Source organism: Salvelinus alpinus, chromosome 2 (genome assembly GCF_045679555.1).
Source record: "Salvelinus alpinus chromosome 2, SLU_Salpinus.1, whole genome shotgun sequence".
NCBI classification, from domain to species: Eukaryota; Metazoa; Chordata; class Actinopteri; order Salmoniformes; family Salmonidae; genus Salvelinus; species Salvelinus alpinus.
The window spans coordinates 62,669,254-62,741,342 of NC_092087.1; the positions used below are offsets into that span (position 1 = coordinate 62,669,254).

General features: G+C 42.6%; 2 protein-coding genes and 1 pseudogene across 8 annotated transcripts; 1 reads left to right on the forward strand and 2 right to left on the reverse strand.

Annotated features, from left to right (window-relative positions):
* Positions 1 to 6,319: 6,319 nt before the first annotated feature.
* Positions 6,320 to 9,227, reverse strand: LOC139566235 (RNA-binding protein 39-like). Of its 2 annotated transcripts, XM_071387279.1 has the most exons (7): positions 9,005 to 9,227; positions 8,818 to 8,904; positions 8,431 to 8,551; positions 8,147 to 8,252; positions 7,988 to 8,066; positions 7,354 to 7,425; positions 6,320 to 7,090 (listed from the first exon to the last, which is right to left on the reverse strand). In XM_071387279.1, the coding sequence occupies exons 1-6, from the start codon at positions 9,138 to 9,140 to the stop codon at positions 7,394 to 7,396; spliced, it is 561 nt and encodes a 186-aa protein (XP_071243380.1). In that variant the 5' UTR covers positions 9,141 to 9,227; the 3' UTR covers positions 6,320 to 7,090; positions 7,354 to 7,393. The 2 variants fall into 2 exon arrangements, with proteins under 2 accessions (XP_071243380.1, XP_071243370.1); XM_071387269.1 differs by lacking the exon at positions 7,354 to 7,425 and having other exon boundaries at positions 9,005 to 9,225.
* A 4,527-nt stretch (positions 9,228 to 13,754) lies between these two features.
* On the reverse strand, positions 13,755 to 47,018 carry LOC139566246 (RNA-binding protein 39-like). Of its 6 annotated transcripts, none has more exons than XM_071387290.1 (17): positions 46,857 to 47,018; positions 46,651 to 46,758; positions 46,102 to 46,164; positions 43,476 to 43,525; positions 43,166 to 43,351; positions 42,655 to 42,720; positions 42,500 to 42,553; positions 40,127 to 40,244; positions 39,748 to 39,906; positions 36,643 to 36,780; positions 32,437 to 32,502; positions 16,440 to 16,644; positions 16,253 to 16,339; positions 15,866 to 15,986; positions 15,582 to 15,687; positions 15,423 to 15,501; positions 13,755 to 14,525 (listed from the first exon to the last, which is right to left on the reverse strand). In XM_071387290.1, exons 3-17 carry the CDS (start codon positions 46,150 to 46,152, stop codon positions 14,422 to 14,424), a joined length of 1,590 nt encoding a protein of 529 aa, XP_071243391.1. In that variant the 5' UTR covers positions 46,153 to 46,164; positions 46,651 to 46,758; positions 46,857 to 47,018; the 3' UTR covers positions 13,755 to 14,421. The 6 variants fall into 6 exon arrangements, with proteins under 6 accessions (XP_071243391.1, XP_071243427.1, XP_071243409.1 ...); XM_071387326.1 differs by adding an exon at positions 14,789 to 14,860 and having other exon boundaries at positions 46,651 to 46,995; XM_071387308.1 differs by lacking the exon at positions 46,857 to 47,018 and adding an exon at positions 45,662 to 45,725 and having other exon boundaries at positions 46,651 to 46,686.
* A 12,377-nt stretch (positions 47,019 to 59,395) lies between these two features.
* LOC139568837 (5S ribosomal RNA) lies at positions 59,396 to 59,514 on the forward strand (annotated as a pseudogene).
* The last annotated feature ends 12,575 nt before the right edge of the window (positions 59,515 to 72,089 follow it).

Here is a 72,089-nt window from a genome sequence, read left to right on the forward strand (position 1 = left end):
ACATAGAGTTTGAGGGGATGCTTGGGACTCTGCTTGCTTGATATTCTTCTTTTTTTCTGTATCAATTTTGAGCAAATTGCTCAGGGGCCACGGTTGATTCGTCTGTGAAGATGGCGTCATTGAATGTCTCGCCAGCTTTGATCCATGCCTGGGCCTGCAGGACACAAGTTCTTTGTTTGTCAGACGAACCATTGGGTCGAAACTACAGAACAATACAAAACAAGAGAACACACAGGTTAATGTTCTGAAAAAAATTAATACGTACATATACATTACAAATTCAAAAGTTTGGGGTCACTTAGAAATGTCCTTGTTTTGAAAGAAAAGCTAATTTTTGTCTAGTAAAATAACATAAAATAGATCAGAAATACAGTGTAGACATTGTTAATGTTGTAAATGACTACTGTAGCTAAAAACGGCTGATTTTATATGGAATATCTACATAGGCGTACAAAGGCCCATTATCAGCAACCATCACTCCTGTGTTCCAATGACACGTTGTGTTAGCTAATCCAAGTTTATAATTTTAAAAGGCTAATTGATCATTAGAAAACCCTTTTGCAATTATGTTAGCACAGCTGAAAACTGTTGTCCTGATTGAAGAAGCAATAAAACTGTCCTTCTTTAGACTAGTTGAGTATTTTTGAATTTGTATTCCTATTTATTATGGATCCCCATTAGCTGCTGCCGAAGCAGCAACTACTCTTCCTGGGGTCCAGCAAAATTAAGGCAGCTCATACACTTTAAAAACATTACAATACATTCACAGATTTCACAACACACTTTGTGCCCCACACTTAGGCCCCTACTCCACCACTACCACATATCTACAGTACTAAATCCATGTGTATGTATAGTGCATATGTTATCGAATGTGTGTGTGTGTGTATGCATGTCTGTGCCAACATTTGTGTTGCTTCACAGTCCCCGCTGTTCCATAAGTTGTTTTATCTGTTTTTAATATTACAATTATACAATTTATAAGGCACGTATTTTGTATTTCTTACACTCGGATAATGAACTTTCAAAAAAGCTTTTCACATTCTCTACTGGTTGAAATTAAGTCTCTCGTGATGTGTCCTCAGATCAGTGCATATCTGAAACCCACCTTTATTTGCCAAGGCAGAGTACATGATCAGTGAATATATTCAATGTACAGGCTACACTGTGGGGATCTCATGCTTGGTAATAACTACATGCATACGACTTGCATCCTTGGCATAATAAAGTTATATAATATTCTACTAAATCCATATGCTTCATTGGTGCCATTCAGACTGTTTTGAAGTTGATACTACTGAGTACGATAGCTGAGGTTCATAGCTAGGTTCTGAACTAATATTTATACCAAACGTTTTAGGGTCCATACACAGATCGGCTACATACACTATGTCATGACGTTGGTCTATTTGGGTACAGCAAGCCCCATCCGCCTCTCCCTGCCTCTCCCTGCCCCCTACAACTACGCTGCTGTGGTCAGAGGGAGGTCGTAAATTCCTGAGTAGAAACCCTGCCACATGGCCACGCAGTATAGCAGAGGATACACATTCATAGAGAACAAAGGAATTTCTTCCACCTCACAGAACTTGAGGTACGAACAAATTTCATGTTCCGGAGAAAGTATAAAAAATCGGTGAAGAATCCAGCTAGGAACTGGTCCGTTTGTCACAACTTGGGAAGCTCATGGGAGACGGTGTGGCCACATTACCGTACCGCTGTTTATATAATAGCCTCAGATATTAGGTTTACATCTAATTGTTGTATAAGATGAATGAGTGAGTCTGATACTGTTTGTATAATTGTGTAATATGATTTTGGACTGTTCAATGAAGAAAAATACAATTCCCTTTTGATTTGAACTAAATCAGAGGACTGCACCTGAGCCCAGTTAGGTTCAGACATCCTGGGACAGCCCCTTTTCTGCCATTCCGAATAAAACCCAACTTTGAGAAATTATCAGCAGACCGAGCTTACCTCAATTACGAGATGGCTGAAGGTTGCAGACCATTGCTGAATCTTTTAACCATACCACGTGGTTAAACTCTTAGACTATCGATACCGACAGAATAACAACAAGTCTTTGACATTAATTACTAGTCTGCAGCTAGGAATTCGGTATCATTGAACGCGAAGAACGACAACCGCCGAAACATCCACTCTATAACGAAACGAATGAATGTCACTCTGAACTATATCCTCTAACCAAGACAGAGAGAGAGAGACGGACAAAACTCTCCAACAGAAACAAACTTTTCACCAGCGATCAAGACAACACACTGAGCGTAAATATATATATTGATTGCAATTGTTCCCGAATGAGTGAGCCTTCATGTGCAAAGGATTAGCATTTCAATTGTTATAATTATGCATTTTGTAGTGTCTCATCTCAGTTGACCCCCACTTCCCTTTGGTCTAACAAGCCGCCATGCCGGTTTAGCCCACTAGGGCCGATTCTCCTATCATTTCTTGTAACCACATTTAATTTGTTTGTTTGTTTGTTTATGCATTTCTGTGAATTACTTAGTTAGTAATAAATAAATGATTTAAGACAATTGATGTATGGATGACTCATAGTGAAGACTGGGTTCGTGCAGATAACCAACAATTTACGACGTTTGGAATGAGACTAACGTGAGGTAAAATAAATAAATCATTAATCAGAAGACTATTGATCAGATATGAAAATATCTGAAAGGTTATATTGGGAAATTATAACTTTGTAATCTGAATACTTTCCTTGGTGCCCCGACTTCCTAGTTAATTACAGTTACATGATTATTCATTTTAATCGCGTAAGACTAATTACAGGAATCTTTGATAAAAACTAAATCTTCAATTTAATGATAGTAAAGACACGACAACTACATGGCCAAAAGTACAGTTGAAGTCAGAAGTTTACATACACCTTAGCCAAATACATTTCAACTCACTTTTTCACAATTCCTGACATTTAATCCTAGTAAAAATTTCCTGACCCAGGGAGGTCAGTTAGGATCACCACTTTATTTTAAGAATGTGAAATGTCAGAACAATAGTAGAGAGAATGATTTATTTAATCTTTTATTTCTTTCATCACATTCCCAGTGGGTCAGAAGTTTACATACACTCAATTAGTATTTGGTAGCATTGCCTTTAAATTGTCAAACGTTTCGGGTAGCCTTCCACAAACTTCCCACAATAAGTTGGGTGAATTTTGGCCCATTCCTCCTGACAGAGCTGGTGTAACTGAGTCAGGTTTGTAGGTGTCCTTGCTCGCACACGCTTTTTCAGTTCTGCCCACACATTTTCTATGGGATTAAGGTCAGGGCTTTGTGATGGCCACTCCAACACCTTGACTTTGTTGTCCTTAAGCCATTTTGCCACAACTTTGGAAGTATGCTTGGGGTCATTGTCCATTTGGAAGACACATTTGCGACCAAGCTTTAACTTCAAGACTGATGTCTTGAGATGTTGCGTCAATATATCCACATAATTTTCCATCCTCATGATGCCATCTATTTTGTGAAGTGCACCAGTCACTCCTGCAGCAAAACACCCCCACAACATGATGCTGCCACCCCCGTGCTTCACGGTTGGGATGGTGTTCTTCGGCTTGCAAGCTTCCCCTTTTGCCTCCAAACATAACGATGGTTATTATGGCCAAACAGTTCTATTTTTGTTTCATCAGACCAGAGGACATTTCTCCAAAAAGTACGGCCTTTTTGTGGATGTACACACACAAACTCGTCTCCTTCCTGAGCGGTATGACGGCTGCGTGGTTCCATGCTGTTTACACTTATGTACTGTTTGTACAGATGAACGTGGTACCTTCAGGCATTTGGAAATTGCTCCCAAGGATGAACCAGACTTGTGGAGGTCTACAATTTTTTTTCTGGGGTCTTGGCTTACTTCTTTTGATTTTCCCATGTCAAGCAAAGAGGCACTGAGTTTGAAGGTAGGCCTTGAACTACATCCACAGGTTCAGCTCCAATTGACTCAAATTATGTCAATTAGCTTATCAGAAGCTTCTAAAACCATGACATCATTTTCTGGAATTTTCCAAGCTGTTTAAAGGCACAGTCAACTTAGTGTATGTTAACTTCTGACCCACTGGAATTGTGATACAGTGAATTATAAGTGAAATAATCTGTCGGTAAACAATTGTTGGAAAAATTACGTCTCATGCACAAAGTAGATCTCCTAACCGACTTGCCAAAACTATAGTTTGTTAAAAATAAATGTATGGAGTGGTTGAAAAACAAATTTTAATGACTCCAACCTAAGAGTTTTTTCAAACTTCTGACTTCAACTGTATGTGAACACCCCTTTCAAATGAGTGGATTCGGCTATTTCAACCACACCCGTTGCTGACAGGTGTATAAAAATCGAGCACAGTCATGCAATCTCCAAAGACAAACATCGGCAGTAGAATAGCCTTACTGAAGAGCTGTGACTTTTAACATGGCACTGTCATAGGATGCCACCTTTCCAACAAGTCAGTTCGTCTAATTTCTGCCTTGCTAGAGCTGTTCCGGTCAACTGTGTGTTATTGTGAAGTGGAAACATCTAGGAGCAACAAAGGCTCAGCCACAAAGTGGTAGGCCACACAAGCTCACAGAATGTGACCGCCGAGGGCTGAAGTGCGAAGAGCGTAAAAATCGTCTGTCCTCAGTTGCAACACCCACTACTGAGTTCCAAACTGCCTCTGGAAGCAAAGTCAGCAGAAGAACTGTTTGTCGGGAGGTTGATGAAATGGGTTTCCATGGCCGAGCAGCCACATACAAGCTTAAGATCACCATGCGCAATACCAAGCATCATGGTGTAAAGCTCGGACTCTGGAGCAGTGGAAATGTGTTCTCTGGAGTGATGAATCACACTTCACCATCTGGCAGTCCAACGGACGAATCTGGGTTTGGCGGATGCCAGAACTCTACCTGCCCGAATGCAGTGCCAACTGTAGGGTTTGGTGGAGGATAAATAATGGTCTAGGGCTGCTTTTCATGTTTCGGGCTAGGCCCCTTAGTTCCAGTTAAGGGAAATCTTAACGGTAATGACATTCTAGACGATTCTGTGCTTCCAACTTTGTGGCAACAACTTGGGTAGGCCCTTTCCTGTTTAGTGTGTAGATTGGAGGGAAATAAACTATTATCAATTTTAGAATAAGGCGTTAATAGTGGAAAAGGTCAAGGGGTCTGAATACTTTCACCGTAAACCAAATAATCTATTGATAAACTAAACAATGTTGTTTGCCTGCCGTGGCCTAATGCCAATATTTCCAAATTACAGTGATCCCTCGCCACTTCGCGGTTCACTTATCGCGGATTCGCTATTTCGCGGATTTTCATAATGCATTTTTTATTTTTTTTTGGTGCATTGTGCTCTGCATTCTGATTCGCTAAAAACTCACTCCCGCTTCTTGTATCAAAACATGCTACGAATTGTGCTATCATTTTGTCGTCTCATGCAGTTATGTGTACGTACATAAAACAGCTTGGCAAATTTACATTAAGTTGGCCAGGAAGGAAGGAAGGACTAACGCTTGGTCGCTTAGCAACCATGGTGCGAATGGCCACTGAACTTAAGCGAGTAGCTGAGGAATGGGACCCTTTGATGAGCCGTTCATTACAGTTCTCCAACGTAATCGATGGTGGCATGTCGGTGTACAAGGATCTTTTTGCAAAGAAGAAAAAAGAGCGACAACAGCTGCCTATCACTATGCTCTTCTCCCGAACAAACACACCTGCACCGCGGGCTTCAGAAGAAGAGAACACTGCAGAGCGCAGTCAGGATGCAGCGGCCCAGTCTGAAGAGCAGTGAAACGGCCTACACGTGAGTCACTGTATTTGTATACATGTAATAGTTGCTAATTGTAAAAAAAAAAGAAGTTTTCTATTTCGCGGATTTCACTTATCGCGGGTCATTTTCGGAACGTAACCCCCGCGATAAACGAGGGATTACTGTATACAGCAAATAAAGGGGGTTATTGGCACTATAAAAAGGTGAACGGAGGGCGTATTCCAGGAAGACTTTCACACCCGTGCAGTTTTATGACAGGTCTGATAACAGGAAACATGCCATGCGCCAAGTAAATAAATCTCAATAATTTTGTACATGCGTAGACTTCAGAAATGGAACAAGCAGAAATTTAGAAATGGAATGGTTATGAGGCACCAGGAAATTTTTGCCCAAAACCTAGTTGCCTCTGCCAGGAGGCAAGTGGATGTTCCAGCAAGAACAAATATTACTCAGTTTAATATTCTTAAATATTTGTGTGTATATACCAAATGGGAAGATAATAGAAGTGTGCTTCAGACAATATTGAGCAAGAAAATAAACTAGATGACTTTAAAATACATTTTAATCAAGGTCTTTACAAAATCAAATCTTGATTAGAAAACAGATACTGAAAAACCAAATGTCTCTAAATGAGCACAACTGAAATCAGTCATTACGTTTTCAGAGCTCATGGAGCTTAAAACATTGAATAATATTCTGATGTATAATTGAAACGGCAATGTTCTAATTGTATTTTTTTCTCCAAAAATAATCAATATCCTCTTTTCTTGTGTCTGGGTGTCTAAGTTGTACACTTCAGGGAAAACATGCCAATCAAAGCGATCGAGCACAAGACAATGTATGAACAAGAATACATTTTACAAAAGATAAAATGGTAAATTGTCCAGATCCACCAATAAACTCTTCAGGGACTATAATCCCTTTATTAGACTGGCTGAAACTCCACCAACACTGTCCAACACTTTTGGATGTGGCTACGCAAATAAAGCTTTTGATTCTTTTTGCCACCAACGTAAGTAAAGTCTCAACAAAAAATAAATGTACCGAAAAAGAAAAGAAATCTTACTTCACCTACTAACAAAAGAAAAACATACTGCCATAACTTGCAGGAATGAAAAACAGACCAAAGACAATAAAATGTCAAACTTTTAAAAAGAGAAAATAATCAATTATACAGTGTCCAACAAATCAGTTTGTGTCTCGCTGTGAGATCATCGGCGAGCAGGAGGGATCAGGAGCTGGGTAGCCGTCACAGAATCAGGAAAAAGGTTGTGATATGTCGGGAGAGGGACGTATGCCGCTGTGATCATTTTACCTGTGAAGAAAATTACAGTTAAGACAAATCATCTTCATAAACAATGACTCCATCACTGACAATTTACAGTCACCAGCCAGTTCATTAAGTACACCACGTCGGTCCCGAAAACTGATCGATCCTACATACAGTGAGTCACATTGCCGTGGCTTGCTATATAAAGCAATCAGACAGGCATCCAGTTACTTTTGATTGAACGTTAGAATGGGCAAAACGAGGGCCTAAGAGACTGAGCGTTGTATGATCGTCGGTGCCAGGCGTACCGGATCCAGTATCTCAGAAACGGCCAGCCTCCTGGGATTTTCACACACGACAAAAGACAGTCGGCGGCAGTCCTGTGGGTGAAAACAGCTCGATGAGAGGACGAAGGAGAATGGCAAGAACCGTGAGAGCTAACAGGCGGGCCACAATTGGACAAATAACAGCGCAGTACAACAGTGGTGTGCAGAATGGCATCTCGATACACACAACTCGTCGATCCTTGGGCTATTGCAGCAGAAGACCACACCGGGTTCCCCTCCTATCAGCTAAAACGCACATGTTCACCAAAACTGGACAATTGAGCAGGAAAACATTGCCTGGAATATGACAGCGAGTTCAGTTTACTTGAGTGGCCTGCACAGACCCCAGACCTCAACCCAATAGAGCCTCTTTGGAATGAGATAGAACAGGCTGTTTGCAGCATGAATGTACCACCATACAATCTGCAGAAACTGATGCCATCGTGTCAGCACAGACAAACATCCCTGTGGAAGGTTTCCGACACCTTGTACAATGCCCCCCGAAAATCCTGGCTGTTCTGGAGACAAAGGGGGATGCGATACAATACTAGATGGGTGTACCTAAAAAACTGTCCGGTGAGTGTATAATTGAGTAGCAGTCAGTCAGTTCTCTTACCTGCAAAATATCGACCATGTAATGCGTTTACTGCAGCCATGGCAGCAGGAATGGTTGGACATTTCACATACACGTTGCCCTAAAAATAAAAACAATAACTTTAATTTCTATTTAAGACTGCAACCGTTTCAAAACCATTCAACTACACTTAAGTCTTACTTCAGTGGAATTCTTATCGACGTATATGTGCACAACTCCTCCATGTTTGTTGCATTCCTCAATGACATCATGCTGAATGTCAACATCCCAGCCTGGGTCATCTTCACTGTAAAACCAGATAGGAAATCATCACCCACAAGGGACTAGTGATTGAGACCAGTATTTGGGAACAAATATCATTTTAAGGTCAAAGAAGTCTATAGTTTGTGTACTTTCATCAGCTGGCACCCCTTGGGATACAAAGATGCTGCATTGAACAACTAGATTAATAGTTCAATACTTACGACTGAGGGTTGAACATGTTAGACAGCTGGAAACAGTGTGTAGCTAGTGGCTGGGATGGCAAGTTCATAGCTGTATTCATGTTCATATTCATGTTCATGTTCATAGCAGGATTCATGGCAGCTAAAAAAAAAAAAAAGTCAAAATACATCATATCACACTAAACTAACTGAACTTTATTTATGTTTAATGTGCGTGTCAAGCCAGCCCAGTTCTGAAGCGATTCTCACAGACCAGCTCCTCGCATCATATCAACCAATCATAGTGTCTCACTGGCAAAATCAACAGATTCGATCAATGCCGGATAAAACCTGCCTTTTTCAAATAGCTCAGAGAAAACCAGCCATGGCAGTCAGATGGGTTTGTCCAATTGATCATCCTTTTATTACCTGATACAGCAGCCATGGCACCAATAGCAATGGCCCCACTCATCTGTAGGGCTTGCTGTGCAGCTGGAGGAATTTGCAGTCCCGTGCCTGAAAGATATTGGGCTCGACATTCGTACTTGTTCACACTTTATAAATCGGTTCTGAAGTGAAACAGTATAGACATTATTTCAAGATTTTCAGGCTTTACCTTCAGCCAGTCTGGCCATGAGCTGCAGGCGCCCGGTGGTGCCTAGGTCAATGCCCGTCCTCTCCAGCTCGTCGCTGTCCAGGAATGAACTGGCGGTGGAGGCATCTGTGCGCTCCGTGACATGGCCCACCTTCATGGGCCGGCCGGCCAGCTCAAACCCGTTCAACTGCTCCAGGGCCTTCTTGGCACACTCTGCGTCCGAGAACTAGAGGACACAAATGCCATTTAAATTACTTTACATGCACACTAATCAGGGTTTATACAGACACAATTTTTTTTAGGGGTGAATCAGCTTAATATTGCAGAAAGATTGTTGCTTCCATCAATGTAATTGTCTGCATAATTTCCAATCCCCCATATATTTTTGGGGGTAAAAAATAATAATAAATATATATGTAGATATATATATATATATATATATGTAGAGATATATGTATATATATATATATATACATATATCTCTACATATATATATATATATATACATACACACACACATACTTTTTCTTTTAGAATATACCTTTATTATTCCCTGCAAACCCTACCACCCTTCCCCCAATTGGAGTAAAATAATAAACAATAACACTTAGGCTTCTACCTTCAGTATATACATCTTATACATATTTTACAGACTATTATACAATAGTTACATTTTGTTTGTTTTTAGTCCTTCCTCTATTTCTGATGTCCATCCAGTTTGATTTCTATTTGTAACTGTTATTTCACAATTTCTGAACCTATATACATTTTACAGACCCCGTGTGTTTTACATTAGTTTTCTTGTTATTAGTCCCACCCTTCAGCTCCATTCAACCCCTCCCATCTATCTCCCAACACCATCCATTTTGGATTTCTATTTGCCATATATTTTTCAACTGTGCTGTGATGCTTGACAAAAGTACTGAACCTGTCTATTCTCATAGCTTCTACAGATTGTAAATAAAAAAAACATTTTTGCTAAAGTAATTATTATATTATTGATTGACTGACTTATCAAATCACCCAGCGTTAGTTCTAGGCAAATGTTGCAATTCTTCAGCCATTCCTGGACCTGTGATCAAAAACGAGCTACATATGGACAATACCAAAATATGGTATAAAAATGGTTGCAGACCATTGCTGAATCTTTTAACCATACCACGTGGTTAAACTCTTAGACTATCGATACCGACAGAATAACAACAAGTCTTTGACATTAATTACTAGTCTGCAGCCAGGAATTCGGTATCATTGAACGCGAAGAACGACAACCGCCGAAACATCCACTCTATAACGAAACGAATGAATGTCACTCTGAACTATATCCTCTAACCAAGACAGAGAGAGAGAGACGGACAAAACTCTCCAACAGAAACAAACTTTTCACCAGCGATCAAGACAACACACTGAGCGTAAATATATATATTGATTGCAATTGTTCCCGAATGAGTGAGCCTTCATGTGCAAAGGATTAGCATTTCAATTGTTATAATTATGCATTTTGTAGTGTCTCATCTCAGTTGACCCCCACTTCCCTTTGGTCTAACAAGCCGCCATGCCGGTTTAGCCCACTAGGGCCGATTCTCCTATCATTTCTTGTAACCACATTTAATTTGTTTGTTTGTTTGTTTATGCATTTCTGTGAATTACTTAGTTAGTAATAAATAAATGATTTAAGACAATTGATGTATGGATGACTCATAGTGAAGACTGGGTTCGTGCAGATAACCAACAATTTACGACGTTTGGAATGAGACTAACGTGAGGTAAAATAAATAAATCATTAATCAGAAGACTATTGATCAGATATGAAAATATCTGAAAGGTTATATTGGGAAATTATAACTTTGTAATCTGAATACTTTCCTTGGTGCCCCGACTTCCTAGTTAATTACAGTTACATGATTATTCATTTTAATCGCGTAAGACTAATTACAGGAATCTTTGATAAAAACTAAATCTTCAATTTAATGATAGTAAAGACACGACAACTACATGGCCAAAAGTACAGTTGAAGTCAGAAGTTTACATACACCTTAGCCAAATACATTTCAACTCACTTTTTCACAATTCCTGACATTTAATCCTAGTAAAAATTTCCTGACCCAGGGAGGTCAGTTAGGATCACCACTTTATTTTAAGAATGTGAAATGTCAGAACAATAGTAGAGAGAATGATTTATTTAATCTTTTATTTCTTTCATCACATTCCCAGTGGGTCAGAAGTTTACATACACTCAATTAGTATTTGGTAGCATTGCCTTTAAATTGTCAAACGTTTCGGGTAGCCTTCCACAAACTTCCCACAATAAGTTGGGTGAATTTTGGCCCATTCCTCCTGACAGAGCTGGTGTAACTGAGTCAGGTTTGTAGGTGTCCTTGCTCGCACACGCTTTTTCAGTTCTGCCCACACATTTTCTATGGGATTAAGGTCAGGGCTTTGTGATGGCCACTCCAACACCTTGACTTTGTTGTCCTTAAGCCATTTTGCCACAACTTTGGAAGTATGCTTGGGGTCATTGTCCATTTGGAAGACACATTTGCGACCAAGCTTTAACTTCAAGACTGATGTCTTGAGATGTTGCGTCAATATATCCACATAATTTTCCATCCTCATGATGCCATCTATTTTGTGAAGTGCACCAGTCACTCCTGCAGCAAAACACCCCCACAACATGATGCTGCCACCCCCGTGCTTCACGGTTGGGATGGTGTTCTTCGGCTTGCAAGCTTCCCCCTTTTGCCTCCAAACATAACGATGGTCATTATGGCCAAACAGTTCTATTTTTGTTTCATCAGACCAGAGGACATTTCTCCAAAAAGTACGGCCTTTTTGTGGATGTACACACACAAACTCGTCTCCTTCCTGAGCGGTATGACGGCTGCGTGGTTCCATGCTGTTTACACTTATGTACTGTTTGTACAGATGAACGTGGTACCTTCAGGCATTTGGAAATTGCTCCCAAGGATGAACCAGACTTGTGGAGGTCTACAATTTTTTTTCTGGGGTCTTGGCTTACTTCTTTTGATTTTCCCATGTCAAGCAAAGAGGCACTGAGTTTGAAGGTAGGCCTTGAACTACATCCACAGGTTCAGCTCCAATTGACTCAAATTATGTCAATTAGCCTATCAGAAGCTTCTAAAACCATGACATCATTTTCTGGAATTTTCCAAGCTGTTTAAAGGCACAGTCAACTTAGTGTATGTTAACTTCTGACCCACTGGAATTGTGATACAGTGAATTATAAGTGAAATAATCTGTCGGTAAACAATTGTTGGAAAAATTACGTCTCATGCACAAAGTAGATCTCCTAACCGACTTGCCAAAACTATAGTTTGTTAAAAATAAATGTATGGAGTGGTTGAAAAACAAATTTTAATGACTCCAACCTAAGAGTTTTTTCAAACTTCTGACTTCAACTGTATGTGAACACCCCTTTCAAATGAGTGGATTCGGCTATTTCAACCACACCCGTTGCTGACAGGTGTATAAAAATCGAGCACAGTCATGCAATCTCCAAAGACAAACATCGGCAGTAGAATAGCCTTACTGAAGAGCTGTGACTTTTAACATGGCACTGTCATAGGATGCCACCTTTCCAACAAGTCAGTTCGTCTAATTTCTGCCTTGCTAGAGCTGTTCCGGTCAACTGTGTGTTATTGTGAAGTGGAAACATCTAGGAGCAACAAAGGCTCAGCCACAAAGTGGTAGGCCACACAAGCTCACAGAATGTGACCGCCGAGGGCTGAAGTGCGAAGAGCGTAAAAATCGTCTGTCCTCAGTTGCAACACCCACTACTGAGTTCCAAACTGCCTCTGGAAGCAAAGTCAGCAGAAGAACTGTTTGTCGGGAGGTTGATGAAATGGGTTTCCATGGCCGAGCAGCCACATACAAGCTTAAGATCACCATGCGCAATACCAAGCATCATGGTGTAAAGCTCGGACTCTGGAGCAGTGGAAATGTGTTCTCTGGAGTGATGAATCACACTTCACCATCTGGCAGTCCAACGGACGAATCTGGGTTTGGCGGATGCCAGAACTCTACCTGCCCGAATGCAGTGCCAACTGTAGGGTTTGGTGGAGGATAAATAATGGTCTAGGGCTGCTTTTCATGTTTCGGGCTAGGCCCCTTAGTTCCAGTTAAGGGAAATCTTAACGGTAATGACATTCTAGACGATTCTGTGCTTCCAACTTTGTGGCAACAACTTGGGTAGGCCCTTTCCTGTTTAGTGTGTAGATTGGAGGGAAATAAACTATTATCAATTTTAGAATAAGGCGTTAATAGTGGAAAAGGTCAAGGGGTCTGAATACTTTCACCGTAAACCAAATAATCTATTGATAAACTAAACAATGTTGTTTGCCTGCCGTGGCCTAATGCCAATATTTCCAAATTATACAGCAAATAAAGGGGGTTATTGGCACTATAAAAAGGTGAACGGAGGGCGTATTCCAGGAAGACTTTCACACCCGTGCAGTTTTATGACAGGTCTGATAACAGGAAACATGCCATGCGCCAAGTAAATAAATCTCAATAATTTTGTACATGCGTAGACTTCAGAAATGGAACAAGCAGAAATTTAGAAATGGAATGGTTATGAGGCACCAGGAAATTTTTGCCCAAAACCTAGTTGCCTCTGCCAGGAGGCAAGTGGATGTTCCAGCAAGAACAAATATTACTCAGTTTAATATTCTTAAATATTTGTGTGTATATACCAAATGGGAAGATAATAGAAGTGTGCTTCAGACAATATTGAGCAAGAAAATAAACTAGATGACTTTAAAATACATTTTAATCAAGGTCTTTACAAAATCAAATCTTGATTAGAAAACAGATACTGAAAAACCAAATGTCTCTAAATGAGCACAACTGAAATCAGTCATTACGTTTTCAGAGCTCATGGAGCTTAAAACATTGAATAATATTCTGATGTATAATTGAAACGGCAATGTTCTAATTGTATTTTTTTCTCCAAAAATAATCAATATCCTCTTTTCTTGTGTCTGGGTGTCTAAGTTGTACACTTCAGGGAAAACATGCCAATCAAAGCGATCGAGCACAAGACAATGTATGAACAAGAATACATTTTACAAAAGATAAAATGGTAAATTGTCCAGATCCACCAATAAACTCTTCAGGGACTATAATCCCTTTATTAGACTGGCTGAAACTCCACCAACACTGTCCAACACTTTTGGATGTGGCTACGCAAATAAAGCTTTTGATTCTTTTTGCCACCAACGTAAGTAAAGTCTCAACAAAAAATAAATGTACCGAAAAAGAAAAGAAATCTTACTTCACCTACTAACAAAAGAAAAACATACTGCCATAACTTGCAGGAATGAAAAACAGACCAAAGACAATAAAATGTCAAACTTTTAAAAAGAGAAAATAATCAATTATACAGTGTCCAACAAATCAGTTTGTGTCTCGCTGTGAGATCATCGGCGAGCAGGAGGGATCAGGAGCTGGGTAGCCGTCACAGAATCAGGAAAAAGGTTGTGATATGTCGGGAGAGGGACGTATGCCGCTGTGATCATTTTACCTGTGAAGAAAATTACAGTTAAGACAAATCATCTTCATAAACAATGACTCCATCACTGACAATTTACAGTCACCAGCCAGTTCATTAAGTACACCACGTCGGTCCCGAAAACTGATCGATCCTACATACAGTGAGTCACATTGCCGTGGCTTGCTATATAAAGCAATCAGACAGGCATCCAGTTACTTTTGATTGAACGTTAGAATGGGCAAAACGAGGGCCTAAGAGACTGAGCGTTGTATGATCGTCGGTGCCAGGCGTACCGGATCCAGTATCTCAGAAACGGCCAGCCTCCTGGGATTTTCACACACGACAAAAGACAGTCGGCGGCAGTCCTGTGGGTGAAAACAGCTCGATGAGAGGACGAAGGAGAATGGCAAGAACCGTGAGAGCTAACAGGCGGGCCACAATTGGACAAATAACAGCGCAGTACAACAGTGGTGTGCAGAATGGCATCTCGATACACACAACTCGTCGATCCTTGGGCTATTGCAGCAGAAGACCACACCGGGTTCCCCTCCTATCAGCTAAAACGCACATGTTCACCAAAACTGGACAATTGAGCAGGAAAACATTGCCTGGAATATGACAGCGAGTTCAGTTTACTTGAGTGGCCTGCACAGACCCCAGACCTCAACCCAATAGAGCCTCTTTGGAATGAGATAGAACAGGCTGTTTGCAGCATGAATGTACCACCATACAATCTGCAGAAACTGATGCCATCGTGTCAGCACAGACAAACATCCCTGTGGAAGGTTTCCGACACCTTGTACAATGCCCCCCGAAAATCCTGGCTGTTCTGGAGACAAAGGGGGATGCGATACAATACTAGATGGGTGTACCTAAAAAACTGTCCGGTGAGTGTATAATTGAGTAGCAGTCAGTCAGTTCTCTTACCTGCAAAATATCGACCATGTAATGCGTTTACTGCAGCCATGGCAGCAGGAATGGTTGGACATTTCACATACACGTTGCCCTAAAAATAAAAACAATAACTTTAATTTCTATTTAAGACTGCAACCGTTTCAAAACCATTCAACTACACTTAAGTCTTACTTCAGTGGAATTCTTATCGACGTATATGTGCACAACTCCTCCATGTTTGTTGCATTCCTCAATGACATCATGCTGAATGTCAACATCCCAGCCTGGGTCATCTTCACTGTAAAACCAGATAGGAAATCATCACCCACAAGGGACTAGTGATTGAGACCAGTATTTGGGAACAAATATCATTTTAAGGTCAAAGAAGTCTATAGTTTGTGTACTTTCATCAGCTGGCACCCCTTGGGATACAAAGATGCTGCATTGAACAACTAGATTAATAGTTCAATACTTACGACTGAGGGTTGAACATGTTAGACAGCTGGAAACAGTGTGTAGCTAGTGGCTGGGATGGCAAGTTCATAGCTGTATTCATGTTCATATTCATGTTCATGTTCATAGCAGGATTCATGGCAGCTAAAAAAAAAAAAAAGTCAAAATACATCATATCACACTAAACTAACTGAACTTTATTTATGTTTAATGTGCGTGTCAAGCCAGCCCAGTTCTGAAGCGATTCTCACAGACCAGCTCCTCGCATCATATCAACCAATCATAGTGTCTCACTGGCAAAATCAACAGATTCGATCAATGCCGGATAAAACCTGCCTTTTTCAAATAGCTCAGAGAAAACCAGCCATGGCAGTCAGATGGGTTTGTCCAATTGATCATCCTTTTATTACCTGATACAGCAGCCATGGCACCAATAGCAATGGCCCCACTCATCTGTAGGGCTTGCTGTGCAGCTGGAGGAATTTGCAGTCCCGTGCCTGAAAGATATTGGGCTCGACATTCGTACTTGTTCACACTTTATAAATCGGTTCTGAAGTGAAACAGTATAGACATTATTTCAAGATTTTCAGGCTTTACCTTCAGCCAGTCTGGCCATGAGCTGCAGGCGCCCGGTGGTGCCTAGGTCAATGCCCGTCCTCTCCAGCTCGTCGCTGTCCAGGAATGAACTGGCGGTGGAGGCATCTGTGCGCTCCGTGACATGGCCCACCTTCATGGGCCGGCCGGCCAGCTCAAACCCGTTCAACTGCTCCAGGGCCTTCTTGGCACACTCTGCGTCCGAGAACTAGAGGACACAAATGCCATTTAAATTACTTTACATGCACACTAATCAGGGTTTATACAGACACAATTTTTTTTAGGGGTGAATCAGCTTAATATTGCAGAAAGATTGTTGCTTCCATCAATGTAATTGTCTGCATAATTTCCAATCCCCCATATTTTTGGGGGTAAAAAATAATAATAAATATATATGTAGATATATATATATATATATATATATATATATATATATATATATGTAGAGATATATGTATATATATATATATATACATATATCTCTACATATATCTCTACATATATATATATATATATACATACACACACACATACTTTTTCTTTTAGAATATACCTTTATTATTCCCTGCAAACCCTACCACCCTTCCCCCAATTGGAGTAAAATAATAAACAATAACACTTAGGCTTCTACCTTCAGTATATACATCTTATACATATTTTACAGACTATTATACAATAGTTACATTTTGTTTGTTTTTAGTCCTTCCTCTATTTCTGATGTCCATCCAGTTTGATTTCTATTTGTAACTGTTATTTCACAATTTCTGAACCTATATACATTTTACAGACCCCGTGTGTTTTACATTAGTTTTCTTGTTATTAGTCCCACCCTTCAGCTCCATTCAACCCCTCCCATCTATCTCCCAACACCATCCATTTTGGATTTCTATTTGCCATATATTTTTCAACTGTGCTGTGATGCTTGACAAAAGTACTGAACCTGTCTATTCTCATAGCTTCTACAGATTGTAAATAAAAAAAACATTTTTGCTAAAGTAATTATTATATTATTGATTGACTGACTTATCAAATCACCCAGCGTTAGTTCTAGGCAAATGTTGCAATTCTTCAGCCATTCCTGGACCTGTGATCAAAAACGAGCTACATATGGACAATACCAAAATAAATGATCCAATGACTCTGCCTCACAGCAAAATCTGCAGAGCTGGGAAGATTGTATCCCCCATATATACAACATTCTATTGGTTGCAAGAATTTTATATAGTAATTTAAATTGAAAATTTAGAAGTTTTGAATCCGGAGTTGTTCTGCGTATCAATTCATAAACCATGTGCCATGGAATGGGTACATCGAAAATCTCTTCCAATCTATTTGGCAATTTATATGGCACAGCTGTCAGTTTTTTGGTCCTTAAATAAAAACATATACCAATTTAATTTATCACACATTTCTTTAACCATTTTATGTTCCTTAATACAGGGCCGACATACAAGTTCCTTACTTTTTTCCCCTTCTACTAGCCTCTACCATTTTTGTGGTAACGTTACAATTAGTTGGTTGTAATTTTGGGTAGAGCAGACATTTCCATGTCTGTGTTAGCTGCATGTGACATAACTCCACCAGTCCTATTTCTGATATCATTCACAAAAATTACTTTTTTTAAACATTTCTTCGGAAAAATATATATATATTTCTTAATCAATTAGTATATTTGAGTTTAACCACAATATTTGTTGTATTATTTGTTCTGTCTTTTCAGGTGGATTAAACTGAAATTGCAACCAACTTTCTAAGGCTTGTTTAAAAAAATAACAATATTTGAGATTATTGCCTTTTCAAACAACCGAAAGTGAGCAGGTATAATCTGAATAAAGAGAAAAAGGCCATTCTTGAACATTGGTAGAAATGTCTCATCCTATTTACTAGAGAACCAGTTTGGATTTAAGTTTAACTTTTGTATGCCTTTAGTGACAGGTCTAATGCTTTAATATTTAATCATTTCTGCCCTCTGAATTAATATTTGTTTTATAAATAGGGCCTTTTAATTTTGTCTGGCTTGCTTTTCCAAATAAAATAGAATATTTTTTGTTCATATAATTTAAAAAGCAGGTCACTAGGTGTAGGAAAAACCGTAAGCAAAACCATAAGCAAATAGCTAAACTGTCATAACTAAAGAGTTAATCAGGGTGATTTTTCCACAAAGACAAATTGAAGGACTTTCTCAGGCACTTAATTATAAAATCGAGGTCCTTGAAAATTTGTAAGAGAAAAGTCCAACAAAACTGCTAAGAATAAAGCATTATGCGTTGACATTCACATTATAAAATAAGTCCAAATAAAGTTGCCACTGAAAATACAGAAACCATAATTAAAGCTGCAAGCAGCAATGCTGGGGTAGATGCTATGGGTTCACTGTGCCACCATCAGGACAAATTGGACACATTGCCCTAAGATAAGATACTTCTGTAATCAATTGAAATAAATTCATTATGAATTCCTTATATAAACTGTAACTCAGTAAAATCTTTGAAATTGTTGCATTTACATGTTTGTTCAGTACAATATGACCCCACTATGGAAAGCATTTGAACACGATGACCCCACTATGGAAAACACATGAACACGATGGCATTCTCCATTTTGCTTCTGATTTGTCTGAAGGTAACCCATTCAAACAAATGGAAGTATGGGAGGTAGTTTATGACAACTTTTTTTTTTTTTTAAGTGAGCATTCTTATATATCCTAAAAAAAGGACAGACACTTCAAAACCTGATTCCTTTGATTTTTACTGTCTTTTTTGCCAAGTATTGCATTTATCATGGATCCTAGTTAGCTGCTGCCAAAGCATTGTAAAACATTACAATACATTCACAGATTACACAGCACACAGTGTGTCCTCAGGACCCTATTCAACCACTACCACATATCTACAGTACTAAGTCCACGTGTGTGTGTGTGTGTGTGTGTGTGTGTGTGTGCCAATGTTTGTGTTGCTTCACAGTCCCCACTGGTCCATAAGGTGTTTTTTAAAAATCGAATTGTACTGCTTGCGTCAGTTACTTAATGTGGAATAGAGTTCCATGTAGTCATGGCTCTATGTGTGCCTCCCATAGCCTGTTCTGGACTTGGAGACTGAAGCATGTCTTGTGGGGTACGCATGGGTGTCCGTGTTGCCCTGTTCTGAGCCAATTGCAATTTTCCTAAGTCCTTTTTTTGTGGCACCAGACCACAAGACTGAACAGCAGTCAAGGTGCAACAAAACTAGGGCCTGTAGGACCTGCCTTGTTGATAGTGTTAAGGCAGGGCATCGCTTTATTAGATAGACTTCTCCCCATCTTAGCTACTACTGCATCAATATGTTTCGACCATGACAGTTTACAATCTAGTTACGCCAAGCAGTTTAGTCATCGCAACTTGCTCAATTTCCACATTATTTATTAAGAGACTTAGTTAAGGTTTAGGTTTTAGTGAGTGTTTTGTTCCAAATACAAAGCTTTTAGTTTGAAATATTTAGGGCTAACTTATTCCTTGCCACCATTCTGAAACTAACTGCAGCTCTTTGTTGAGTGTTGACGTGTATAGTGTTGTCATCCGTATACATAGACACTCTGGCTTTACTCAAAGTCAGTGGCATGTCGTTAGTAAACATTTTTTAAAAGGGGCCTAAACAGCTACCCTGGGGAATTCCTGATTCTAATTGGATTATATTTGAGAGGCTTCCATTAAAGAACACCCTCTGTGTTCTGCTAGACAAGTACCTCTTTATCCACATTATAGCAGGGGGTGTAAAGCCATAACATACGTTTTTCAAGCAGCAGACTATGATCAATAATGTCAAAAGCTGCACTGAAGTATAACAAAACAGCTCCCACAATCATTATATCATAAATTTCTCTCAGCCAATCAAGTCATTTGTGTAAGTGCTGTGCTTGTTGAGTGTCCTTCCCTATAAGCATGCTGAAATTCTGTTGTCAATTTGTTTACTGTAAAATAGCATTGAATCTGGTCAAACACCAATTTTTCCAGAAGTTTACTAAGGGTTGGTAACAGGCTGATTGGTCGGCTATTTGAGCCAGTAAAGGGGGCTTTACTATTCTTGGGTAGAGGAATGACTTTTAGCTTCCCTCTAGGCCTGAGAGCACACGTTCTCTAGTAGGCTTAGATTGAAGATGTGGCAAATAGGAGTTGCAATATCGTCTGCTGTTATCCTCAGTAATTTTCCATCCAGATTGTCAAACCCCGGTGGCTTGTGAATGTATGAATGTCATTCAATGCATTTCTATGGGCTATACAGTAGTAAAGGCCAAAATATAATTTTAATATACCTAAGGGGGTCCTAAAATCCAAAATCAAACAGCTAAATGATCCATGGTATGACCATGTTAAAACTCCATACGTTAGCTTAATTTATTGGTCAATTGCGGCCATATTTTAGGTACTAGTTGTAAAAATATTGCATTGGTAGAACTTTGGTTCATAGATGTGTAAGAAATTGTATAAGATACTGGTAACTTGTTTTAACCACTTCTCAACATAAGCTATACTTGGCACAACATCCACCCATCCCCCACTATACCCCCACACTTTGTACCCTATTAAGTAACCACAGACCCACACACTCAACCCTCCCCCATGAATAGGCCCCTGTTAAAACAGACGCACATGCATTCTGCTCAAGGATGAGACTTTAAGACAATGAACTGTGGGAAGGGCCAATGGAAACGTCGACATCAGGCCGAACAGGACTACCCACGACCCAGATCGACCAATCGGAAGGCCAGACTACCAGATCAACCTACTTTGCTTGTTGCCTATATAATCTGTATGAACTGTTTTAGAGGGCTCTCTTCCGACGATTCCATACGAGTCAGACAGAAGGAGCCGTGCTGCACGATTTACTAAGATATTTTTTACATATTAATAAACCGCCTTATTATATAATTATCCACCTCGTCCTATGTCTCTACTTGATCTCCTGTCTCTAGTAAACGTTTTACTAACAGATGCCACATTATGCTTCGTACAGATCGGTCATTCGGTACCGGAGGAGTAGCGTTGTGTTTTTAACAAAAAACAAGATGGCGGGAAATCCATTATGGAGGACCTTATGGGTCAGAGGCAAATGTTTATTTTGAAGGACACATATAGCAAATTTCATGATTAGGTCAAATGGGTTGAGGGGCGTGACCTTTCAAAGTTTGCATGTGAAATAGATTGTTATAACGCCATCATGTGGCCTAATGGCATGGCACAAGACGGTGTGGACCTTGGCCCACCATCATGCCAGGTTTGACCATCCTAGGCCTCATGACACGGGAATTATAATTTTTTCACCAAATTGCCAGAAGAAAAATAATGAAATAAATAATAATAATAGCTGCAAGTAACAATGCCAGGGTTCAGGATGTGAGCCCACAGTGCCACCATCAGGACAAATTTGACACATCACGCTACTTCTGTACTTCTTATAACACTTGCCAAATATCACAACTAAAACACATCATGCAATATTCCTATTTTGGACTATTTTATGCTGACTACTTTAAACGTCTTCAACCACAACTGCTAGGCACCAAATTTGGAATATAGCTTGTATGGATGCAAATCTTCAAACGCAATATTTTCCACAACTATATGGCTGCAATAAGCCAATGAGCTTGCATGAACATTTACATTTAAGTCATTTAGCAGACGCTCTTATCCAGAGCGACTTACAAATTGGACGGTTATGTCTAAGAGCACCCCCATGCAGCCAAACAACCATACTTTACAGGTTAGCTGGACATCGCCCTGAGCGCGTGCTAAATTTCATCAGTCAAACAGAGCAAGAGAAACGTGTGGCCGATGTGTATTGATGTGTATACAGGCCTCATTTGTAAAAAAAGACACCCTGTCAATAAGGTTAAATGCCCAGTGCAGTCCATAAAGTTAATTTCCTTTGTTTTATATTTCCACAGTGAGGTTGGAATAATACTATAAAAAATTATAATAATGCCCTTTTAGTGTAATAGCTGTTAGAAAATAGTGCCTGAAATTGTAGCCTGTTTTGGTGGGATGGAGTAGTAAATTAGTTAACCTGTTTGGGCTAGGGGGCCGCATTTTCACGTTTGGATGAAAAGTGTACCCATAGTAAACTGCCTGCTACTCAGTTCCAGTTGCTAATATATGCATATTATTAGTAGATTTGGATAGAAAACACTCTGAAGTGTCTAAAACTGTTTGAATGATGTCTGTGAGTATAACAGAACTCAAATCTGTTCCATCAGAACTCAAATCCAACCAGGAAGTGGGAAATCTGAGGTTTGTAGTTTTTCAACTCTTGGCCTATCGAATACACAGTGTGTATGGGGTCATACTTGTTAAGGCTTCCACTAGATGTCAACAGTCTTTAGAACCTTGTTTGATGCTTCTACTGTGAAGTGGGGGCGAATGAGAGGGGATTGAGTAAGGTCTCTCCTAGAGAACCACGAGCTGACCATGCGCGTTCACGTGAGAGTTAGCTTGAGTTCCATTGCATTTCTGAAGACAAAGGAATTCTCCTGTTGGAACATTATTGAAGATTTATGTTAAAAACATCCTAAAGATTGATTCTATACTTCGTTTGACATGTTTCTACGGACTGTAACGGAACTTTCTGACTTTGTCTGCTCCTAGTGATCGCGCGTCATGAATTTGGAATACTGGGCTAAACGCGCTAACAAAAAGGATGAACTTTATCGAACAAATCAAACATTTATTGTGGAACTGGGATTCCTGGGAGTGCATTCTGATGAAGATCATCAAAGGTAAGTGAATATTTATAATGTTATTTCTGACTTCTGTTGACACCAACATGGCGGATATCTGTTTGGGTTGTATTGGTCTCTGAGCGCCGTACTCAGATTATTGCATGGTTTGCTTTTTCCGTAAAGTTTTTTTGAAATCTGACACAGCGGTTGCATTAAGGAGAAGTATATCTTTAATTCTGTGAATAACACTTGTATCTTTTATAAATGTTTATTATGAGTATTTCTGTATGTGATGTGGATCTGTGCAAATTCACGGGATGTTTTGGAGGCAAAGCCAAATGTAAACTGAGGTTTTTGGATATAAATATGAACTTGATCGAACAAAACATGCATGTATTGTGTAACATGTTGTCCCGGGAGTGTCATCTGATGAAGAATATCAAAGGTTAGTGATTCATTTTATCTCTATTTCTGCTTTTTGTGACGACTCCTCTTTGGTTGGAAAATCGCTGTATGCTTTCTGTGACTAGTTGCTGACCTAACATAATGATATGTTCTGCTTTCACCGAAAAGCCTTTTTGAAATCGGACACCGTGGTTGGATTAACGAGAATTTTATCTTTAAAATGGTGTCTAATACTTGTATGTTTGAGAAATTTGAATGATGAGATTTCTGTTGATTGAATTTGGCACCCTGCAATTTAATTGGCTGTTGGCGAGGGGTTCCGCGACAGGTTACCAGATCACCGACCATTTCGAATCTTACCGTACCTTCTCCACTATGCAATCTGGTTTCTGAGCTGGTCATGGGTGCACCTCAGCCACGCTCAAGGTCCTAAACGATATCATAACCGCCATCGATAAGAGACAATACTGTGCAGCTGTATTCATCGACCTGGCCAAGGCTTTCGACTCTGTCAATCACAGCATTCTTATTGGCACTCTACAGCCTTGGTTTCTCAAATGACTGCCTCGCCTGGTTCATCAACTACTTCTGAGACAGAGTTCAGTTCATACATCAATTATGTCGCTCTTGCTGCGGGTGATCCTCTGATTCTTCTCTATGCAGACGACACCATTCTGTATACTTCTGGCCCTTCTTTGGACACTGTGCTAAGAAACCTCCAAACGATCTCCAATGCCATACGGCACTCCTTCCAAGGCCTCCAACTGCTTTTAAATGCAAGAAAAAAAAGGTGCATGCTCTTCAACCAATTGCTGCCCGCACCCTCCCGCCCAACTAGCATCACTACTCTAGACGGCTCTGACTTAGAATATGTGGACAACTACAAATACCTAGGTGTCTGGTTAGACTGTAAACTCTCCATCCAGACTCACATTTAGCCTCTCCAATCCAAAATTAAATCTAGAATCGGCTTCCTATTTCACATCAAAGCATCCTTCACTCATGCTGCCAAACACACCCTCGTAAAACTGACTATCCTACCGATCCTTGACTTCGGCAATGTCATTTACAAAATAGCCTCCAACACTCTACTCAGCAAATTGCATGTAGACCATCACAGTGCCATTCATTTGGTCACCAAAGCCCCATATACTACCCACCACTGCGACCTGTATGCTCTCGTTGGCGAGGCCCTCACTACATATTTGTCGCCAAACCCACTGGCTCCAGGTCATCTATAAGTCTATGCTAGGTAAAGCCCCACCATCTCAGCTCACTGGTCACCATAGCAATGTTAAGTTCATGTTTTAAGTATCCCTATACTTCTGTTATTACGGGGCTATCACTGAGTCAAGAGTGCGCCTGAAGTCTTGTCGTTGATGGACCTGGCCTTGAGTATAATGGCTACTTGTAGTGTGTTCATATAGTATAGTAAACTTTGTTAAACTGGAACCTTGTCGTTGTGTCATTTCGAGTTAACATTGGTAGCAGAGGATGGTTTCTAACTACAATGTGCCACCTCGCTTCGACGAGAAGAGGTCGTACGAAAGTTGGAAAAATGAACTGGGAATCTGGACACGCGTTACTAATCTGGACGCGAAAAAGCAAGCACTTGCGGTGGTATTATCGCTCGAGGGAAGAGCGAGAGATACAGCACTGGAAATATCCGTTGAGGATTTGAACAAGGATGACGGTATGGGAACTTTGATCACAGCACTGGATTCTGTATTTCTTAACCTTTTCTCAATAGGGGGGCGTCATTTCGACTTTGTAAAAATTTGTTCCCAAATTAAACTGCCTCGTACTCAATTCTTGCTCGTACAATATGCATATTATTATTACTATTGGATAGAAAACACTCTCTAGTTTCTAAAACCGTTTGAATTATATCTGTGAGTAAAACAGAACTCATTTTGCAGCAAACTTCCTGTCAGGAACTGAAAAATCTGAAATCGGGGGCTCTGTTCCAGGGTCAGTTTATAAATTATCATGTAATCTATGGGTCGACATGCACTGCATGCGCCTTCCCCTAGATGTCAGTAAGCAGTGAGAATTGGAATGGGGTTGCTAGGTAGATCTGAGGCCATATAAAAGCTCTTGGAACCGGGTGTGCAGTCTTTTCAACGTTCGCCATGACGCAAGACAGACCTCAGGATTGCATTCTGAAAAGCTCTCGTTATAGGCTTTAGATATATCCGGCTCTGATTTTATTCGATATAGGTGTTAAAAACATCATAATGTAGTTATTTTAAACCGACTTATATCAGTTTATATCAGTATATTGCGATTTTCGGTATTTTCTTTGTTCTGCGTTCTGGGGATTTGCCACATGGCTAACGTTTGCTGCTAATTACACAGTTGAAGACGACATTCTACAACCGAGCAACGATTCTTCTGGACAAAGGACAACTTGTACAAGATTCTGATGGAAGCTCATTAAATAGTAAGAACTATTTATGATGTTAATTCGTAATTTCTGTCGAAAAAGTGAAACTATTATTCCGCCATTAATTTCGGTGCGGTCTCGCTTTACCGCACGCTGTATGTCGTAGTAACGTTAATTTTAAAAATCTAACACAGCGGTTGCATTAAGAACTAATGTTTGCTGTCCAACCTGTATTTTTTAGTCAAGTTTATGATTAGTTATTGATTAGATTAGGTGCCTCTCCCAAGATTTCTCCCGACATTTTGTTTGCAGTTTGGCCACTATTCTCATTGTATAACCACGATTTGTGCCGCTAAATATGCACATTTTCGAACAAACAATATATGTATTGTATAATATGATGTTATAGGACTGTCATCTGATTAAGTTTTGAGAAGGTTAGTGAAAAAATTAATATCTTTTGCTGGTTTATTCGCTATCGCTAACGTGCATGAATCAATGCTGCTGTGTGGTTGGCTATTGTAGTAAGTTAATATAATGCTAAATTGTGTTTTCGCTGTAAAACACTTAAAATATCTGAAATATTGGCTGGATTCACAAGATCTTTGTCTTTCATTTGCTGTACGCTGTGTATTTTTCATAAATGTTTTATGATGAGTATTTAGGTAATTCACGTTGCTCTCTGTAGTTATTCTAGTTGCTTTGGTGAGAGTTGTGATGGTGGCTGCAATGTCAAACTATGATTTATACCTGAAATATGCACATTTTTCGAACAAAACATATGCTATACAATAAATATGTTATCAGACTGTCATCTGATGAAGTTGTTTCTTGGTTAGTGACTATTTATATCTTTATTTGGTCGAATTTGTGATAGCTACCTATGCAGTAAAAAAATGGTGGAGAAAAAAAAAAGTTGTCTTTTGCTATCGTGGTTAGCTAATAGAAATACATAGTGTCTTCCCTGTAAAACATTTTAAAAATCAGAAATGATGGCTGGATTCACAAGATGTGCACCTTTCATTTGGTGTCTTGGACTTGTGATTTCATGATATTTAGATGCTAGTATTTACTTGTGGCGCTATGCTAGTCAGCTTTTTTACTGATGAGGGTGCTCCCGGATCCGGGATTGGGACCAACTAGAAGTTAAAGAAGAGAAAGACCGTGCCTACGAGGCATATTCAAACTTTGACAGTGTTACGAGAGATATTTCGGTTGCAATGACGGACTACATCATTGATTTCGAACAGAGGTACAATAGGATGCGCAAGTATGACATGGTTCTCCCAGATGCAGTGTTAGCGTTCAAGTTACTAGATACTGCCTGTCTAGATGGTAGGGAGAAACAGTTGGCTTTGACTGCTTGAACTGTGCTGACTTTTGCATCTATGAAGTCGGCACTAAAAATAATATTTGGTGAAGACGTGTCGCGCCAATAACAGATGGAATGCAAGTGAGTGACGCAGCATATTACACTGAGCAGCACAGAAAAGGCGCCAACAAGTCACGTTCTCAAGACAACCAGAAGAGGGCGCCATTTCCCGGCACAAATCCACTGGACAAATATGGAAGGAGATCGAAATGTGCAATTTGTCAAAGCACTTACCATTGGGTTAAAGAATGTCCTCATAAAAATGAACAAGTTAAACTAACGGAGGAAAATGTAAACAGAGATAGAGCAGTGTAACATTACACTGTTTTCAAATGAATCTGCTTCTGATACTGAGATTTTTATAGTTGAATCCTTAGGATCTGCTGTGATTGATACTGCATGTACACGGACAGTGTGTGGTGCAAAATGGCTTGATAGCTATGTCAGTGAACTAAATATGAAAGTACAAAATATGATTGACACACCAAGCAACAGAGCTTTCAAATTTGGAGATGGGAGAATTGTCCATTCTACCAAGAGAGTTAAGATACCAGCAAAAATTGGTCAGACTAAGTGTCACATTGAAACAGAGGTGGTCCCTACAGATATCCCCTTACTATTAAGCAAAGCTTCCCTCAAGAAGGCAGGGGCTGTACTAGACATAAAAAATGACAAGGCAGTGATCTTTAAACAACCAGTGACTCTTGAACTTACTACCTCAGGCCACTATTGTGTAAACATTTTAGACAAAGACATCACAGAGTCCATGCAAAAATGAGATTCTGACTGACACAGAGAACATGAGCACTAAAGAAAAACACAAAGTATTGTTAAAGCTTTACAAACAGTTTGGACATGATACAGTTGACAGACTTCAGAGGTTACTGACCTGGTTACGCCAGGTCAGCGGAGTCAATCACCACCTTCCGGAGACACCTGAAACCCCACCTCTTTAAGGAATACCTAGGATAGGATAAAGTAATCCTTCTAACCCCCCCCCCCCTTAAAAGAGTTAGATGCACTATTGTAAAGTGGTTGTTCCACTGGATATCATAAGGTGAATGCACCAATTTGTAAGTCGCTCTGGATAAGAGCGTCTGCTAAATGACTTAAATGTAAATGTTACTCAGCAGTTCAGGGAATAATGATGATAAGTACGAAACTGGAAACAAAGTGTACCAAACGAGTTGACTGTCAAGAGTGGAAAGGACCGGGAGTAGTCATTGGTCAAGATGGTGTGGTGATATTTGTGAGGCACGGAGGCATGATTGTCAGGGTGCATCACTCAAGATTGCGGAAAGTAAATGATCAACAAGATAGAGGGGCTGTTGCTGAGAATCAGTCTCCTAATGAAAATGACAAAAAGGACACAGTAACAGACACAAACCTACCAGATGTCGCATCCAATGATATGGACACCGAAACTGACACAGGAAATGGAGCAGAGACCTTCAACCATACCACAGGTAATAGTGTTGAGCGTTGAAATGAGGAAAACATTCAACAACAGCCACATGTGTTAAGAGAACATGGTTGTTCCAATCTGAAAACTGGACAAACTGTTAAATATATGGACAGAGAAAGTGGTATTCCACATACAGCAACCGTCATTGGACGAGCAGGAAAAGCAAAACACAAGAACTGGTACAACTTGCAGTACTCTGAACCAGCTACACTTTCTGGTACAACAGGGTCAGCTGACCTGTCACTTGTAGATAATATCAGAATTGAACCAATGGAAAATCGAGAAAAACAGAATGACATTCAAAATGATGATGTACTTGAAACAAAGGACGTGTCATTTGACTCAATTAAGCTAGATGAGCTCAGTAATTAGAGGAAAAATTGAGTGTTTGAGGAAGTCAAAGACATTGGCCAAAAGTGCGTCTCAACAAGGTGGGTGTGTACCCTTAAAGAATCCTTAACTGGAATAGTGCCCAAAGCACGACTAGTGGCTAGAGGTTGAGGAGCTGGCTGCTAAAGAACTCCCAAAAGACTCACCGACATGTGCCTCAGAGTCACTCAGATTGCTGATGTCAGTGATCTGCCAGAAAAAATGGAAACTTAATTCCATAGACATCAAATCTAGATTTTTGCAGGGAACAGAGTTGTCAAGGGACATTCACATTCGACCTCTGCTGAAGCTAAAAGCGAAGGAACACTGTGGAAACTAAAAAAGTGTGTGTATGGACTGGCAGATGGATCACTCTACTGGTACAACATAGTCAAGGCAACAATGCTGAATACAGGTGGAAAAATGTCACAAGTGGATCCTGCAGTCTTCTATTGGCTTGATCAAGACTGCAATGTGACTGGAGTACTTGCCTGTCATGTTGATGAATTTATCTGGGGTGGCTCACAGACCTTTGCTTCAACTGTGATTCCACACCTCAAAGCTGTTTTCTAGGTTGGCCGTGAAGAGCATGATAATTTTTGTTATGTTGGCATAGAGTTTATTACAGTTGATGGAACAATACTGATGCAACAGGAGAGCTATATCAAGAATCTTCAACCCATCCACATGGATTCTTCAAGACCCGTACAAAGGAATTCCCCTCTATGTGGAATTGAAGCTGATCAATTGAGGTCGAAGATATGTCAAATTCTATGGGTGGCTAGACAGAGTAGACCTGATGTAATGTTTGATGTTTGCAACTTGGCATCTAACACAAAACACGCCACTGTACAAACCATTCATGAAGCAAACAAAGTTGTTCGTAAACTGAAATCACAACAAGTGACTTTAAAGTTTCAGCATGTTGGAAAAGATGACTCTTTGAAACTAGTTGTCTTCAGTGATGCTTCGCTAGGGAACCTTACAGATGGAGGCACACAAGGTGGACATCTAATCGTGTTAATGGGTGAAGGAGGAAGATTCTCACCTATCTGTTGGCAGTCAAAAAGGATCAGAAGGGTTGTCCGAAGCACACTTGCTGGAGAAACACTGGAATTGACAATGCGATCTTTCTTGCAACTCTGTTCTCAGAGCTTACCACTGGTGAGACAAAACGGCACATTCTACCTGTAGTTTGTGTCACTGACAACTACTCATTAGTTGATGGTGTGAAGTCAACCAAGTCTGTCACAGAGAAAAGACTTCGTCTTGAGATTAGCAGCATCAAGGAACTTATTCAAGCACAGAGAATCCAGCGGATTCTGTGGTCGACCACAAAGGAACAGCTTGCTGACTGTCTGACTAAAAAAGGAGCATCCAGTCTTGTGCTCCTACAGGCTCTCAGTAATGGAAAGTGGCAGCTTGAGTAATACAAATAAAAACTGTCACACAACCCATTTGTAATGGGGATCTTGAATAATACTTGGACCTTTAATTATGTTTTTGATGTTTTATTTGTCTTTAAAGAAAAGGGGGAGATTGTTAAGTTCATGTTTTAAGTATCCCTATACTTCTGTTATTACGGGGCTATCACTGAGTCAAGAGTGCGCCTGCGCATGAAGTCTTGTCGTTGATGGACCTGGCCTTGAGTGTAATGGCTACTTGTAGTGTGTTCATATAGTATAGTAAACTTTGTTAAACTGGAACCTTGTCGTTGTGTCATTTCGAGTTAACAAGCAACACCCACCGGTAGCACGCGCTCCAGCAGGTATATATCTCACTGGTCACCCCCAAAGTCAACGCTTCCTTTGGCCGCCTTTCCTTCCAGTTCTCTGCTGCCAATGACTGGAACGAATTGCAAAAATCACTGAAAATGGAGACTTAAATCTCCCTCTAACTTTAAGCATCAGCTGTCAGAGCAGCTTACAGATCACTGTACCTGTACACAGCCAATCTGTAAATAGCACACCCAACTACCTCATCCCCATATTGTTACTTACTCTCTTTCACCCCAGTATTTCTACTTGCACATCTGCAAATCTATCACTCCAGTGTTAATGCTAAATTCTAATTATTTCACCTCCATGGCCTATTTATTGCCTTACTCTTTTACTTTTGCACACACTGTACACAGATTTTACTATTTTGTTATTGACTGTTTAAGTGCAACTGTGTTGTTTTTGTCGCACTGCTTTGCTTTATCTTGGCCAGGTCGCAGTTGTAAATGAGAACTTGTTCTCAACTGGCCTACCTGGTTAAATAAAGGTGAAATAATAAAATGTGAAATTTGCATTTTACCTTACAGGTAGTCTGGATAGCCAGATGTTGCCTGTAATCCATGGCTTCTGGTTTGGGTCTGTACGTACAGGCACTGTGAGGACGACGTCATCGATGCACTTATTGATGAAGCCAGTGACTGATGTAGCTTAGCATCTGCTACATCTGACCACGTTTTTTTATTGACTCAGTCACTGGTTCTTCCTGCTTTAGTTTTTGCTTGTAAGCACAAATCAGGAGTATTTAATTAAGGTCAGATTTGCCAAATGGAGGGCAATGGAGAGATTTGTACGCGTCTCTGTGTGGAGTAAAGGTGGTCTAGAGCTTCTTTCCCACCCCTCTGGTTGCACATTTAACATCCTGGTAGAAATTTGGTAAAACAGATTGAAGTTGGCCCCCTCGTTGACGGATGCTGGGAACATACGCTCTGCTCTCTCTGTCCGGTTCTTCTCTCTTCACTGGATGGACGTAACGTTAGTGTTTAACCCCTCCGTGTCCAAGGACAACGTTTTTTATATTATTTTTGAGGCACCCCAAGGTTATTGTGTGTAAAACTTTAGGGTTTTAACTATACCATCTGCCGGCTTTTAGGTATACAGTGAATTCGGAAAGTATTCAGACGCCTTGAGTTTTTCCACATTGTGTTACATTATTATAAAATTGGTTAAATATTCCCCCCCCCCCCTCAATTTTATATTTTACACTCGATTGCCTTCAGAATCGTTGCCCAATGTTTGGGCTTATTAAAGCACGTTTCACTCCACCAGCAACAAACAGCAGTTTGAGGTCTATCAGCAGCTCTCACGCTACATCACTGGTATTTCATATCAATGAATATGCAAAAATACATTGCTTCGCAACGGGATTTTTATTTTTTGGGGACAAAAGGAAACTTGATTAATCTGCTTTACATATTATATTTTATCGTCCAAAAGTCGGATATTACCGGCTAACGGAAACCCTGGTGTGCATGTAAACGAGGGGATTTAAGTTTATAATAGAGGAAAAGATTGACTGGATTTAGTGTGATACTTACAGTGATGAAGCCATATCCTTTAGATCTTCCAGTCTCACTGTCCATCATGAGCTGAATACTCTCAATCTGGTGGAAAGAAATGGATAACAGATTAAAATCTGCACAGCACTGATATACTGTAGCCCTACAATCTGTGTCCCACCCTCTTTTCATAGGCTTAGGCTTTTGGTTGCATTCAAGACAAGGTTGTTTTTATTGATCTCAGTTTTTTGGTGTATGAGTGGACTGTCATTTTGATATTAAAACTATGCTGCTAATGTCTACATAATGACATTAAATGGTTTTATAAAAGGCCATATTTTTTCACGCCTAGTTAAATAAAGATTAAAAAATAAATAATATGCATAGCCTAATAAACGCTTATGCTCAGCTCTAGGCCTGCTCAGAACGGGTATTTTTGCAAACAGTGAGTGAGTTATACACTGCTCAAAAAAATAAAGGGAACACTTAAACAACACAATGTAACTCCAAGTCAATCACACTTCTGTGAAATCAAACTGTCCACTTAGGAAGCAACACTGATTGACAATAAATTTCACATTCTGTTGTGCAAATGGAATAGACAACAGGTGGAAATTATAGGCAATTAGCAAGACACCCCCCAATAAAGGAGTGGTTCTGCAGGTGGTGACCACAGACCACTTCTCAGTTCCTATGCTTCCTGGCTGATGTTTTGGTCACTTGAATGCTGGCGGTACTTTCACTCTAGTGGTAGCATGAGACGGAGTCTACAACCCACACAAGTGGCTCAGGTAGTGCAGTTCATCCAGGATGGCACATCAATGCGAGCTATGGAAAAAAGGTTTGCTGTGTCTGTCAGCGTAGTGTCCAGAGCATGGAGGCGCTACCAGGAGACAGGCCAGTACATCAGGAGACGTGGAAGAGGCAACAACCCAGCAGCAGGACCGCTACCACCTCCTTTGTGCAAGGAGGTGCACTGCCAGAGCCCTGCAAAATGACCTCCAGCAGGCCACAGAATTTCACAGAAGTGTGATTGACTTGGAGTTACATTGTGTTGTTTAAGTGTTCCCTTTATTTTTTTGAGCAGTGTATTAACTTACAACAATGACTTGGCCTACTGTTAACAAATCTACACACCGGCCAACCTTTAAGTATTTTTATCAGTACCACTTTAGCCCCGGCACTGGACCCCATGACAGCCCACGCGCGACACCCACACGGCTCAAATCATAGGCAAACGCTATTTTTTTTTGCCTATTAATGTCATGTTGACCAGTAGGAATGGTAGGCTCTAGACTTATGGGTCCTTGGTAATTGGCTGCTCTTCAGTAGCTAACTAGAAATATGTTTAAATGTACAAATCAGGGCTCTCCCTACGATTTTCTGACAAGGTGGTGCTGATGTAGGCCTAAGGTTGGGTTAGAGGGGAGGTCAGGAAGGGGTCCATCAACTTTCCCCTCAGGAGGTTGGTGCATTTAACTTAAAAAAACAACAACCTGTAACTGCCATTTCCACTTTATAGGTTACATTTAAGGTTAATCATCCCAATTAACAGGTGTTATGTAGATAATAGTCAAGCAAAATTGTACACTGGCTTCTTAACTGAATAATTCAATTACCAGATACAATGTAGTAGTCCAGCCTCTACAGGATTGGTGACCCCCCCCGCGGGACAGTTGAGCTAACGTGCACTAATGTGATTAGCATGAGGTTGTAAGTAACAAGAACATTTGCCAGGACATAGACATATCTGATTTCAACAGAAAGCTTAAAATTCTTGTTAATCTAACTGCACTGTCCAATTTACAGTAGGCAGTGAAAAAATACCATGCTATTGTTTGAGGAGAGTGCACAGTTATGAACTTGAAAATGTATTATTAAACCAATTAGGCACATTTGGGCAGACTTGATACAACATTTTGAACAGAACACAATGGTTCATTGGATCAGTCTAAGAATTTGCACATACACTGCTGCCATCTACTGGCAAAATCTAAATCGCGCTTAAACTGGAACACATTGCGATCTTTGTCTTACATTTCAAAGATTAAAGAAAATAAATTACGCATGTTTTTTTCTTTGTATTATCTTTTACTAGATCTAACGTGTTATATACTCCTACATTAATTTCACATTTCCACAAACTTTAAAGTGTTTCCTTTCAAATGGTATCAAGAATATGCATATTCTTGCTTCAGGTCCTGAGCTACAGGCAGTTAGATTTGGGTGTTATTTTAGGATATTTGTTTTTGAAAGGGTCCGATCCTTAAGAGGTTTTAACTTACTGTAGGCTATTTGGAATATGAAACTGAACTAGGCCTATATGAGCTTGTTTCAGAGAGCCACCCCTGACCTAATCCAAGTTGGGTCTGATTACTAGGCTACCATTCATTCAACATGTTTTGTTGTCATCTGACTATTATAGTATAATACAGCTATATCAAGAGGAGAGATCAAGAACTGATTCATTAACAGACTTAAAGATTAGTAGGCCTAAAATAACTTTCTGTTAAGGACGCTATTAGCGGAACAGCTCCCGCGGCCACATCTGTTTCCATCCACACTCTGAACAACCTCAATACAGCACATTTCCTTGCTCGTCAATGCGCTTGCACCCACTACCGTTGGCAATCAAAGCATGTGCGGGCAAGAAAGTGTTCTCGCTTAGTTGATTAAACGCTGTCGCTAACTACCTTGCCGTAACGACGCCTTAGCTAAGGAGCTAACTACAAAAGTGGTCGTGTGCTTGACCAACACTTAACTTCTTGTGGGCAGGGGGCAGCATTTTCACTTTCGGATAAATAGCATGCCAAAATTCAACTGCCTGCTACTCATCCCCAGAATATAAGATATGCATATTATTAGTAGAGTTGGATAGAAAACACTCTGAAGTTTCTAAAACTGTTTGAATCATGTCTGTGAGAATAACAGAACTTATGTAGCAGGCAAAACCCTGAGGACAAACCATTCAGAATTTTTATTTTTTTGATGTCACTGTCTTTTCAATGAGTTTTTAGACACCAGATCTCTAATGGACTTGCTTGCAGTTCCTACCGCTTCCACTGGATGTCACAAGTCCTTGGAAATCGGTTGAGGTTATCCCTTTGTGTAATGAAGTAGGGCTATCGTAAATGAGGGTCACATGAAGTAAATTTTTTGAGAGAGGCACGTTACAAAAAAAGTTGCGTCAGTTTGTTTTCTTTTTGTATTGAACACAGATCATCCCGTCTTCAAATTGATCGATTATTAACGTTTAAAAATACCTAACGTTGTATTACAAAAGTAGTTTGAAATGTTTTGGTAAAGTTTACGTGTAACTTTTGATATATTTTGTAGTGAAGTGGCGAAAGTTGGAAGCTGTGTTTTTCTGGATGAAACGGTCCAAATAAATTGACATTTGGGATTAATATCGACGGAATTAATCGAACAAAAGGACCATTTGTGATGTTTATGGGACATATTGGAGTGCCAACAAAATAATTTCGTCGAAGGTAAGGTATGATTCATATTTTATTTCTGCGTTTTGTGTCGTGCTTGCAGTGTTGAAATATGCTACTCTGTTTACTGTTGTGCTATCATCAGATAATAGCATCTTATGCTTTCGCCGAAAAGCCTTTTTGAAATCGGACATGTTGGCTGGATTCACAACGAGTGTAGCTTTAATTTGGTATCTTACATGTGTGATTTAATGAAAGTTAGATTTTTATATCATGTTATTTGAATATGGTGCGCTGTATTTTCCCTGGCTATTGGCCGGTGGGACGATTGCATCCCACTTGCCCCAGAGAGGTTAAACAGTTTGTTCTACATTTTTCCTCACTGTGGTATCAATGGACAAAGTGGAGAGCTGCCATCCAGCTTGGGGGACAATAATACTATGACTACGGTCAGGAGCAGAGAGCTACAGATTTTTTTCTACGCATCCAAGTCCTGATTGGCTCAGCGCCATCTTCAGACGGTTGAGTCAAAAACCACAATGTGCCAACAAAGCCTATTTTTGCGTATTTTAGGGTCGTTTTTCATATCAGCGTGCTTTGACCTGAAATTGCATGCATGGTACGCAAAATGCATGCAGGTTGGCATGTCTGAATCTACTCGTGATTTTTACCTTATGTTAGTCTGCAAATGTGATAGACGCATGGAATGCTTTATTTTAAAAGGTGATTTATTTGTGTGTGGAGAAACAGCTTCCCCAAACTTGAAAGAAATGTGCCACCTATGGGTACATTGTACAACAGCTCTCACCCTTCCAAAAGGCTCAAAAATTCCTCTCAGCATCTCCTCTGTGATGTTAAAGTGTAAGGATCCGACGTAGAGCCTCATCGGGCCAGCGTTGCCCTTCTGCAGGTTGTTGGCCATGGCAGCAGCCCTGTTTTTTTCAGCCTAGAAAGAACACACACAAAGTGACCGTAGGGAAATGGTGCAAAACGCCTCACGCTGTAAAAATAAAGGCTGTCGAATAATTTTAATAATTAAGTCAAGCACATGGTTTTCTGTAGTTAACTTTGAATAATTTACATTTTTCCAATTTGACCCTAATCAAAAAGGTTAATTTAAAACATTCCATTGGGTTGTATAACCTATTCTAAGACATCTAAGCCAGGTCTGATATAAAAGTTAATGTAAAATATCATAGTTAGATCTAGCCTAGGCTACTTCGTATCCATGTTCAAGATACATTAACCACAAGATGCTAATGTATTAGAATTTGGATCATTAAAATATTTTGACCTGAGAACTACAACAAAAAACTAACTAAATGGAATAGAAGTTCTGTTTTGATTAAAATCATTGTCGGAAATTAGTGTTGAATCTAGAGGCATTCAGCCAAGGCATTCTAAACATTCGGATCGTTAGCTAATGTTAGCATAACTGACTAGCTACTTCTGTGCAATTCAAGTTTTTGCTGTAATCTAAAGAAATGCCAGGGAAAGTGTTAATGGTTGAACTTTCTGTACGTTTTCCTTCAAATTTGTGGCTGAGGTGCATGCATAGTGGATGGTTTCAGCACCACAAGTAGGGTGTCCACCCACTCTGCCCAGAGTTGGTGAAAACTCACTTTAGTGATGAAATTTCACTTATGTTAGAAAATACATTTTACAGAGACAAATATGATTATTCATGTTCTGAAACGTTCCGAGGGGCCTTTCTCAAACATATTAACATTATATCCAAAAAGTCATATTTAGCAAAATAATTAAATGTAAAAGGCGGTGAAAATAAAAGGCTTGTGTCCATTGACATTTCACAGAGGTACGCTTGTTATTGTGAGAAATCTTCAAGGAATAACCAGCATTTCTAATTAATATCTAAAGTGTATACTAAAATATATAAACATTACATCATGTCTCAAAATTGATATTACCTCTATATTAGGGATGTGAGCACTTAAACGAAATTGTGATCCTGACGATAAGAGAAATCGCAAATGGAAACTTTTTTGGGGGTGGGTTTTCCCCCACAAAATTAAAATCAGTGCAGTTGGCTTGCCTGCTCTTTCTCATCGCTAATGATACATGTGTGTGTTCAGTCGGTTGCGTGTAGAATATCCTAGCCTATTCATTAACGATAGGCCCTGCTTTGCTGAAGTTGCAAGACAAGAAATTGCTAAATACAGTATTCCATTGCAAGATAGAGCTTTGATTTCCAATAGGATGAGTGAACTGTTCTGACTCCGGCAGTCTGGTGGCCGACCTGCCTATACTGTGCCGCTCTCTCTCCATCCCTCGCTATGAAAGATGCAAGTGTTTGTGTTCTCGCAAGTATGGCAACTAAATCATTCTCCTTCGTTCCAAAAATACTGAATGTTACGAGTCGATTCAGGGCCAGCCCGCAAATTAGGCAGGGGTGTCATTTTTAGCTAAAATGACTGACCAACACCACATAAAACCTAACCTCTGCCCCAAAAGAATGATAATTTCTCTCACCCAGCGGCATATGTGCCTGTGGAAATCAGCAGACTCTTACAAGATTACAAGAAGAAATCTAGGGCCTCCCCAGTGGCGCAGTGGTCTAAGAGACTGCTTTGCTGAGCTAGCGATACCACTAGAGATGCTCTAGCGACTCCTGGGCCGGGCGCAATGCACGCTGACACAGTCGCCAGATGTAGTGTTTCCTCCGACACATTGGTGCGGCTGGCGTCCGGGTTAAGCGGGCATTGTGTCAAAAATCAGGCTTGGCTGGGTTGTTTCTCGGATGACGCACAGCTCTCGACCTTCGCCTCTCCCGAATCAGTACGGGAGTTGCAGCGATGGGACAAGACTAACTACCAATTGGATACCACAAAATTGGGGAGAAAAGGGGGTAAAAAAACAAATTTTTATAATTTTTTATAAATGACATACTGCAATTCACATAGTTGCAAACACTTAATTCTTTCACAAATGTACCTGATGTTGTTCCATTTCTACTCTTAACATGTATCACAAAATGTGTTTGATTTTATATTTAACCATTAATTTATTTTGAGATATTTGGGCTTTTTTTAACCTAATTTCTGTTTTAATAAAATACATAATTTGAAGAACAAACAACTGTGACAATTCATATCTTGCAGTAAAATGCTTTAAGAGACAAGTTTAATGTTTAAAAAAAGGTAATGTTCTTACTTAAATTGTCCTGATCATATAGGCGATATCCACCCAAAATAGAACACACTGAATTCATATATTTTATCATTTAAATTGTAAACAATAGCACAACAAATTTTTTCAATCCGGAAGGTAAACTCAAAGTATTCAATTTCACTGTGTATTTCGGGTGGAATCAATGCATTAGAATGTACCAGAGTACAAAATAGAGCTTTTGGCAAAAAAATCTTAGCCGACCCAGAGGACGCTGGCTGGCTACTCCACCTGCTTGTGGAAAACACTGCAAACTTAATTCTTGCACAGAATCCAGCCTTGAAGATGTGATTTTTTTTTTTAATCAAATTTTTCCATCACATTTTGTCTCTGGCCTCCATTGATCACCCTAATTCTGACCATCCTACAAGGATAAGAACTCCAATAACTTCTGAACAGATTATGATAGAGACATGCTGTTTTGACCATTGGTTTTCTTAAAGGAGTATTTACACAATTAGCATTATTTTACCCATTGGTCAAAAGATGCATTTTTGAATGGACACCCTACCACAAGAAAGACTGACAGCTCTACTGCAGCTGCCGAGAGCATGTTGCGCTCAAAAGGGGGCGTTCGGGGAAAAAAAGACATTTGGGAAAAAAATTGGCGCGATTAAATAAACATTTTAAAGCATGAACATTTCAAAAGTTAACTACATTTCATGAATTCACTTTGACAGCTCTAGTTAAAATAAATAGGAAAAATCCATGTGAGATGATTACTGACCATTACCTGCGAGGCCTGAACAATGATTGGCACCCCCAGAAGTCGCTGACCAGACAATCCTATAGCCAGCGGCACAGAGTTGGCCTCCACAAACTCAATGTAAGCTATCCCCTTCGACCTCCTCGAATTTCTGTCAGAGATCATGCGCACATCTCTCACCTTGAAAATGAAAAAAAATAATCTGTTTTCGAATGGATGGTTTAGGCATAAGAGGAAAAGACATTGCTAAATCCATTGGTCTTGGTGGCTGTGATAAGTCAAAAATAAGAATTTGCACCCTTCTCAAAATAAAATGAAATATTGCACACGTCACACCTGGCGCAAACACCAACATTTTTTCCGCAGGAATGACAATGACATCACAAGCAGAGATACTCACTTTTCCCACTGCAGAGAAAAACTCTTCCAGGTCTCGTGGACGGATTCTGGCTGCCAGCTGCATGCAAAACACAGTGCGAGCATCCCTTTCCTCTGGAGTCAGGTTGTCAATTGGCTGCCTGTAGAAACAAAGCATTAAATTACTGAGGTAACCCCATTTTTTGTCTTTCACAGCGGCCTCAATCTTTGAGAAAAGCACTTGTATTTTACTATATTTTGCCATCAAAATGGTAATCTCGGCAATCCAGAACAAAAATCATGTGCCAGCTACTCTGCAAGTTTTGGGCAAGTCTACTATGGGCCAAATGTCCCCTCCCCTTTTGAATCCCAGTCTGGTGACAGGTATTAACTTCTTATGGCTGCAGGGGCAGTATTGAACAGCTTGGATGAAAGGTGCACAGAGGTGCCCATATTAAAACAGCCTGCTCCTTAGTCCCAGTTGCGAATATATGCATATTATTATTCATATTGGATAGAAAACTCTGAAGTTTCTAAGACTGTTTGAATTATGTCTGTTAGTATAACAGAACTCATATGGCAGGCAAAAACCTGAGAAGTTCCACTTCCTGTTTGAATTGTTTCTGAGGTGTCAGATTTTCAACCAAGCTCTCAATTGAAATTACAGCGAGATATAGATGAGTTTTCACTTCCTACGGCTTCCACTAGATGTCAACAGTCAATAGAACTTTGTCTGATGACTCTAATGTGAAGGGGGGCCGAAGGAGACAGGAATGAGTAATCACTTCCACGAGCTGATCACGCATTCACCATGCGCCTTCACATGAGTATGACGTCCGTTCCACCGCTCTTCTGAAGTCAATCTAATTCTCCGGTTGGAACGTTATTCAAGATGTATTTTAACAACATTCTAAAGATTGATTCAGTACATCGTTCGACATGTTTCTACTGACTGTTACGGAACTTTTGGACATTTTGTCACGTTATAGTGGAGACGCTTTGTGACTTTGGAATTGTTTACCAAAGGCGCTAACCAAAGTAGCTAATTGGACATAGATAACGGACATTATCGAACAAATCAAGCATTTATTGTGGACCTGGGATTCCTAGGACTGCATTCTGATGAAGTTCAAAGGTAAGGAAACAATTATCATGTATTTTCTGGTTTCTGTTGACCCCAACATGGCGGCTAATTTGGCTATTGTTCTGAGCACCGTCTCAGATTATTGCATGGTTTGCTTTTTCCGTAAAGTTTTTTTGAAATCTGACACAGCGGTTGCATTAAGGAGAGGTATATCTATAATTCCATGTGTATTACCATCTACATTTATGATGAGTATTTCTGATGAAACGATGTGGCTATGCAAAATCACTTGATGTTTTTGGAACTAGTGAATGTAACGCGCCAATGTAAACTCAGATTTTTTTGTTATAAATATGAACTTTATCAAACAAAACATGCATGTATTGTGTAACATGAAGTCCTATGAGTGTCATCTGATGAAGATAATCAAAGGTTAGTGATTAATTTTCTCCATTTCTGCTTTTTCTGACTGCTATCTTTCGCTGGAAAAATGGCTGTGCTTATTGTGGTTTGGTGGTGACCTAACATAATCGTTTGTAGTGCTTTCGCTGAAAAGCATATTTGAAATCGGATACTTTGGTGGGATTAACAACAAGATTACCTTTAAAATGATATTGAGTGAGATGAGACACATGTATGTTTGAGGAATTTTAATTATGAGATTTGTTGTTTGAATTTGGCGCCCTGCACTTTCACTGGCTGTTGTCATATCGATCCCGGTAGCAGGATGCAGCCATAAGAAGTTAAGATACCATATGTTACATAACTCTTTAGGCAAAGTATTATCAAAAGTAAGCCGACTTTGTCGAGCAAGGGTAAACAAGCTTTAAAAGTGGAATGTCAACCTGATTGAGCCATGATGCGTCTTCTCTAAAGTTGGTAGGTAAGAGTGGTAGGGCCACAGATCGCACACTACCATGATACACATCCTACACCTAGAGGAAAATGGCTGCTGAGGACAGGAAAAGAAGCTGTGGGATCCACAGGCAAGGGAGATTAACAAGCTAATCAGCTGAACAAGTGATCTCCCGACCCGCGGGGCTTTTGATTGTGTCTTTTGTTTGACACCCTTTTGGAGTTTGATTGTTATTTTTGTCACCAACTGAACATAAATGACGCGCTTGGGCTGGCTGACCACGGAGTCACATCAGAGCTGTCCCCCTGGATCCCTGGTATGCAAACCCGCTGTCCCCAGGCACACACCCCCAACACTGTCCACACAATCATACTTTCATGTTAATGCACACTGTTAGGTTACAGAGGAAATAGGCAAGCCTAAGCCCCATAGACAAAGTGAGTATAGTGCAACAGTAAGGTTGTTTAAACACTTACCTCACAGGACTCTTCTCTTTCTTGAAAGGGCTTCGGCTTCTGGAACGCCTTCGGCTGAAAGAAAGGGCTCCATTAGAATCTATATGAGTTGATTCATTGCAGCGTCACAGCACAAAACTACCCACACAAACGGCAGAAAATTGTGTAATAGAAACCTTAGCTTGATGACAGGTGGAGGGCCAATCTTCCCTCTGGAACCACCGTTAAATTTCGGCCCAGAGCTGCGATTGAAAACAAGGTTTATCTCAGTACCTAAGGCCACTATTACTGATCTCATAATGGGGATAAGGCACTCCAGGAATTAAATTGTGCCAGTCAAGACAGTGCAGGCAGGAGTGGGAGGGTTGTTATTTGTTTATTTGGATTCTCATTAGCTTTCGCAGAAACTACTCTTCCTGGGGTCAAAAATAAACAGTGGTTTTGGGGTCCATGTGATGGCACTTGCCTTTCTAAACACTTAGCCTAATCAATCTCTTCACTTGAACAAAACCCTTTAACCTGCAAGCCTAAACGTTCCCCATCTTGTCTCAACTACTGATAAAAAGCAATGCCTTAATTGTCCATTTCAACTGGAGCCGAATGCGAACGAGACGCTCACATTTTCCTATACAGACTGGAGTGATGCAGACTCAAGGGAGATGCTGACACCAAATGAGGCATACATACAAGGTAGTCTTGTGGTCCCTGTAGCGGCCGCTGCGCTCCCTGCTCCGAGTGCGGCTCCGGCGCCTCTCCTTGCTGCGGCTCCGCTTTCGCTCGCGGCTGCGGCTCCTCTTGTGGTCATGGCTCTTCTTGCGATCACGGCTCTTGCTTCTCTTCCGGTCTTTGCTTCGGCTCCTGCTCTTCTTTTTCCTGCGGAAAGATAATTACTCAATGTAAGGCAGTTAAGGAAAGATCAATAAACAAGAATAAATACATCAAATAAATACATTTGGGTGAGTGTTGATTGTTACCAAAGCATGTCTGTTTCACTTACTTCTTGCTGCGTTCCTCATGGCCATTGGGACTACTGGGCTTGATCTCATCCTAAGCAGGGCCAATAGAACAGCATAAGGACGAAGAAGCAACATTTCAAGTTGTCAGGATCAAGGTGTGTGGGAACAAGAGAAAATATAGTTTAAAAAAAGTATTCATACAAAAGTTAACATAGGGACAGATCTACAGTTAGGTTATTTTAATGAGTGTCTACCGCCATCATAAATGTTGATTACTCATTTTGCATAAAATCAATGAGTAATATGAGTACTAATACATAACCTAAATCTCAGGTGCATTTGTCTTCAGCAGCCCCATCAGGATCATCACCAAAGCTATTCTTTGCCTAACATGCTGACCACACCGCTCAGGTCGCGTACACGAGCGTTGCAAAATAAATGTACACATACATGTTATTCAATCATTGTGGCCAGGCGCTAAAATAGGAACAGGTTCTATTTGTGATGCTCAACGCGCTGCAAGTCCAGCCTCATTGGCCATCTCATTGGTTTTTAAAAGCATATACCCACCTCCCAGCTCCTCATTGGTGTTTAGGAGCATATACCCACATGGGTGATTGAAAGATGAACTAACGTCCACACTCCAGTCGGTTGTAATAATGCACCGTAAAGTTGGTTGCAAACGCCATATTAAGCCGAAAGAAGTAAAAAAAGAAGCCTGAGGAAGGAGGAGAGATTACGAGAAAGGAATTTGGTTTACCATTTTATCTGTGGATTAAATGTCTGAGTAGAGGACCTTGTGCATTTCAGGTAAAACAACCCAATGTTTATATCCCAGGACAAATTAGCTAGCATCAGCAAGCTAGCTAAATTGCCATAGATGTTAAATGCTTTCGACCTGTCCCCAAATTAATATAATTGGTTCAGTTTGTTTTGATATTTCAACCTGCGTGTCCTGATCGTGTCTGGTGTGGAGGTACAAAATCAACATGCATGTGTCCGGTTTGGTCAGCATGTAAGATCAATGTGCCCATGCTAGCAGCGAGACAGATCGATTTCCAGTGGGGGGGGGGTGGGTGCCATTCTAGTGATCTCCACCCAGTTTCATTTCGTGGACTGTAAGAGCTCACCCTGAAGCAAACAGGGATTCACACAGCTTAGCAATATTGACTAACAAGGAAAGTCATGATTAAATATAAGATGAGATATACGAAATTCCTTAGTTGGTGCTGTAGCCAGCAGCATAGAAGAGTTCCATGTTTCCTACAGTTTGTACTTAGTTCTATCAAATTTAGCCTTTACATAAAACAGTGGCAAATATAATGGACTTATGGGGAAATAAACATTTGTGAATGAGCATGCAAAAATAATTACATTCTGGTCAACCATGGAGAAAACCTGTTTAACACAAAATAGCGTTATGTAAAATAACTTGGTGAAAGCAGCATAATGACAAAATCCATACATTCTCTCTCACTAGAATGAAAAATAAGAGTGAACATTGTGAACGGACCTGCTTCCTCTACATAACCACACACCTCATTTACTGAAGGTAAAGGACATACAATCATGTATTTCAATAATGTGTCAGCTTACCAAACCTTTATCATTACAGAGGCAGACAAAGTCAACCATGTGGAACAACCACAACATGCATACAAATAATTGAATACCGTCTCCATGGTATGTCTTTTAAATTAAAGGAACTGTCTTCTCAACCAGACCCGGTCAGCTTTTGTGTTTTTCCTAATCGACCGGGCTAACATTCTGCAATCTGTCACAAAGCAGCGTAATGGCTATATGTGAGGTGAAACTGTCAGAAGACTTGAACTAACACGACAATTGTCTGTAATTTTGGCAAAAATAGGGAATCTATTCTGAACACCACACATACAGCCCTGGATTCTAATTTGTGACAAACTCCTCAGACATGTGACAAGAATTGTTTGACAGCTGTCAAATTCTTGGTTACCACCCACATGAGCATAAGATTCACCCAAATGAAAGGTATAGCACATTAGCAATGGGTTTCGCATAGCCCATGCACAAAATGTTAGCCCAGTTGATAAAATATAGGAGAATGCCAATTGGGCCTGATCAAGAACCCAGTTCCTAAATTAAATGTTATTTTGCATCCACTGCATTCGCCTTGTAGACTGGCCATTTGATGACCACAATTATGTTACCAAGGGGACGACAGTACAGCAATACATTGGGCAATTACTACCTTCATTTTTTGACAGATCACACTGGAATTCATGGAAGTAGAGGTGAGATATCGTTAGGCAAGTCTACAAAAAGAGATAGATGGTCGTTTATTCATAGTCTCAAAAGGAACTGCAGCATCACATCAGAAACACATAGAATAAGCTACTAGAAATATAGGGTCTGGGGCAAAGTGGTGACATAGGCCACCACAGTATTTACAATAAGGTGCCTTAAAATCACAAACGTATTGCCTGGGCCTGTCTGACATTTGACATTTGCCACTGACAAAAATATTTTTTGAAACAGCAAAATACTAAAATATTTTATTCCAGCGTTCATCGTGGGGTCATTTGGAAAACGCCCCTGGAGTTAAAAGGAATGGTTTTGTTGCGATATGGACACAGTATTTACAATACAGTGCATTACAAATCACAAACAATACCTTAGGCCAAAACCCACCTTTCTATACGGAGCCTCAAGCATTGCTTCTATATCAAAGTCATCAGCCATGATGATGGAGCACTAAAGAGGAAGATAAACATAATTTGAACACATCATTAACGTTAGCTACAACACGTCATACGAGAACCGTGTATTTCCACCCCGTTGATGCAAGTTTTTTTGCATTCATTGTACCACAACCTGCTAGCTAGCCAACACATGCTTGTTAGCTAGTTAACATGTACGCTTCAGTTCACTCCGCTAAATATGAGCGGTCTGTGTGTCTACCATACCGGCTTGTCCATATGAGATGATTGGTTAGGTAACATGTTCACTTGCCCACGTTAGCTAACTACCTAGCGTTAGATAGCACATAGATGAACACGGGAGGTGGCGAGCTAACTAACGCTAGCTAGCTAAGTTAACTATCTAACGTTACCTAGCTAGCTATGACCACACACGCAGTAGCAAGCTAGCTAGGCAACTATAATGTTATGCAAGAAAACTAGCTGGCTAGCAATTACTATACAATGTATTAAGAAAGACAATGTTCAGGTATTAATGTACCTGAAAAATATGTTGTTTCTTCTCCTGGGGTTTCTTGTGGCGTTTTCTTGTTGCCACAAACTAACTAACAGGAGCTAGTAGGCCTCTAGTTGTTTTCCTTCCGCGTTGCTAATAGCAAACAAACAATAGCTACATGTAACTTCAAATGTGGGTTTTGATACCCCAAAGCAGTAGAAACTGTGTAAACAGACAACAATTTAAATAACCTTGATGTGCTGAGAAAAATGTATGCGAGTTCGAAAATACTGTTGCTGCGTCTTGTTCCCCGCGCTCATCTAATGGCGCATGCTGTAAAGAATCCGTGGTCGCGTTCCAGGCTGACTATATTCAAAGATTGTCTATTCTAATGAAAAGATATTCGAGTGACCACTTTAGCAATGGAAATGCATGTCCTCAAAGATGGAAGGCAGGCGGGAGGAGGCGAGATCAGGTGGGACCATTCTAGCCAATGAGAGGGCAGATACGATAGTTTTGCATAATGTCTACTTTGATGCTATGGGTATTATGACACCTCCAATGTGGGGTGCTATATGGAAATGGGTTTGGAATACATGGTGGTTTGTAGTCTGTCAGTGGCCATTTTAAAATGAATTGAATGGCTATTCTAGTCCTTCTACTTTTTTGAGTTAGATTAACTTTAAATAGTCTATCAAACCATTATTCTGTATCTTATGGTCATAACAGCCTGAATATGCTGGATCTCGTCTGATCTTGGAAGTTAAGCAGTGTCAGGCCTGCTTAGCAATTGGATGGGAGACTCCTGGGAATACCAGCTGCTGTAAACTTTCTGCCCAGTAGAGTGTACTGTTGTAAACTTTCTATTATTTAGAACGGTGAGAATATGGTTTTAATAAATGGAGCGTTTATGGTCAATTTGTTCGCTGTCCGTAAAGGTGATGCTGATAAATGTGTTGGTCAGATTAATTTTCCTTCAATTTTTTTAGAGCTGGAATCTTTATGTAAAGTTCTCAGTATTCCAGGGAAATAATCTTCAGGCAATATCCAAAAGATTAAGGAATACATGGTAGTTTGTAGTCTGTTTCAATGGGCATTTTAAATGTAATAGCAACTCTAGTCCATTTACGTTTTTTAGTTACATACATAAACGTTAAATAGTCTGTCAATAGGTTTTGGCCATACCGACCCATATTTGCCGGGATCGGGCCTGGTTAGTACTTTGATGGGAGGCCACCTGGGAATACCAGGTGCTGTAAACTTTTTTGCCCAGTAGTTACTGTTGTAAACGCAAAAGCATGCTCTTGCGGCAGAGTCGATTTCCGTGCTTATAAACCCAGGGTCGTTACACTACTCCCTCCTTTCAAAGAGCGCGTCCTCGCGCTAGCTTGCGACTCTATGTCTTACAGGAACACGCTCACCGGCCAAGCACACGCACTGTCGTGGATGCAAGGTCCAATCCCACTTCTGACACCAATGTAATGACCTGACAAGATCATAAAGGAACAATTGTCCAGACAGAGGGTTGAGTTTACGAATTGATGGTTTATTAACCCAACTTTACACAGGCTACTGTTTGGCCGTAGCCCACGCCAAATAAACGAAAGATACACCACAAGCCAACCGTGACCTTCTCTTGTGAAGCCCAGACATAATAGAGAGAACAATGGCTAAACCTGGTCTTAACTTCCAATGCTCCATCCCCCTGCCCAACCCCCCTCCACGCCACTCCGCCAAACACCATGATGCCCGGCATCAGAACATTCCAGGCATCCCCGTGATTGGCAGATAGCAGGTTGATTGGCATGTCGGACCCCGCGAACACTGGTAAGTACAACACAACCCACTAATAGCCTACCACATAACACACCGCTGTCTGTGCGGGTCGCTACACAGCCCCCCCCACCACAAAGTCCCTCGTCCCTGAGGGAACAAACAAAGTCTCTGAAGCGACCCGGAGGTCTCCTTTGCCTGCGTGGCCGTGATGGTTGCGGAGTGTCCAGATGTGAAACAGGGGGCTCCATCTGTGGCAGGGGGCTGCCTCTCTGGGACCCAGGGGATGAAGGAAGGGTTATGGGGGACAAGGAAGCGGGAACAGGGAATACAGTCCGTGGCTCCGGGGAACCACGCAGTGACACAGGGAGGGAGACAGGGGGAGTGGGCTGTCTGGAGCCTTGTCTGCGGCACCTGGGGGTGGGTGCCTGGAGAATGTCATTGCCAGAGAAGGGAATTGCGGGGGTCCCTGGGATTTGGGGAGCAGAGGCCCCTCTGTATGGGGCTAACCTGTCCCGTTGCAGTGCCACCTTTCTCCCCCTGGGAGGAAGCTACACCCGGTAAACAACCTCCCCTACCCTCTCCAGGACGCTGCAGGGTCCCACCCAGTGACTGTCCAACTTGGGGCATCTGCCTTTTTTCCTTAGGGGGCTGTAGACCCAGACCAGCTCCCCAGCCACAAAGTGCCTTCCCCGGGTGTGCACGTCATAGTTCCTTTTCTGCCTCACACCTGCATTCACCAGCTGCTCTCTGGCGAAGGTGTGTGCTGTCTCCAGGCGGTCCTGGAGTCTCCGGGCATACTCCGGCCCCGGGGGAACATGAGGGCTAACCAGGGGCCGACCAAACGCCATCTCCGCAGGGGTGCGGACCTCTCTCCCCAGCATGAGGAGGGCAGGCGTGCAGGAGGTGGAGTCTTGGACGGCGGAGCGGCATGCCATGAGGACCATAGGCAGGTGCTTGTCCCAGTCACGCTGGTGTTTGGCAGAGACGATGGCCAGCTGCTGTCCAAGCGTTTTGTTGAAGCGCTCCACAAGGCCATCACTTTGAGGATGGAGAGGAGTAGTGCGGGTCCCAGCCTCTCACACATGGTGGCGAACACACGGGACTCAAAGTTTCTGCCTTGGTCGCTGTGGATGGACTCCGCAGCTCCAAACCTGCTGAACATCCCCGCTGTCAGGGCGTCGACGATGGTCTCTGACTCCTGGTCAGGCAGATCATAGGCTTCGGGCCATTTTGTGAAATAGTCCATGGCCGTGAGCACCCAGCGGTTTCCACTGTCTGTGCTGGGGAACGGCCCAACTACATCCACTCCCACCCTCTCCATGGGAGCCCCCACTGGGAACTGTTGGAGCTGAGCATGAGAGCGGCCTGGGGGGCCCTTTCTCGCTGTGCAGTTGTCACAGCGGCGGCAAAAGTCTTCCACATCCCTCTTGTGCTGCCCCCAGTAAAAGCACTGATGGAGGCGGCGCAGTGTTTTTGTGACCCCAAAGTGTCCAGTCCCCACCCCCCCATGAATACTCTGGAGCACAGCCTCCCGCAATGCTTTTGGGATCACCACCTGCCACCTCTCCCGTAGCTGACTCCTTCCATGCCCGCTGTAGCACGCCATCAGCCAGCCGCAGTCGCTCAAACTTTAACCACATCCCTTTGGTCGCGAGTGAGAGCGCTGTCACCTCTTCCCATGGGAGCCTCACCTGCGCCTCTACCCACTGTAGCACTGGCTGTAGGTCTGTGTCCCGTCCCTGCTGCTGCCCCCATTCAGCCACGCCGACAGTCTGCAGCTCAGAGCAGACAGGCCCGCTCGCCCGACACACTGTGGCACAGACCCCCTCTGCACACAGCTCTCTCTCCCGTCCCTCTTTCCGCTCACAACAGTGGCGGCAGCCGTCAGCAGTACAGGGCCGACGGGACATGGCATCAGTGTTGGACTGGCTGCCCTGTGCTTGCCTTGCCCTGAAGCTCCTCCAACCAGCGTGCCACCTGCCCCCCTGGCTCTCTGAAAGACATGAGCCACTGGAGAGCAGAGTGGTCAGTCCTTACAGTAAAGGGCAGGCCAACCAGGTAGTACTTGAAGTGTTTGACGGAAGCCACAACAGCCAAGAGCTCCCGCCGGGTGACACAGTAGCGGCGCTCATGTTTGTCAAATGTTTTGCTGAAGAACGCCACCACTCTCTCCCCCTCTGGCCCCACCTGGGCCAGCGCCCCACCCATGCCCACATTGCTCACGTCTGTGTCCAGGATAAAGGGCAAGGTGAGGTCAGGGGGGGGCGAGCACGGGGGCCTCGATCAGTGCACGTTTGAGGCTGTTGAAGGCCCCCTCACACTCCACTGTCCAAGTGAAAGCCTTGTCCTTCGGCAGCAGGCGGTTCAGGGGAGCAGCGACGCTTGAGAAGCCCCATACAAACCTCCTGTAGTACAAGGCCAGGCCCAGGGCCAGGATGTCATCGAGGTATACCAGACACTGCTGTCGGGGGATGCCATCCAGCACCCTGTCCATCAAACGCTCAAAAGTAGCTGGAGCATTGCACAGGCCGAAGCACAGAACCTTGAACTGCCAGTGTCCTCTGTTAGTGGAGAACGCAGTTTTGGCTCTGGCCTCTGGGGAGAGGGGCACCTGCCAGTAGCCACTGCGGAGGTCTAGTGAGGAGAACCAGGAGGATCCCCTAACCAGGTCCAGTGACTCACCCCATACTGCGTATTGATATGAGTCCTTCCTGGTTACCTCATTCAGCCGCCTGTAGTCCGCACAGAACCTCATCTTGCCCCCCTTCTTCGGAACCATGACGACTGGCGCCGCCCAGGGGCTGTCTGAGGGCTCGATAAAGTCTGCCCACTGCATCTCCAACACAGCCTTGTCTGCCGCCTCCTGGCGTGCCAGCGGGATACGGCGGGGACGCATCTTGATGGGTCGAGCATCACCTGTGTCGATCTCATGCTGCACCAGATGAGTCTGACCCACCTCTTCCTCACTTAGCGCAAAGCTGTCTCTGAATTCAAACAGCAACTGCCACAACCGTTCCTGCTGCTCGGGGTCAAGACCAACACAGTTCCTCCCCCATATCTCCCTCACTGCAGACAGTGTCCTTTCCTCTCCCATCTTGGGTAGCTGGGCTGGGGGGGTGCGGCCCGGGCTCACAGAGGGCTGTGTCGTGGAGGTAGCTGGGGGAATGTAACACACAGCCGTAGGTGACAGGGGGGCTGGGGAAAAGTGACACACAGATGTGAGGAAGGGGGGCAGCCATGAGTCTCTGCTGCTTTAACTGTTGGAGTAAAGGGTTTGTTGGGTTGAGTGAATGTGACATTAGGGGGGGGGAATGGTGACTGCTGGCCCTCCCTGGAAGCTCAGTGTGCCCCCAATTAGGTCTAACTGGCAACCTGTGCTCCTAAGAAAGTCCAACGCCAGTATACAAGGGTCCTGCACAGCCGCCACCCACACAGGATGACGCACAGACCTGCCCCCTACTGTCAGAGTCATTATTCTGACAGCTCACCTGTGACTGTGTGGAGCTGCACAGTTGTGGGCTCACACTGAGTCCAACCTGGCACAATTTCTGGCCTCACCAGGGTTACTGTGGACCCAGTGTCCACCAGGGCAGAGCAGGGCACCACCTCCACAGTGACAGGGACATGACAAATGTCCCCAACACAGGTCCGGCCCACCACAACAACAGGCTCCATCCGCTTGCCCTCGTCTGCTTCTGGGGGAAGTGGAGCCTTGCTTCCCCGTCTGTGCCGGTGGGCTCCTCCTGCAGAAGATGGTGGTTGGGATAGAAAGCCAGGGGTCCGCACTACCCGCTCTATGCTGACCCCGATCCGTTTCCCTGAGCTCTGGGGGACATGGGGCAATCTCGGCGCAGATTGCCTGGCTGGCCACAACCCCAGCAGACCCTGGGACCAGGGTGTGTGTTTCGTGCCGTCTGTAGCGACACAGCACGAATGAGTTCTGTCATTTCAGCCACCCATTAAGGCTTTTCCGGCTCCGGGCTGCTCTGCCCCCCAGCTCGCACAGAGGTTCTGTCTCCCTGCACCCCCACCAAAGTCCCAGCTGAAGCCCCAGCCCACACCAGCTCCCTCTCCAAAGCCATCTCCAAGGCTATCTGCAATGACTCAGGATGAGCCAGCTGGGTCTGTATGCGCAGCTCCGTAAGAGAGAGCGCCTGTATGAACTGGTCCCGTGCTAGCTCGCTCTGCACGGAGGGGGGCATGTGAGCATATGCCCGCCGAGAGAGGCTCTCAATGTCATTAGCTAGCGCCAGTAGAGGCTCTCCAGGCTGCCTGCGTCTATTACTCAGTTTGGAGTGCAGTAGCCCGGGCTGTACACACTGTCCATAGCTCCTCCTCAGTGCTCCCACTAAAGCACCATAATCACGTCTGTCCTCGGGGCTAATCAATATCAAACAGGCCAGAGCTTCATCCGTGAGGCATAAAGCCAACTGCAGTGCCCTATCTTCATTCGACCACCCCCTAAAATGAGCTAACAGTTCAAACTGAGCATGAAAAGCTTCCCAATCCGCCTTACCGGAATACTTCGGGGTCTTAACAGATACGGACGCAGCCGGGAACTGGGCGCCGCTAAGTTTGTTTACATCCTGAGCCCCAGATTCCTCGTCCCGCCGCATCGACGTCACCCCTTCGGTCCGCCCACCAGAATCCACGCAAAGCACAGTCGACGAAGGACTCATGCCTGCTTCAGCTGCCATCACTCTAACGTCCTCCCTCAAGCGGCCTCTGGGCTCCGACGCCCTGGCGATCTCCTCAGCCAGATCCTCCGACGTCCATGCACACGCACCTCCTTGGCCATAATTGTCCCCTACCTCCACCTTCACTTTCGGATTTCCTCTAAGCATTTTCAACCCCCGTTCTCACCTACGGTAGCTAGCCACAGAAGTCAGCTAGCTAGCTGGCTAACTTTTATCAATGTTTTTACTTCTGACACCAAGTAATGAAACAGCAGGGAGCAGGTCTCGAACCCTCGACCTTCTAGCCCGAGGTCCGGCGCGCTATCGACTGTGCCGCAAAAGCATGCTCGTGTGGCAGAGTTGATTTCCGCGCTTATAAACCCAGGGTCGTTACAATAATATAAAGGCCATTTTAAAATGGAGTGGCTATTCTAGTCTCCCGACTATTTTGGTGTACACAAACTTGAAATAGTCTATCCAACTCTCTTTCCATACCTTACAGCTATACCAGGCTGAATACCCCAGAAGCTTTCGCCGGGTCTTTTTTTTATACCTTTATTGAACTAGGCAAGTCGGTTAAGAACAAATTCTTACTTACAATGACAGCCTACCGGGGAACAGTGGGTTAACTGCCTTGTTCAGGGGCAGAACGACAGCTCAGGGATTCGATCCAGCAACCATTCAGTTACTGGCCCAACACTAACCACTAGACTACCTGCCACCCCTGGTCAGTGCTGTGATAGGAGACCACCTGGGAATAACAAGTGCTGTTAGCTTTTGCCCAGCAGAGTGTACCGTTGTAAACACTCTTTTATTTATAACAGTAATAATATAAAGGCCATTTTCAAATGTAATGGCTATTCTAGTTTTTTTTACTATTTTGGTGTACATTAACACTAAATAGTCTATCCAACACTTGTTCTGTCGCTTACGGCCATATATGGTGGTAAAAATGTCAAACTCCGTTATGCACATGTGCTGTATAAGCCTTAAACCGGTACATTTCCATTGTATGTTTGTTTCATGTAAAAAGAAGCAAGTATTTTTCCTGTCTTGGTCACACGGCCAAAGACAAAGAGCCTCTGAGAGTGACCACAGTTTGAGTCCATCCTGTTCTTTTTGTATCTTTCAAGCGCACAGCTGTGTGGAGATATGAAGAGAACAGAGGCTAACTTGAGCAGAAATGACAATTCTATCAACAGAAAGGAGTAACAAAACTGGCGTTATCACTTGTTTGTATTCTATGTTCCCATCATGATCTCACACACCTGCTAAACTGCCACGTAGACAAAGGTTATAAAAGCTGACACCCAACTCTTGTTCGTTGGGCTCTTAACTCTGCACCTTTTGAGTGATTTATTAACCTCTCCAGAATTGCAATTCTTATAATAAATGCTTGTTGTTTTTTTTTTTGTTTTTTTAAATCTTTATTTTAACAGGGAAAACAGACTGAGACCTAGATCTCTTTTACGGCTGTGCCCTGTGTAAACATGTTGACATGTACAGTTTTAGACATACAGACAAGAACATTTCAAAACATACACAATTCAACAGAAACAATCACAGACAACATCATATTGATCCTCCATAAACATTTTAAAATGGGCAAGGGACACCAGAGTGTCTAACTTAAGTTGGATCTGCAGTTTGTTCCATAAATAAGGTGCAAAGGAACTGAAGGCAGTCCTACCCAACTCTGTGGAGACCGCAGGAGTCTCTAATGTAATCCACATCTGTGATCTGGTTTTAAAATTAGTACATCTTGTGGAAATTAATGATGATATATATGGAGGTAGTTTTAAAAGAAGTGCTTTATAAATAAACAAGAGAGCATGTTGCTCTCGCCTCACAGATAGAGAGACCCAACCCACATGTTGATATAGGATACAGTGATGAGTTCTGTAACTATCACCCGTGATAAACCTGAGTGCACAATGGTAAATAGCATCCAGTGGTTTTAATGTGTTTGCCGATGCATGCATATAGATAATATCACCATAATCTAAAACGGACATAAAAGTAGCCTGCACAATTTTTTTCCTATTTACAGAGGACAGACAAGCCCTGTTTCTGTAAAGGAATCCTATCTTGAATTTGAGCTTTTTTCCCAATTCAGTAACATGTTTTTTAAAAGAAAGCCTATCATCTAACCATACCCCTAAGTATTTATATGCAGAGACCTTATTGATTTGAGTACCATCCAAGCTAGTGATTACAAACGTGTTTCTAACTGGGAGTTTAGACCTAGAAAAAAACATGACATTTGTTTTCTTAGCGTTTAAAACAAGTTTAAGCTGTAAAAGAGACCCCTGTAGTATCCTAAAATCAGACTCCAACTGCATTAAAGCTTGGTCCGCTGTTGGAGCAATAGAGTACATAACTGTGTCATCTGCATATAAATGGAATTTACAATATCTGACATCATCACCAATGTTGTTTATATAAAGTGAGAACAATAGTGGGCCAATTATTGAACCCTGAGGGACCCCTTTAAGTAACTGTAAGGGGTCAGACTTGACCCCATCGACCATGACGGCTTGAGTTCTATCTTTAAGATAGTCATAAAACCATCGGCAGGCATCAGTGCCCAGTCCTATAGATGACAGCTTACTCAAAAGGATAGCATGGTCTACAGTGTCAAACGCTTTTGACAAATCTACAAACAACGCAGCACAGTGCTTTCTATCGTCTAAGGCATTTGCAATATCATTTACAACAAGCATAGTGGCCGATGTGGTACTGTGTTTAGATCTAAAACCAGATTGATTGGTACTAAGAATACTGTTAGCAGAAAGAAAAGATTGTAACTGTTTGTTGACTATAGATTCTAGAATCTTTACCAGACAAGGGAGCCTAAAGATGGGTCGATAGTTATCCAAATCACTACCGTCACCTCCCTTATGTAATGGCAGAACAAAAGCTGCTTTCCACACCTTAGGGATATTTCCTGTGCTTAATGTTAGATTAAAAATGTGTGTTACTGGACCAGCAAAAATAGGTGCAGCACACTTAAGTAAGTACGGGTCTAAATTGTCAGCGCCTAAGGATTTCTTAGTATCAATGGCACACAGGGCAATTAGAACCTCTGCTTCAGTTATTTTCTGGAAACTAAAAACAGGGTTACCATTTTTCAGAGTAACGGTTGAAAAGCAAGACGAAAAATCAACTAACTGGCCAGTACCACAAAGTCCACTTTTCCTTTCAAATAAAAAACCAGCAGAGATGAAATGCTTATTAAAAGCATCACAAATATCATTTTTTTCAGTTAGAATACAGAAGTCTGAGGTAATTTGCTTAGGAAGAGAAACAGCAGAATTCCCCCGTTTCAGTGAATTAACGGTTTTCCAGAATTTTGCAGGATCTCCTGCAGAATCTGTCATAGCATTAAGGAAGTAATTTGATTTTGCCTTTTTGACAGCTGCAGTACATTTATTTCTCAATTGCCTAAAAAACAGCCAATCAGCTGGAGTACCTGTTTTCCTCGCCAAGGCCCAGGCCCGATTCTTTTGCAGGAAAAGACCTGACAATTCAGGAGAGAACCAAGAACTGGTTCGGTTTCTTACTCTGTGATTCTTAAGCGGGGCATGTTTATCAGACATAGAGGTAACAATAGAAGAGAAAAAAGCAAGGGCTAAAACCGGGTCCAGAAAGCAGCAAGTGGATAAAAGCTCAGAGTGATATAAGTCAAGGATAAAAGCTTGCTGTGAGAAATGTTTATAATTTCTCTTAGAGATTATACAGGGATCAGAGTGTTTCAGCCTGGTATCTCTAATACAAGCAATAGGGCAGTGGTCACTGATATCATTTGCAAAAACCCCACTGGCTGTGTATTTATGGGGGGTATTTGTTAGAATAATGTCTAGTACAGTGGATTTTACTGGGTTCTTAAAGTTGGGACGGGTTGGTTTAGTTATCAGCTGAGTTAGATTTAGCTCAGTACAAATGCCTTTTAATTTATCGGATACTGGTGAGAGCCAATCCAGGTTAAAATCTCCCAAAATCAGTAATTCAGAGTTTGCATAATTAGACAGTATATCAGATAATTTGCATAGAGTACAAGGAGGAGCTGAGGGGGGGCGATATACCCCTGCTAGAGTTAAATGAGCATTATTACCAAGTACCACGTTTAAAACTAGACATTCATATTGCTTTGAGACAGAGGTTGATATGGACACAGAAACATTTAAGCAGCATTTAACATAAATCGCAATACCACCACCTCTACCAACTCTATCAGTTCTATAAATATTGTATCCAATCAACTGAACATCTGAATCTGGCACAGAATCACACAGCCACGATTCAGATACAATCAGAACGTCAACATTTGATTGTGAGACCAAAATTTCAATAAAGTCCAACTTTTGGATCAGGCTTCTAGCATTCAAATGAATTATTCCAATACCATTGCTACGGGAATTCATATCAGATGGAGTATCCAAGGTAGCACCTGAAGCTGCACTAGATGAGCAATAAACCATTTTCGAGCTATTGACAGAGCTCAATTTTATGGGGACAAGATTACTACTAACAATACCTCTCTGCATGTCAGTAGTATTCGCAATACGGTGATTGGACAATAAACTAGGAATTGCAGAAGGGTTGTTAACTGTAGTTTGTTCCATATTTGCAATTGAGGAACTAATTAATGAAACTGGGAGAGGAGCATTGAACACAGTCTGATAGGGGAGCGTACAATCCCAAAAGTCAACCCCCGAGAATACACAACGTCAGGTATCAAAGGCTCTACATGAGGCAAGAGTAAGAGACATGTTGGTGGAGAGGATGCTGGAGCCATACCTGTTAAGATGTAAATTGTCCCGAAGAAATAGACCTGGTCGGTCTGTAAAAGCTGCAAAGTTATCCACAAAAGGAATTCTCATCGTGCAGCAGTATCCCTTAAGCCAGGTGTGTAATTGGCGTATACGACTAAAAACCATATCCGTGTAGCGTGGGGATGGAAATGGACCGGAAACAACACACTGCTTCCCAGATTCCAGCAGCGTATTTAACAATGTTTTAAAATCGTCTCTCAATTTCTCTGACTGCTGGAGTTTAATGTCATTTGACCCAACATGGACAATGACAGTTGAAGCGGCGGAGTGCTTGCTAATAAGTAGCGGTAGCATGGAATCTAGGTCAGAGATCCTAGCGCCAGGGTAGCAGAAGGTCTCAGCTTTCCGGATTGAAACGTTTCGGACCATGGATGAACCCACCACGAGAACGGAAGGACTACAGATGGGTTTATTGGGTAAATGACGGGGCCTCTCCCGGGTGATCTGCCTCCTAGCAGGTTGAGGGGGGCTAGCAGCTGAGACTGACGACCTAGTGGCAGGCAAGGAGCGCAGATGAGTGTGCTTGGGCACTTCCACCTGAGAGTGAGATGGCAGCAGTAGAGATGAAGCGGAGGGACCCTGTACAGTATGATTGGAATGCACTTCCAGGTCTTCCAGGACCTTGAATCTCCTCCCCAATTGTAGCACCTCCGAAACATTTGATGGATTCCGTTTCCTGGAGTGCTTTCCTCCCCGGACAGCAATCCAGGCATCCTGAGGCGGAGTAGAAGGGGTGGAACAGACCAGGCCCTTCGGTTTAGCTCCTAGTCTGGGCCATGGCTCATTTAAGGGAACCGAATGGAGTTTCACAGTTACAGGCTCCCCAGAAGTGGAGGTGCCGAGCCAGGGGCAGGTGACGTCGTCGATTTTGGAGGTGGTTTGTATAACCATGGAGTCCAGGAGTTCTTCGTCCTCCTTGATCTGGCGCAAGACAGATACTCTCCCCTCCAGCTCAGCGACTCTCTGGCTCAGGTACTGGCAGGTGGTACATCCAGGGGCGAGCGAAGCCATGAGAGACAGGTGGGTTTGGGCCCCGAGGCTAGCAGTTAGCAGTTTGTTTTTAGCCTAAAGCCAGCTTTTTGCCGAACTTTTCCAGAGAGAAAAAACACTTTCCATCCACCGTGGAGCGAGATTCCTTTAAATAAATAAAGAACAAACGAAACGTGACGCTACTGGTAAGCACTCAGGCAACTCAATGTAGACCTAAACTGTGGGAAGCATTGGAGTCATGCATGGGCCAGCAGTTTGCTGTTTGAAGATTCTACACTCTCTCTTCATCTCTGGTTAGAATTCACAACCCATACCAGCCTGAATATGCCTGATATCGTCTGATCTCTGAAGCTAAACAGGCTTGAGCCTGTACCTTTGTGTACTGTTGTAAGCATTATTTTATTTATAACAGTAATAATATAAAGTACATTTTACAGTGGAATGGCTATTCTAATCTTTCAACTATTTCGGTGTATATTAACTTTAAACAGTCTATCCAACATTTATTATATGGTTTAGGGCCACACCAGCCTGAATACACCAGATTTTGTCTTGAACTCGAAGCTAAGCAGGCTCGGGCCTGGTTAGTACTTGGATTGGAGACCACCTTGGAACACCAGGTGCTGTAAGCTTCTTGCCCAGTACTGTTGTGAATGCGCTTTTATTTATAACAGTAATAATATAGAGGCCATTTTAAAATGGAATGGTTATTCTAGTCTCTTGACTATTTCGGTGTACATTAACTCTAAATAGTCTATCCAAATCTCGTTCTATAGCTTACGGCCATACCAGCCTGAATACGCCTGATGTAGTCTGATCTCGGAAGCTGAGCAGGCTTGCGTATTCTTAGTACTTGGATGAGAGACCGCCTGGGAATAACCAGTGCTGTGAGGCGACCGGGAGACCCATGAGGTGGTGCACAATTGACCCAGCATTTCCCGATCGGGAGTTGCAGCGATGGGACAAGACTGTAACTACCAATCGTCTGATCTCGGAAGCTAAGCAGGCTTGCATCTGCTTAGTATTTGGATGAGAGACCTCCTTGGAATTTTTTATTTATTTTTTTATTTCACCTTTATTTAACCAGGTAGGCAAGTTGAGAACAAGTTCTCATTTGCAATTGCGACCTGGCCAAGATAAAGCAAAGCAGTTCGACACATACAAAAACACAGAGTTACACATGGAGTAAAACAAACATAGTCAATAATACAGTAGAAAAATAAGTCTTTATACAATGTGAGCAAGTGAGGTGAGATAAGGGAGGTGAAGGCAAAAAAAGGCCATGGTAGCGAAATAAATACAATATAGCAAGTAAAACACTGGAATGGTAGATTTGCAGTGGAAGAATGTGCAAAGTAGAAATAGAAATAATGGGGTGCAAAGGAGCAAAATAAATAAATAAATACAGTAGGGAAAGAGGTAGTTGTTTGGGCTAAATTATAGATGGGCTATGTACAGGTGCAGTAATCTGTGGGCTGCTCTGACAGCTGGTGCTTAAAGCTAGTGAGGGAGATAAGTGTTTCCAGTTTCAGAGATTTTTGTAGTTCGTTCCAGTCATTGGCAGCAGAGAACTGGAAGGAGAGGCGGCCAAAGGAAGAATTGGTTTTGGGGGTGACCAGAGAGATATACCTGCTGTAGCGCGTGCTACAGGTGGGTGCTGCTATGGTGACCAGCGAGCTGAGATAAGGGGGGACTTTACCTAGCAGGGTCTTGTAGATGACCTGGAGCCAGTGGGTTTTGCGATGAGTATGAAGCGAGGGCCAGCCAACGAGAGCGTACAGGTCGCAGTGGTGGGTAGTATATGGGGCTTTGGTGACAAAACAGATGGCACTGTGATAGACTGCATCCAATTTATTGAGTAGGGTATTGGAGGCTATTTTGTAAATGACATCGCCGAAGTCGAGGATTGGTAGGATGGTCAGTTTTACAAGGGTATGTTTGGCAGCATGAGTGAAGGATGCTTTGTTGCGGAATAGGAAGCCAATTCTAGATTTAACTTTTGATTGGAGATGTTTGATGTGAGTCTGGAAGGAGAGTTTACAGTCTAACCAGACACCTAGGTATTTGTAGTTGTCCACATATTCTAAGTCAGAGCCGTCCAGAGTAGTGATGTTGGACAGGCGGGCAGGTGCAGGCAGCGATCGGTTGAAGAGCATGCATTTAGTTTTACTTGTATTTAAGAGCAATTGGAGGCCACGGAAGGAGAGTTGAATTGCATTGAAGCTCGCCTGGAGGGTTGTTAACACAGTGTCCAAAGAAGGGCCAGAAGTATACAGAATGGTGTCGTCTGCGTAGAGGTGGATCAGAGACTCACCAGCAGCAAGAGCGACATCATTGATGTATACAGAGAAGAGAGTCGGTCCAAGAATTGAACCCTGTGGCACCCCCATAGAGACTGGCAGAGGCCCGGATAACAGACCCTCCGATTTGACACACTGAACTCTATCAGAGAAGTAGTTTGTGAACCAGGCGAGGCAATCATTTGAGAAACCAAGGCTGTCGAGTCTGTCGATGTCCATCACCAGATCCTCAGAGTCGAAAGCCTTGGCCAGGTCAATGAATACGGCTGCACAGTATTGTTTCTTATCGATGGCGGTTAAGATATCGTTTAGGACCTTGAGCGTGGCTGAGGTGCACCCATGACCAGCTCTGAAACCAGATTGTATAGCGGAGAAGGTATGGTGGGATTCGAAATGGTCGGTAATCTGTTTGTTGACTTGGCTTTCGAAGACCTTAGAAAGGCAGGGTAGGATAGATATAGGTCTGTAGCAGTTTGTGTCAAGAGTGTCCCCCCTTTGAAGAGTGGGATGACCGCAGCTGCTTTCCAATCTTTGGGAATCTCAGACGACACGAAAATGGGGTTGAACAGGCTAGTAATAGGTGTGGCAAGAATTTCGGCAGATAATTTTAGAAAGAAAGGGTCCAGATTATCTAGCCCGGCTCTTGCAGCTCATTCAGAACATCAGCTGACTGGATTTGGGAGAAGGAGAAATGGGGAAGGCTTGGGCGAGTAGCTGTGGGGGGTGCAGTGCTGTTAACCGGGGTAGGGGTAGCCAGGTGGAAAGCATGGCCAGCTGTAGAAAAATGCTTATTGAAATTCTCAATTATAGTGGATTTATCGGTGGTGACAGTGTTTCCTATCTTTAGTGCAGTGGGCAGCTGGGAGGAGGTGTTCTTATTCTCCATGGACTTTACAGTGTCGCAGAACTTTTTTGAGTTTGTGTTGCAGGAAGCAAATTTCTGCTTGAAAAAGCTGTGTATATTGGTTTCTAGATTCCCTGAAAAGTTGCATATCACGGGGGCTGTTCGATGCTAATGCAGAACGCCATAGGATGTTTTTGTGTTGGTTAAGAGCAGTCAGGTCTAGAGAGAACCAAGGGCTATATCTGTTCCTGGTTCTACATATCTTGAATGGGGCATGCTTATTTAAAATGGTGAGGAAGGCATTTAAAAAAAATAACCAGGCATCCTCTACTGACGGGATGAGATCAATATCCTTCCAGGATACCCCGGCCAGGTTGATTAGAAAGGCCTGCTCTCTGAAGTGTTTCAGGGAGCGTTTGACAGTGATGAGTGGAGGTCGTTTGACCGCTGACCCATTACGGATGCAGGCAATGAGGCAGTGATCGCTGAGATCTTGGTTGAGAACAGCCGAGGTGTATTTAGAGGGCAAGTTGGTTAGGATGATATCTATGAGGGTGCCCGTGTTTACGGCTTTGGGGTGGTACCTGGTAGGTTCACTGATAATTTGTGTGAGATTGAGGCATCAAGCTTAGATTGTAGGATGGCTGGGGTGTTAAGCATGTTCCAGTTTAGGTCGCCTAGCAGCACGAGCTCTGAAGATAGATGGGGGGCAATCAGTTCACATATGGTGTCCAGAGCACAGCTGGGGGCAGAGGGTGGTCTATAGCAGGCGGCAACGGTGAGAGACTTGTTTTTAGAGAGGTGGATTTTTAAAAGTAGAAGTTCAAATTGTTTGGGTACAGACCTGGATAGTAGGACAGAACTCTGCAGGCTATCTTTGCAGTAGATTGCAACACCGCCCCCTATGGCCGTTCTATCTTGTCTGAAAATGTTGTAGTTAGGGATGAAAATTTCAGAATTTTTGATGGTCTTCCTAACCCAGAATTCAGACACGGCTACAACATCCAGGTTGGCAGAGTGTGCTAAAGCAGTGAATAAAACAAACTTAGGGAGGAGGCTTCTAATGTTAAAATGCATGAAACCAAGGCTATTATGGTTACAGAAGTCATCAAAAGAGAGCGCCTGGGGAATAGGAGTGGAGCTAGGCACAGCAGGTTCTGGATTCACCTCTACATCACCAGAGGAACAGAGGAGGAGTAGGATAAGGGTACGGCTAAAAGCTATGAGAATTGGTCGTCTAGAACGTCTGGAACAGAGAGTAAAAGGAGGTTTCTGGGGGCGATAAAATAGCTTCAAGGTATAATGTAAAGACAAAGGTATGGTAGGATGTGAATACAGTGGAGGTAAACCTAGGTATTGAGTGATGATGAGAGAGATATTGTCTCTAGAAACATCATTGAAACCAGGTGATGTCATCGCATGTGTGGGTGGTGGAACTGAAAGGTTGGATAAGGTATAGTGAGCAGGGCTAGAGGCTCTACATTGAAATAAGCCAATAAACACTAACCAGAACAGCAATGGACAAGGCATATTGACACTAAGGAGAGGCATGCTTAGTCAAGTGATCATAAGGGTCCAGTGAGTAGAGGTTGGTTGGGGTCACGGCGATTCAGACAGCTAGCCGGGCCATCGGTAGCAAGCTAGCATAGGATGTTTTTAGCCACCTTGTGCATTTCCGTCAGTAGATTAGTGGGGTTCCGTGTGGTAGAGGGGATCAAATCCAATTGGCAAAATAGATATAGTTATAGTGACCCTAGAAAAATTGTCCGATAGACTTATTCAGATAGCAGCCGATAAGATAGCTAACGATTAGCGGGCCGCAGATGGGCGTTCAGGGAGCGTCGCGACGGAGGGCCCAGTTGGATAACTCCCTCGGGCAGATAACGTCGGTAGTCCAGTCGTGAAGGCCCGGTGGGGCTCCGCATTGGCAGTAAAACGGGTCCGGATAGGTGATTGTAGCCCAGGAGGGGCTGATAGAACTCTTCAGCTGGCTAGCTCCGGAATAATTGATGTTTGCTCCGGGATCGACGTAAACAGGTAGTCACACGGATAGCAGCTAGCTAGCTGCGAAATCCAGGTGTAAATGTCCAGAGCTTGCGGTTGAAATCCGGGGATATGGAGAGAAAAATAGGTCTGGTATGTTCTGGTCTGAGTCGCGTTGTACAAAACTGGCGACAGATTTTCGATCTAAAGGAATAGCTGAAGACCACAAACCGTGGTTAGCTGAATACTAATGTTAGCTGCTACTCTAACCTGGTGGTCCCAGCGCCCACGACCCACGTGGAGTTCCAGGTCTCCGGCAGCCTCTGGAACTGCCGATCTGCGGCCAACAAGGCAGAGTTCATCTCAGCCTATGCTTCCCTCCAGTCCCTCGACTTCTTGGCACTGACGGAAACATGGATTACCACTGATAACACTGCTACTCCTACTGCTCTCTCCTCGTCTGCCCACGTGTTCTCGCACACCCCGAGAGCTTCTGGTCAGCGGGGTGGTGACACTGGGATCCTCATCTCTCCCAAGTGGACATTCTCTCTTTCTCCCCTGACCCATCTGTCTATCGCCTCCTTTGAATTCCATGCTGTTACAGTTACCAGCCCTTTCAAGCTTAACATCCTTATCATTTATCGCCCTCCAGGTTCCCTTGGAGAGTTCATCAATGAGCTTGACGCCCTGATAAGTTCCTTTCCTGAGGATGGCTCACCTCTCACAGTTCTGGGTGACTTTAACCTCCCCACGTCTACCTTTGACTCATTCCTCTCTGCCTCCTTCTTTCCACTCCTCTCCTCTTTTGACCTCACCCTCTCACCTTCCCCCCTACTCACAAGGCAGGCAATACGCTTGACCTCATCTTTACTAGATGCTGTTCTTCCACTAATCTCATTGCAACTCCCCTCCAAGTCTCCGACCACTACCTTGTATCCTTTTCCCTCTCGCTCTCATCCAACACTTCCCACACTGCCCCTACTCGGATGGTATCGCGCCGTCCCAACCTTCGCTCTCTCTCCCCCGCTACTCTCTCCTCTTCCATCCTATCATCTCTTCCCTCTGCTCAAACCTTCTCCAACCTATCTCCTGATTCTGCCTCCTCAACCCTCCTCTCCTCCCTTTCTGCATCCTTTGACTCTCTGTCCCCTATCCTCCAGGCCGGCTCGGTCCTCCCCTCCTGCTCCGTGGCTCGACGACTCATTGCGAGCTCACAGAACAGGGCTCCGGGCAGCCGAGCGGAAATGGAGGAAAACTCGCCTCCCTGCGGACCTGGCATCCTTTCACTCCCTCCTCTCTACATTCTCCTCTTCTGTCTCTGCTGCTAAAGCCACTTTCTACCACTCTAAATTCCAAGCATCTGCCTCTAACCCTAGGAAGCTCTTTGCCACCTTCTCCTCCCTCCTGAATCCTCCTCCCCCTCCTCCCCCCTCCTCCCTCTCTGCGGATGACTTCGTCAACCATTTTGAAAAGAAGGTCGACGACATCCGATCCTCGTTTGCTAAGTCAAACGACACCGCTGGTTCTGCTCACACTGCCCTACCCTGTGCTTTGACCTCTTTCTCCCCTCTCTCTCCAGATGAAATCTCGCGTCTTGTGACGGCCGGCCGCCCAACAACCTGCCCGCTTGACCCTATCCCCTCCTCTCTTCTCCAGACCATTTCCGGAGACCTGCTCCCTTACCTCACCTCGCTCATCAACTCATCCTTGACCGCTGGCTACGTCCCTTCCGTCTTCAAGAGAGCGAGAGTTGCACCCCTTCTGAAAAAACCTACACTCGATCCCTCCGATGTCAACAACTACAGACCAGTATCCCTTCTTTCTTTTCTCTCCAAAACTCTTGAACGTGCCGTCCTTGGCCAGCTCTCCTGCTATCTCTCTCAGAAGGACCTTCTTGATCCAAATCAGTCAGGTTTCAAGACTAGTCATTCAACTGAGACTGCTCTTCTCTGTGTCACGGAGGCGCTCCGCACTGCTAAAGCTAACTCTCTCTCCTCTGCTCTCATCCTTCTAGACCTATCGGCTGCCTTTGATACTGTGAACCATCAGATCCTCCTCTCCACCCTCTCCGAGTTGGGCATCTCCGGCGCGGCCCACGCTTGGATTGCGTCCTACCTGACAGGTCGCTCCTACCAGGTGGCGTGGCGAGAATCTGTCTCCGCACCACGTGCTCTCACCACTGGTGTCCCCCAGGGCTCTGTTCTAGGCCCTCTCCTATTCTCGCTATACACCAAGTCACTTGGCTCTGTCATATCCTCACATGGTCTCTCCTATCATTGCTATGCAGACGACACACAATTAATCTTCTCCTTTCCCCCCTCTGATAACCAGGTGGCGAATCGCATCTCTGCATGTCTGGCAGACATATCAGTGTGGATGACGGATCACCACCTCAAGCTGAACCTCGGCAAGACGGAGCTGCTCTTCCTCCCGGGGAAGGACTGCCCGTTCCATGATCTCGCCATCACGGTTGACAACTCCATTGTGTCCTCCTCCCAGAGTGCTAAGAACCTTGGCGTGATCCTGGACAACACCCTGTCGTTCTCAACTAACATCAAGGCGGTGACCCGTTCCTGTAGGTTCATGCTCTACAACATTCGCAGAGTACGACCCTGCCTCACACAGGAAGCGGCGCAGGTCCTAATCCAGGCACTTGTCATCTCCCGTCTGGATTACTGCAACTCGCTGTTGGCTGGGCTCCCTGCCTGTGCCATTAAACCCCTACAACTCATCCAGAACGCCGCAGCCCGTCTGGTGTTCAACCTTCCCAAGTTCTCTCACGTCACCCCGCTCCTCCGCTCTCTCCACTGGCTTCCAGTTGAAGCTCGCATCCGCTACAAGACCATGGTGCTTGCCTACGGAGCTGTGAGGGGAACGGCACCTCCGTACCTTCAGGCTCTGATCAGGCCCTACACCCAAACAAGGGCACTGCGTTCATCCACCTCTGGCCTGCTCGCCTCCCTACCTCTGAGGAAGTACAGTTCCCGCTCAGCCCAGTCAAAACTGTTCGCTGCTCTGGCACCCCAATGGTGGAACAAACTCCCTCACGACGCCAGGTCAGCAGAGTCAATCACCACCTTCCGGAGACACCTGAAACCCCACCTCTTTAAGGAATACCTAGGATAGGATAAAGTAATCCTTCTAACCCCCCCGCCCTTAAAAGAGTTAGATGCACTATTGTAAAGTGGTTGTTCCACTGGATATCATAATCATAAGGTGAATGCACCAATTTGTAAGTCGCTCTGGATAAGAGCGTCTGCTAAATGACTTAAATGTAATGTAAATGTAGCCAGTAAAATGGCTAGCTTCTGGCTAGTTTCTGGCTAGCTTCTGGCTAGCTTCTGGCTAGCTTCTGGCTAGCTTCTGGTTAGCTTCTGGCTAGCTTCTATTGTGGATTTCAGATTTGAGGTAAATAATACATTTTTCTTTTAAATTGGTGAGGCGGGTTGCAGGAGAGTGTTTTGAAGTTGAGTTTTTGGAAAATAAAATATTTAAAAGATATGCAAAGAAAGGTGTAAATATATATATATATATTGACTGCTATGCCATCTTGGGAAAAGGTAGAATAACAAGAACTGTAAGATTTTTCCCAGTAGAGTGTACTGTTTTAAAAGCTATTTTATTAAAACATTAATAATATAAAGGCCATTTTAAAATGACTACAATTAGTCTTTCAACTATTTCGGTGTACATTAACTTTAAATAGTCTATCCAAATCTCACTCTATGGTTTATGGCCATACCAGCCTGAATACGCCCCTTTTTGAGTTTCAGGAAGTGGATAAGCAGCAGGTGGCTGAGCGTTCAAGAGAGAGAAGAATACCGTTTTCTTTAGGTTTATTTGATTCATAAGTTTGAAAGTTTGTGTGTGAGTGTATTTTTTATTTATTTTTACATTTGTGTTATTATCCCCCAACGGCGTGAGCTGTTTGGGGGATCCTGCGTATATAAAAAAAAAAAATACCGTATGGATAACATGGCTTTGCCACCAAGAATTGAAAACAACGACGAGAAAGAACAGAATTTCAAATGAAGAACTGAAAAAAATAAGGTATGAGAAAGTACTGACGGTGAATGTGGAAATGATTGGAGAAGAAAAATAACATTGATGGAATTGCTGAAAGGAATAAAGGAAGTTTGTGGAACGATACTTGGATGTAGAACGTGTTAGGGTTCCGTCAATCAAATCTGGTATCAGGATAGACTGCGACAAGGAGTCACTAAATATGTTCTATGTCTTTTTATTATAGTCAAGCGATAAATGGTAAATGCAATTTTTGTATATACGGGTTCACTGTATCACCACGCAGGGCAAAGCAGAGAACTGACTTGTTCCTCACACCCTAGATACTGAGGCCACAAGCTTGGTTCCTGTTTTCGTGTCCTCATTTAACACAGACTGTTCTGCAACTGTCACGCGGGACTAGGTGGGTGCAGGAATCAGGCGCAGAGAGAGTTCCATTGGGGGTATAGTGCTCTTTAATAAGGCACACACAAAATATAAGCCCAACAAATACAGGGCACAGACATATAACGTGACAACCCAAAAACCACAGGGTGTCAAGTGAAAGAAAGAAAATACACCTTAGCCTACAATGCACAAAGGTAACAAAATAAAGACAATCCCGCACAAAAAAAGTGCGGATCTACCTACTAAATATAGGGAAGCTCATTAACCTCTAACGAGTCACCCTCCCGGATCCGGAATCCTCCTCATCAAAAAAGCTGACTAGCATAGCCTAGCCTAACGGGACAGGGACAGGGATATCATATAATATAATTTCATGAAATCACAAGTCCAATACAGCAAATGAAAGATAAACATCTTGTGAATCCAGCCATCATTTCCGTTTTTTAAAATGTTTTATGTTTTACATGTTTAACGCCATGTTTTCACCATGTTTCCACCACATAGGTAGCTTTCACAAAACCCACAATAGAGATAAAATTAATCACTAACCTTGAACAACTTCATCAGATGACAGTCTTATAACATCATGTTATACAATACATTTATGTTTTGTTCGAAAATGTGCATATTTCAGGTAGAAATCATAGTGTTACATTGCAGCCAACATCACAAATAGCACCAAAACAGCCAGAATAATTACAGAGAGCAACGTGAAATACTTAAATACTCATCATAAAACATTTATGAAAAATACATGGTGTACAGCAAATGAAAGATAAACATCTTGTGAATCCAGCCAATATTTCAGATTTAAAAAAAAAAGTGTTTTACAGCGAAAACACAATATATATTTCTATTAGCTCACCACAATAGCCAAACACACAACGCCATTTATTCACCGCCAAGGTAGCTTTCACAAAACCCAGAAATTAGAAACCCAGAAATTAATCACTAACCTTTGGACAACTTCATCAGATGACAGTCTTATAACATGTTATACAATGTTATAAAATACATTTATGTTTTGTTCGAAAATGTGCATATTTAGAGCTACAAATCTGGGTTTTACAACGCAGCCATCGTCACAAATAGCACCAAAATGTCCGGAGATATTTTGGACAGTCACCTAATCTAACCAAAGAACTCATCATAAACTTTACTAAAAAATACATGTTGTACAGCAAATGAAAGATACACTGGTTCTTAATGCAACCACTGTGTTAGATTTTTTAAAATAACTTTAGTACAACATACAGCATGCAATATTGTGAGACAGCGCCCTACAATTCTCCGCCTTGTTGGAGCCAACATAAAATACAAAATTACGAAATAACATCATAAATATTCTCTTACTTTTGATGTTCTTCCATCAGAATGTTGTGAAAGGAGTCCTAGTTCCAGAATAAATCGTTGTTTGGTTTTAGAATGTCCATTTCTTCTGTCGAATTAGCAACTTTGGCTAGCCATGTGGAGCTCACGTGTCCAAGAAATGTTTGCGCCTGGAACGAAAAATTCCAAAAGTCCCAATCAACGTTGAATAAACTGGTCAGACTCGGTTGAAAAATCCTACTTTATGATGTTTTTCTCATATGTATCCAATAAAATCAGAGCCGGAGCATTTCGTCGTGTAAACCGAACGCATTTCAGAAGACAATGTTAGGTTCCCTTGTGCGCAGCTGACTACTGACAAAAGAGCAGACCTGTCACTCCAAAAGCTCTCATTCGGCCTCACATCAAGCTAGACACCCCATTCAACCTTCTACTGCCTGTTGACATCTAGTGGAAGGCGTATGAAGTGCATACATATCCATAAATATAAGCCAGTTGAATAGGCAGGCCCTGACATGCCATTTTTCAGAATTTTCACTTCCTGTCTGGAAGTTTGCTGCCAAATGAGTTCTGTTTTACTCACAGATATACAGTGGGGAGAACAAGTATTTGATACACTGCCGATTTTGCAGGTTTTCCTACTTACAAAGCATGTCGAGGTCTGTAATTTTTACCATAGGTACACTTCAACTGTGAGAGACGGAATCTAAAACAAAAATCCAGAAAATCACATTGTATGATTTTTAAGTAATTAATTTGCATTTTATTGCATGACATAAGTATTTGATACATCAGAAAAGCAGAACTTAATATTTGGTACAGAAACCTTTGTTTGCAATTACAGAGATCATACGTTTCCTGTAGTTCTTGACCAGGTTTGCACACACTGCAGCAGGGATTTTGGCCCACTCCTCCATACAGACTTTCTCCAGGTCCTTCAGGTTTCGGGGCTGTCGCTGGGCAATACGGACTTTCAGCTCCCTCCAAAGATTTTCTATTGGGTTCAGGTCTGGAGACTGGCTAGGCCACTCCAGGACCTTGAGATGCTTCTTACGGAGCCACTCCTTAGTTGCCCTGGCTGTGTGTTTCGGGTCGTTGTCATGCTGGAAGACCCAGCCACGACCCATCTTCAATGCTCTTACTGAGGGAAGGAGGTTGTTGGCCAAGATCTCGCGATACATGGCCCCATCCATCCTCCCCTCAATACGGTGCAGTCGTCCTGTCCCCTTTGCAGAAAAGCATCCCCAAAGAATGATGTTTCCACCGCCATGCTTCACGGTTGGGATGGTGTTCTTGGGGTTGTACTCATCCTTCTTCTTCCTCCAAACACGGCGAGTGGAGTTTAGACCAAAAAGCTCTATTTTTGTCTCATCAGACCACGTGACCTTCTCCCATTCCTCCTCTGGATCATCCAGATGGTCATTGGCAAACTTCAGACGGGCCTGGACATGCGCTGGCTTGATCAGGGGGACATTGCGTGCACTGCAGGATTTTAATCCATGACGGCGTAGTGTGTTACTAATGGTTTTCTTTGAGACTGTGGTCCCAGCTCTCTTCAGGTCATTGACCAGGTCCTGCCGTGTAGTTCTGGGCTGATCCCTCACCTTCCTCATGATCATTGATGTCCCACGAGGTGAGATCTTGCATGGAGCCCCAGACCGAGGGTGATTGACCGTCATCTTGAACTTCTTCCATTTTCTAATAATTGCGCCAACAGTTGTTGCCTTCTCACCAAGCTGATTGCCTATTGTCCTGTAGCCCATCCCAGCCTTGTGCAGGTCTACAATTTTATCCCTGATGTCCTTACACAGCTCTCTGGTCTTGGCCATTGTGGAGAGGTTGGAGTCTGTTTGATTGAGTGTGTGGACAGGTGTCTTTTTATACAGGTAACGAGTTCAAACAGGTACAGTTAATACAGGTAATGAGTGGAGAACAGGAGGGCTTCTTAAAGAAAAACGAACAGGTCTGTGAGAGCCGGAATTCTTACTGGTTGGTAGGTGATCAAATACTTATGTCATGCAATAAAATGCAAATTAATTACTTAAAAATCATACAATGTGATTTTCTGGATTTTTGTTTTAGATTCCGTCTCTCACAGGTGAAGTGTACCTATGATAAAAATTACAGACCTCTACATGCTTTATAAGTAGGAAAACCTGCAAAATCGGCAGTGTATCAAATACTTGTTCTCCCCACTGTAATTCAAACAGTTTTAGAAACTTCAGAGTGTTTTCTATCCAATAGTAATAATACTGTGCATATTGTATGATCTAGAACAGAGTACGAGGCCGTTTAATTTGGGCACGATTTTTTCCCAAAGTGAAATCAGCGCCCCCTTATT

Coding starts and splice junctions, on each gene's coding strand:
- LOC139566235 (XM_071387269.1), bottom strand. CDS start 9,140: ATGAAGGTGGGCCATGTCACGGAGCGCACAGATGCCTCCACCGCCAGT. Junction 8,253..8,430: donor AACATGTTCAACCCTCAGTC/GTAAGTATTGAA, acceptor CTGGTTTTACAG/TGAAGATGACCCAGGCTGGG. Junction 8,067..8,146: donor TCGATAAGAATTCCACTGAA/GTAAGACTTAAG, acceptor TTTTATTTTTAG/GGCAACGTGTATGTGAAATG.
- LOC139566246 (XM_071387290.1), bottom strand. CDS start 46,152: ATGGCTGATGACTTTGATATAGAAGCAATGCTTGAGGCTCCGTATAGA. Junction 43,526..46,101: donor TTGAGGCTCCGTATAGAAAG/GTGGGTTTTGGC, acceptor GGCCCTGCTTAG/GATGAGATCAAGCCCAGTAG. Junction 16,645..32,436: donor AAGGATATGGCTTCATCACT/GTAAGTATCACA, acceptor TGTGTCCTCTAG/TTCTCGGACGCAGAGTGTGC.